Source organism: Lycium ferocissimum, chromosome 6 (assembly GCF_029784015.1).
Source record: "Lycium ferocissimum isolate CSIRO_LF1 chromosome 6, AGI_CSIRO_Lferr_CH_V1, whole genome shotgun sequence".
NCBI lineage: Eukaryota > Viridiplantae > Streptophyta > Magnoliopsida > Solanales > Solanaceae > Lycium > Lycium ferocissimum.
Genome location: NC_081347.1, coordinates 8,416,361 through 8,488,449, shown reverse-complemented (window position 1 = coordinate 8,488,449; position 72,089 = coordinate 8,416,361). Strand labels below are relative to the sequence as shown.

Genomic DNA, 72,089 nt, shown 5'->3' with positions numbered 1-72,089 from the left:
CTGAATAGGATTTATCTACCGTCCCTGGGTTTTACAATATTTTCTCTAAAAGATCCCCCAAAGCCTTTATTATGCTTCCATCCTCCAAGCACTACAGGTTTAGCTGCAGGACAGTGGCCTTGCACCATATTGTGCTCTGAACTGCAGATTCCATATAGCATAACCCTGCTGACAGAACCTCCATAGCCATTGGAGAAGTAAGCTCTTAATCCAGTTATGCAGATTGCTGACTCCGACGCCTCCCTCCTCATCATTGACGATTTGATTCATTTCGCCAAATGGATGGCTTTTTGTCCCAGTGCCCTTTCCATAGGAAGTTCCTAAGTTTTACCCAGCTTTTTCTCCACATATTTAAACATGGGTAACACACACACATGGTGTCTGTAAAAGGGTATATACACCATTTGTAAGTGTAAACACCTAAGTGTTTACCCTCCCATTTCCTCCATCTTGATAAAAAATGTTATTAACTGATTGGACAACTAACGGCAATGTGACAGCGAGTATACCAGCACAGGAAAAACTACAGGCATGCTAATAGTAAAAGAAAATAAGTACACAAGTATTCACGAGCTCAAACAATCACAAAGCAAATCAAGGTATATCAGAACCAAAGAAAATCAACTAACAAAAACTAAACCTGATGCAGATCAACATGGTAAACAACAACAAAAAACCCAGTGTAGTCCCACAAGTGGGGTCTGGGGAGGGTAGGATGTATGCAGACCTTACCCCTACATGTGTGAGATAGAGCGGCTGTTTCCGATAGACCCTTGGCTCAAAAGAAAAGTATCCGACACAGAATTATAATAGAAATAAGATAGCAAAATATCAAGATATATAAAACAAATGCCGCAACATATAGTAATACACATTTAAAAAAAAGAAACTAAGTGATAACTAAATAATACTACTAAAAAGGAAAAGAGGAGAGGAGAAGGCTAGCCCCTTACTCTCCCACACAAAGTGGGACAACATTCATACTCCTACTAACCTTTTACTCTAATTCTCGACCTCCATTCCTTTCTTAATCTATCTAAAGGTCATGTCCTTAGTAATCCGTTTAAAAAAAAAAAAAGGGAATACTACCCAGAGGGCCGCTCTCAAGGGTTTTGTAAAGCCTCACGGAGAAACTGATCAACCAAGAAGCAGAAGAGACAACAAGTAGTAATAGCAAACTAATAATAAGAAATACTAAAATTATAAAATGCCACAAACAATAATAGTAAAAGAAACTGAACAAGTACACAAGTCAATTTACGCGCATAAACAATCACAAAACAAACCATCACAAATAAAAAAATTAGCTCTTCAAATCCTAAACTTGATGCAAATTAACATAACAACATCATACCCAGTGTAATCGACTACGCGATACCTAAATCATACTACTATAAATACGACAACACACAGCTACCTAATAACCTTCTACCTTAATTCTCAATCTCCATAACTTCCTATCTAAGGTCATGTCCATGTCCTCAGTCAGCTCAAATTAACATAACAACAACAACACCCAGTGTAGTCAACTACGCAATACCTAAATCATACTACTATAAGTACGACAACACACATGTACCTAATAACCTTCAACCCTAATCCTCGACCTCCATACCTTCCTATCTAACATCATGTCCTCAATCAGCTCAAATTAACTTAACAACAATATACCCAGTGTAGTCAACTAAGCAATACCTAAATTATACTACAAGTAGTACAACACTCAGCTACCTAATAACCTTCTACCCTAATCCTCGACCTCCATACCTTCCTATCCAACATCATGTCCTCAGTCAGCTCAAATTAACATAACAACAACACACCCAGTGTAGTCAACTACGCCAATACCTAAATACCTTCCTATCCAACATCATGTCCTCAGTCAGCTCAAATTAACATAACAACAACACACCCAGTGTAGTCAACTACGCCAATACCTAAATCATACTACTATAAGTACGATAACACACAGCTACCTAATAACCTTCTACCCTAATCCTCGACCTCCATACCTTCCTATCTAACTATCATGTCCTCAGTCAACTCAAATTAACATAACAACAATATACCTAGTGTAGTCAACTACGCGATACCTAAATCATACTACTATAAGTACAACCTCGACCTCCATACCTTCACTATCTAACATCACGTCCTACCTAATAACCAACACAACAACCCTAAACCTAAATCATACTACTATAAGTACCAACATAACTTCCTATCTAATCTTTGATCCATGTCCTCTAACATCATGTCCTCAAATTAACATAACAACAACATACCCGATTAATAAGCATGTCAACGCGCCAATACCTAAATCATACTACTATAACGTACGCCAATAACCTACTACCCTAATCATACCTTCCTACTATAACTAACATCATGTCCTCGATGTTCAAATTAACATAACAACAACACAACATGTAGTCAACTACGCCAATATAGTACAACAACACACAGCTACCTAATAACCTGCTACCCTAATCCTGGACCTTCCTACCTTCCTATCTAACATCATGTCCTCAGTCAGCTCAAATTAACATAACAACATACCCAGTGCAGTCAACTACGCCAATGCCTAAATCATACTAATATAAGTAGGACAACACACAGCTACTAATAACCTTCAACCCTAATCCTCGACCTCCATACCTTCCTATCTAACATCATGTCCTCAGTCAGCTCAAATTAACATAACAACAACATACCCAGTGTAGTCAACTAAGCAATACCTAAATTATACTACAAGTAATACAACACTCAGCTACCTAATAACCTTCTACCTTAATCCTCGACCTCCACACCTTCCTATCTAACGTCATGTCCTCAGTCAGCTCAAATTAACATAATAATCAGAATATTCTTATTTTTTTTTAAAAAAAAAAAAAAAAAGGAATACTAACCGGAAAGACGCTCTCGAGGGTTTTGTAAAGCCTCACGAAGAAACTGATCCACCGTATTAACCACATCCTCCGTCACACCACCACCCGAACCCGAACCCGAAGAATCAAGCAGCTCAGATTGATTATTATTATTATTATTCACAGAATTATCGTCATCCTTATCCTTATTCTTGGAATTAAGTATAAGGCGCCTCATACTAGCATCCAAGTCAGCTACCTCCCATGATTCCGGTGGGGCTCCAAGATCATCCATGGCAACAGATACAGAGCCCTCCATTTGCTTCAATTTTTCAAAGAAAAATTTAACAAAAAAAAATCGAAAAAAAAAAAAAACCTAAAGTATCATCAAATCCAGCTGTAAATCAACATTACAGAGAGTCTAGATTTGAAGATTTGGTGAAATTTCATTAAGATTGAGAGAATCTAATTGAGGAGAAAAAAAGGACAAAACGGTTCTAGGGTTTCGAGAGAATGTGAAAGCCAAGAGAGAGAGAGAGAGGGTTTGACGATTATAAAAAGGGTAATTTGCACTTTTACCTTATTTTGTGTTGATGTTTAATTTTTGCACGTCATGCCAAATATTTTTTTAACGGAACATAAATTTATATTTTTATATCATATTCTCTCCGTTTCATAATAAGTGTCACTTTAATTAAAAAAAATTATCCTATAATAAGTGTCATCTTAGAAAATCATGATATAAATTGGCTAGTTTTTTCCAATTCTATCCTTAGATAATAAAGTAACATCTAAATGATGATTAAAAAAGCCACATAGTAATTGGTGTTGTTGGATTCCCAATGTCAAAAGATTTACTTCTCGTGCATGCTCTAATTAAAATGTAAAAGTAATTAATTTTTATTATATAGGATAGTACGTAAACTTCACATTGCATTATTAGTTTATTAATACGCTTTATTTTTTCTTTTGGACACTTGACATTATGGGACGGAGGAAGTACTATCATATAATTTATGTCTCGCATCCTTAATGAATTTATGCCTGGCTCTGTATAGATTAAAGATCAACGCATTTAAAAGACAAAAATTAAAGACCAACCCATTTGAAGTGCAAATCATGCAATATCTTCGTTATAAATTATAATATCACACAAATTTTGTCTCCCGTTCTTGAATAATTTATATCTGACTAGCCATAAGTTCAATTTAAAAGGATAAAGATATTCAACTTGAGGGCAAAAATTAGAGATCAGCCCATTTGAAGTGCAAATCGTGTAACAATAATGATACATTCAATGAAATTTTACAAAATGAGGTCTGAGAAGATAGCATGGGATATATACCTTATCTCGAGGTTTTCAAGAACCTCAAGAAAGAAAGTTAACGAAAGAAATTCAAATCAATACAAAAAAAAAAATAATGAGAGCAAATAAGTCATAGCAAATAGTGCAATTTCTTTATTATAAAAATTGTCTGCCTCTTTTGCTTTGCTATGCCTATTAATGGAGCGTGAATGCACGGATATGAATTGAGAGTGGGCGTGTATTTGGGTTGTCCTTTCGGAAATATGCTCTTTTTTTTTTTTTTTTTTTTAGAGAAATGTGATATTTTTGCAAAAAAAAGGAGTGGATAATATCGGACTCAACTTGTACGAAAAAAGAAAAAGGGACTAATATGGATGTGGCTGTGACAAGTCATCAAAAGGAGGAGGCATTAGACAGGTGGCATAATTTTAGGAACTAGTTCTGACATGTTTAAATCAGTTGAGTAGGAAACAAAACTTGAGATATGATCGGCTTCAACTCTGTTTTGTACTCTCTTATTCTCAATTTATATGATATAATTTAATTTGACATAAAATTTTAAAAAAAAAAATAAAGAATACTTTTAAAACTTGAGGTTTAAAATAATGCATAAATATTTATATGGCTGTAAATTATTTCGGATAAAAAGAAAAATTTTAAGTTAAATTATTTCTAAATACAGAAATATATCATTCTTTCCGGAGCAATTAAATAGTTGATATATCAAATAACGAACTTTTAAAGTTCAGTTCGATACGGTAGTCGAAATTTGGTACCGTAAATCTCAATTCGGTTCGATAATTCGATTTCCGGAGATTTATGCCCACCTGAGATATGCCTATTCATGGCGCGTGTATGCACGGACAGGAACTGAGAGTGGGGCGTGTGCGAGGGTTGTCCTTTCGGAAATATGCTGATTTTTGGGGGGGAATGTGATATTTTTGTGGGGAAAAAAATAAAAATAAAAAGGGAGTGGATAAAATCGGACTCTGCTTCTACGAAAAAAAAGAGAGAGAGAAAGGGACTAATGTGGATGTGGCTGTGACAAGTCATCAAAAGGAGGGGACACTTAGACAGGTGGCATAATTTTAGGAACTAGTTCTGACATGTAAAACTATGGTTTGCCTCGGATATGAAATTTTTTAGGCTTAATTAATCAAAAATAATTTTCAGTTTGATTTGACACGGATAAATAATAACTAGAGATTTTGAAATATGTGATTCAAAGTAATTTTTAGATATTTATGTGATCATAAAATATCTCATAAAATTAAATTATTTTTAAATAGACTTAATGCATATGCGGCATCTAAATTTGACTCTTTTTTTCATTTTGACACATTAACTAAGTGTTGTTCCTACTAAACCTCTGAACTTAGCCTCAAGTGTGTCTATCAAACACAATTCGACTTACATAACATATATGGTGAAGAGTAAAGCTGTCAATATGGGCTTGACCTGAGAGGTCGGCCCAACCCAACCCATTATTTAAGTAAGGGTTGGGCTAAAATTTCTTTGCCCATATAAAAGTGAGGCTCAAAAACCTACCTGCTTGGCTGCTCGATTAAAGTGTTAAAGCGCTAAATTTTCGCGTTAAAAGAATAATAAATTAATTAATTTTAAAAAAAAAGTAAATTAAACAAAAAGATAAAAAGTAATGAGAAAAGAGAATGTACTTACTACTAAGTAGTAATTAGAAACTGGAGTAATACTTTTTAGTTTTAGAATTTATATTATGTTTAATTTCTTTTGAATGGATCTGAAGTAGTGATTAAAAATAATAATTTATATTTGTTCTCCTAAATTTTTCTTCTATATATGATATGGATTTGCGCAAGAATGGCTGGTAGCAGATTCTATTTCATATTGCAAAAGTTTCATGTTCAACTTGTACCAAAAATTACTTAGAAAATGTTATTTCGAAGACAAAAACTTAAAACTTCCTAAATTACCGCGGCCCGCCAGGCCGTGTTTGCCATTTCACAGTTTCTTCAATTAAAATTACGCCATCCTATAATTCTTTTCGCCCTTTGTAGGCTTCACTGCCAACCCATTTACACCTCTATCAAGAGCCACCACTTAAACCAACCCTTTTGACTTCTTATTTTTCAGCTTTTAGTTTTCGCTTATTTTCGCTTTAGTTTTCAATTTTGATTTCTTGTTTTTCGCCTTTTTGGTTTCTTTATTTTCAGTTTGGTTTTTAGTTTTTAGTTTTTAGTTTTCAGTTGTGATTTCTTATTTTTCAGTTTTTGATTTTCCAGTTTTAGTTTCCAATTTTTATTTTCCACTTTGATTTTTTTAGTTTTGACCATTTTTCAAATTTTACTTTTCGCTTTAAGTTTTTATTTTCTTTTAGGTTTTTTGATTTCTTATTTTTCGCTTTAGTTTTTAATTTTGTTTTCATTTTTCAATTTTTTATTTTTGGTTTAAGTTTTATATATGTTTTCAATTTTGGTTTCTTATTTTTCCAAAAATTGGTTTTTAGTTTTTAGTTTTCGGACAAAACTAATTTTGATTTCTTATTTTTCGAGTTTTCATGATTTTCCAGATTTTAGTTTCCAATTTTTATTTTCCGTTTTAATCAAGTTTTGATTTTTAGTTTTGACTACTTATTTTTAAAGGTTTATACTTTTACATGTCCTTTAAGTTTTTATTTTCAACTACGTATATATACATCTATAGGTTTTTTAGGTTCAATTTTGATTTTATATTTTTTTACAAAACATGGTTTTTAAAATAATAATAATAATAATAAATTTTTTATTTTATTTATTTATTTTTTTATTATTATTTTTTTTTTAAAATTAATTAATTTTTTTCCAAAAAATTTATATATGAAAGTAAATGAAATGTGTTTGTTCAAGGCTTAAAAAAGACCCATTCCCCCTTAGCGAGCAAAGAATGGACCGGACGTTACGAGGTTTGGACAAGCAAGAAATAATATTTGATGATTCTAATTAAGATTTCCAAAATGGAGAAAGAAAGGGACAAGTTATAAGTTGAGTGTGTTTCCACATATGAGTAAATAATGATGCCTTCTAAAGATTATAACGTCCCTTAGATTGCTTTTTGGAGATAAACAAGTGTTGCTAAGGTTCCAAGAATCAAACGTAAGACAACAACTTTATTTTTACGGAGGGAGTAGTACTTCATCCATCCCAATTTAGCAATCCGAGATTCTTTTTTTTTTAATCCACTTCATTTATTTCATCCACCAACTAATTTCATCTCTCGTTTTCCACACATTTATCCACAAGAAAACCAAGAGAATCTTAGTTTGATTAAGCAAGGAAACCTCATTAAAGTCATCTAAGAAATAAAAAAATAGAGACTTTTAAATTGTCCCTCCATCATCTAAGGTGAGTCCTAAATTAAAGGTATATATAATGTACTTACATGTCCTTTGAATCTTATGGTATAAATTTAGGGACAACTACGTATATATACATCTTAAGGAGAAACATTTACGAAACGTGACGACAGTTTTATATTTACAAAATATAACATTACAAAACGTGGTTTTTAAAAAAAAAAAAAAAAAAAAATTATTTTATTTATTTTATTTTATTTTTATTTTAAAAAAAAATAATTAATTTTTTTAAAAAAATTTCACTAAAAAATTTATATATGAAATGTGTAATCTTGGTCAAGGCTTAAAAAGTTTGCTCAAAATTTAGTGTATGAAAACGGTATGAAAAATGTATGAAATGTGTATATCTCGTTCAAGGCTTAAAAAATCACCTCAAAATTGTGTGTGTGAAAAACAATATGAAATTTGTATCTCGCTCAAGTCTTAAAATTTCGCTCACATTTTCGTGTATAAAGTTCATGTTCGATTTCTGTAAAATTAATACAACTACAACAACATTGTATATAACTTTGATACAACATTCAAGACTTAAAATAATCGCTCAAATTTTGTGTATGAAATGTGTATACCTTGCTCAAGGCATAAAAAGTTCGCTCAAATTTTATGTATGAAGAACGCATAAAGTGTGTATATCTCGATTAAGGCTTAAACATTACGCTTAAAATTTTATTTTCATGTATAAAGATATGAAATACAACCACAACAACATGTATATCTTTGATACAACATTCAAGACTTAATTTCATTCACATTTTTCGTATTAGTTCATATTAGGTTTAATTAATACAACTACAACAATATTGTAACAACTTTTTCATATAATATTAATACAACTTAAAGTTTTCGCTCATATATTTTGTGTATGACAATTATATTAAAATTCGCTCACCCATATACATTTCATACATTTTTCATACAACTTTCATACACAAAAATTTGAGGTAATTTTTTAAGCCTTTGAGCTAAAAAAAAAAAAAAATTTAAAAAATATAAAAAATTATTTTTAAAAAAATATATATAAAAATTATTATTTTAAAAAATATATGAAAATCCGTCATATTTCGTACTATATCATTATGTTTTGTAAATAAGGAAAACTATCGTCACGTTTCGTAAATATTTCTCCTTAACATGTATATATATGTAGTTTTCCCATAAATTTATCATGTGAGATGTTTGAATTGTCAACTTACAAAATATAAAAAGAAACACTCTTTTTGGGACAAGCCTAAAAGGAAAGTAAGATGCTTAAATTGGAACGAAGGGAGCACTATTCTATTTTTACTCTTTCCGTTGCAATTTTTTTTTAATCTTACTTTGACTCGACATTGAGTTTAAATAAATAAAAATACTTTTGATTCTTGTAGTCTTAAACTAAAGATGTGTGTGATATATCAAAATATACTTTGAATTTTATTGTCTTAAATATGTCATGTCACCGTATATGGTTCGAGTTCGGTACGTTGCAATTACTTCTTTTTCATTTTCAGAATAATAAGGAGATGCAGAGTGAAGGACATTGCAAATAAAACTGAAGCAATCATTGATGATTTATGGGTCTTCATATTGAGTGTAGAGGTTTACTAGATATAGACAACAACATTATTCTTTTAACAAACCAAAAAGGAAAGTAAGACAAACAAGTTGAAACAGAGTGAGTAATAATTTATTATTACTTTCAAAGTTTTCATTGTGCATTTAATGAAATGATTTATAACTATGAATTTCTATAACTTATTTTAGAGCACAAATTTAAAAAAAAAAAAATTCTTTCTTAAATTTTTGGTCCAATTAAACACCTTGACATAAATTGAGACGAAGGGAGTACATAGTTTACCTTGTGAGGTTGAACCCATTCTTTACACGCACTTCTAATACAAAAATCATTTTACACATCAAATACTTTACGGAACGGATAGAAGAATTAAATGTCCATCATCATATGTTACTCAATCACTCTTTTATTTTTATTTTTAAAAAACAAACAAACATGAAGTATGATTTGCTTTTCCTTTTTTTGATAAAAATATCCTAATTTATTTTGTGAAAGATTAGACTCTACTTTAAAAAAGGTTCATATTTACCCGTTATACTATCGACTAATAGTGTTGGAGGTAAAAAAACAAACTAATAGAGACAAACATTAATCTTGACCTCCGATTTTTTTCGCTTATCTCCGACTCTAGAGAGAACTTGTTTGGGAGAATTATATTACTAAGAAAAAAAAATTAAAGTATTGTTCTGCCGTAATTAAATTTTTATATAAAATATTGACGTGGAACACACCATGTATTTTCAGAAAAATATATGTTCGAGATTCATACTTTGACCAATGATAGAGATTGGCAAAAAACGTATATTAGAATTCTTTATAAAAAGAGTACTAATTTCACTAGGTGAGAATTTTCCATCTCTATTCTTTATAAATGCAGGAAAACGAATTTCTAGAGTTTCGGTCATTGTACTTAAATATATCTAGATATGTATCATTTGATCGGTAAACAAGTTATTTTTCAGAACGATCCAACAAGATATTTACGAATTATAATTATAGAATTAGAAAACGAAGATTAAATAAGAGATTAAATGGGGATTATAATGATCATTTTTAATCTTTTAGTTCGTATCATTTAATAAACTAAACAATAACTTGAATTAATAAACTTCTAATTATGTGTAGCCTTATTTAGTTAATATCCTTCCACCTTTAAAAAATAATTACGATCCTTATTTTGTCATTTAATTTAGATTAGGAATTTTCTTTTTCTTTTAAGTTTTTATATAATAGAATTTTTTTTTTTTTTTATCTCCGACTCTAGTTTTTGGGAGAATTATATTACTAAGAAAAAAAAATTAAAGTTTGAATAATTAAATAAACATGTATTTTCAGAAAAATATAGTTTAGATGAGAATTGTTTTTCTGTATAAAAAGAGTACTAATTTCACTAGATGAATATTATCGTAAAATGACTGTACTTAAATATATCTAGATATATATCATTTGATCGGTAAACAAGTTATACACGAACGATCCAACAAGATATACACGAATTATAATTATAGAATTAGAAAACGAAGATTAAATAAGAGATTAAATGGGGATTATAATGATCTGTGTATTTGGATAAATTTTGAATTAATAAAGGGCTAATTATGTGTAACCTTTGCCAATATCCTTCCACCTTTTAGGTGTTACGATCCTGTCATTTAATTTAGATTAGGAATTTTCTTATTCTTTTAAGTTTTTATATGAATTTATTTATTTTTTGTTTCTAATATTTGAATAAGAAATAGTATTTCGTAAGTTTAATGAGATTTTGTAGAAATGAGATACTTTTATCGTAAAATGAAGGTATTTTTTCCGTAATTTCAAAACCAACATATGATTCAAGAGGCTTTAAGTTCTCTTTCAAAAAAATAGGCATATTCTTTATAAAAAAAAAAGAGGTTTTGAATGTGATTGTTCAATACTCTTAAACGAGATTAACAAACTTCTATTGTTACTTTTCAGTACTAGTTAACTTTCGCAAGAGGAAAGCTTGAATTTATGATGTGATCTTATTATAAATTTCATTTAAATCCTTAACATAGAAAATTATTGCATCATCTACCTAACAAATTCTCATACAAGGTTGAGAAAATGCCAAAATATTACATAGCTAATAAGCCTCAATTTCTTCAACACGAGAAGTCTTAAGCAAAACCCAATTCAAATTCAATTGACTTATTTCAAAATAAAAATACACTTTCTCAGAGGAGAAAAGTAGTGAACACCTTAGTCATTAGTTTCAATAGAGTTAACCGGAGAAATTAAAGATCTTAGAAAATTATATACTTTTAAGGGGTAGTGTTGCTGATAAACGTATTGTATGTTTACCTTACATCAATACTCCACATCTCCTGGACAAGCAAAATAAAACAACATACGCGGTGCAACACGGGTATACCTGTTAACACCCCACTCAACACCAGAGAAATTCTTGATAATGTAGTACGGCTCGTTATTATACGTGGATCACTTGACTCCTTATAAGGGATGTGTTCTGATTTATCACTCCAATAATGAATCCAGTGGAGACTTTAACAAGCTCCGTGCTCATTTTGAGACCTTGCTAACTTTCACACTCAAGGTCTCCAAAATGAGCACAGAGCTTATTAAAGTCTTCACTGGATTCATCATTGAAGTGTTGAATGAAAACACATCCCTTACAGGGATTCAAGGGATCCAACAACAAACAGGCTCTGCATTTGGGAGCTGACATTTTTAGGGTTTTCAGAAATGGATAATTTTTATGTATTCAGGGTATTACAGTGAGTTTTAGGGTTTGGATTGTGGGCTCTAGGGTCGGGCCTCAGATTGAGTGACTGAGCCTGTCTAGAGTTTGAGGTCGGATTGGGTAAGTAGCTCTAGGGTTGAGCTTTAACACGCTTTCTAATATAAACTTTTCTAGGAAAATTCAATGACCACATTCATTGATTATTTTATTATTTCAATTCTAAATGTTTGAAAATAATTTATACCTTTATAATTTTTGTAATGAGACATTAAACCTATCTACTAAACTGTTCTCAAAAGCTTTCCTTGCATGGATTTAAATATATGTATATACAATTTTAAATTTAACGGCTCAATTTTGTGCAGATGGACGATTGATAAAGAGTTACTATAACGTTTCATGTTATTTAGAAAACTTTATGAAGAACTTGACAAGTATGATATTTTAAATAATGTTAAGAATGCTTTGATTAATGAATTTTATTAAGTACATTTATATCTTGGATTTTAAAGTGGTTTATGAATTTGATAGTTGATAATATGGATTTTGACAAATATGTCGTGATATGTTATTCCTGTCTTGAATCTCTTATTTACTCTTGTTATATATCTATGCCTCTGTACATTAACAACATTCAACTTATTTTTTGTAGAGTCAAGTTATTTTTTCATTTTCTATAACTTCTAACTTTTTTACATTCTTCTAAATATAATAATTTAGCATTGAGATTTTGATCTTTTTATATGTATCCTTTGAACAAACAATTTCTTTTTAGTAGAAAAGAATTAAGAAACTGAAATGAACTCAAATATAGATAGTTGGAGTAATTTAGGGTCGTTTGGACATGATTTTTGATTTGAAGATGAATTTTTGTTTGGACATTCAAAATTTCTTAAGTTGTATTTTTTGTTATAAACATGAAAACAACAAAATTGTGAGAACTATTAAAATTTCCCGACTCTTATACAATCTTACCAAATGAGTAAATCATAATTTATAAATAAGATATCGGAATATACTAAGACGCCGCATTAATAAATCACATATCTCCATGTTCCTTTTATAAATAAATGTTTGTGATTACATGCTATTGCAAACTTTTAAATATTCATAATTTTATGATGATCCACTTGTTCCCAAAATCAACAATAATAGTAATTAGTTATTTTTTCATATAATTCCTCCACATGGTACATACAATCTCTTAACATTGACCATGAGTCTTTTTTTTTTTTTTCAAATATTGAAACGATGAGTTTTCTTTTTTTTGCAAAATATAAACTCGTGAGTCTAGTTTTACATTTTTTAAAAATTGAAGTCATAACTTGGAATTTGAAATCCTATTGTTTTTAGAGGATTCCCAAAACTCCACTTTGTAAAATTTCACTAGATATGTTATTGTTGTATTGTTAATTTAGAGAATTTGAAATTTCAAATCGTGATTTAAAGTTAAAGTTGAAATTTTGTTCACATTTCATAACACAAACGCTGATTTGAACTCAAGACTTCAATTTTGAGCCCCTTATCCTATGATCAAATGCCTACTAAGATGCATTATTTTTGCTAGATGACGTGTGCGTACTTAACCAAAAAAAAAAAATGCACGCGTGAACATGCAAATACTCTGCCCAAATTTCTATTTTAGTGACATGTGTCAAAATTTAAAAATTTTCTAGTAAAAAGAGAAAGAATGAAAACCTGCTAAAAACCTTTATCTTCGTCTAGGACCCACCCTCGCCATCCCCGCCGCCTCGACTCCCCTATCTTTTTCACTTTTTTTATTTTTGTTGCTTTGTTTGTTTGATTATTGTATGCGATTAAAGTAAAAATTGTCTGCCTCTTTTGCTTTGCCATGCCTATTAATGGAGCGTGAATGCACGGATATGAATTGAGAGTGGGCGTGTACTTTGGGTTGTCCTTTGGGAAATATGCTCTTTTTTTTTTTTAGAGAAATGTGATATTTTTGCAAAAAAAAACGAGTGGATAATATCGGACTCAACTTGTACGAAAAAAGAAAAAGGGACTAATATGGATGTGGCTGTGACAAGTCATCAAAAGGAGGAGGCATTGGACAGGTGGCATAATTTTAGGAACTAGTTCGGACATGTAAGATTATAGGGTGAAAATTATTTACATCCTCAATTATATTTTAAAAATTAAACTCTTCAAGATTATAGGGTGAAAATTATTTACACCCTCAATTATATTTTAAAAATTTAACTCTTCACTCAATTTTGAATAATAGACATTCTTCTCCTTTTATCCTTATTGACTTTTTTTAATTCCTATCAAACCCTTACATTATCAACTTTTGTCTTCTTTTTTTATTCCTATAAAATCATGATATTTTTTTAATTTATATAACAAATTTCTTATAAAAGATAAATATTATCTTCTACACTAAAAAAAAAGTGAGAAATACTTATTGAGTATATAAGCTAATGATGTTTTATAATAAAATAAATTAGCTGAATAAACAAAAATTTAACTTTATTAAAAATAATCAAAACTTTAATAGTTTCTTATACAAGTGAAAAATAACTGGTCATAATAATTTTATAAATATATTTATATGCAGGTAATGCAAAAACAATTATAAAATATAGGCAAATTTTTAGAAATGATTTATTATACTATAAATCAATTTTATTATAATTTAAGAAATATTTCATTAGTGACAACCAAAACTTATTTATTTATATAAATAATAGAGAATAAGAGAGAGGTGAAACTTAAATATACACACATGCATGTACATACATATATACATACTTAATGCATATAATAATAAAATAACAATCATAAAAAATAGCATTAAATTTTGTTACAAATTCATAAAAGTATTATTCTACTTATAATGTTAATGAATGAACTTAAATAAGAATCTATAAATATCTAGATTTTAAAAAAAATTTATATACAATACAAAAATGTATTACATAAATTGAGGATTGAATAAAGGCTTAAGTAATAAAACAAGGTTTTGCAACTTTTAGTGGAATAGTCATTGGGTTTATTACACACCGCTCATAAGAGTGTAGTCACTCGCGGGTCCCAGAAAAATCGAGGCTTATGTGGCCTCCATGTGTAAAATATTAATGCCACGTGGCATTTTTAAATCTATGTGTCCTCCACATAGATAAATTGTTTTGAAAAAAAATGTAAAACTGATTTTTTTTATAAAAAATCTGGAACAATGAAATATTTATTTTAAATCTGGAATATTTGATTTTAAAAAAGAAAAACTGAAAAACTGAAAAACTACAGTTTTAATTAAAATATTTGTAAAAAATGGATTTTTTTTTATAAAAAAATGAAAACTTGATATTTTTTTAAAAGTGTCCTAAAAAATCCAGATTTTCATAATTCTTTTAAGACACTTCTTTAAAAAAGAACTGGAAAGAATGATTTTTTTTAAAAATGTAGAAAACCCATTTTTTAAAAAAAAAAAAAATCCCTGAAAATTAGATTAGTTTTTAAATCTAGAAAAAAATAATCAGTTTTCCACTTTATTCTTAAAAAAATAAGTATCCCATATTTTAAAAAAGTCCAGTTTTTTAACCAAAAATTCAATTTTTCAGATTATTTTTTGAAAAATGAGTTTATTTAGTTTTCCAGATTGTTAAAAAGTCCAAGTTTTTTAATTAAAAACAAATAAATTTTCCGCTTTTTTTTTTTTTTTTAAATAACGGGTCTCTCGAGTTTTCAAGATTTAAGAAGTTTCGATTTTTTTAATAAAAAATTCAGTCCAGATTTATTTTTTTAAAAAAATGGATTTTCCACATTTTTAAAAAAATTAGTTTTTTCTGATTTTAAAAAGTTATACTTTTTTTATGAATTTTCCAAAATTGATTTTTCTTTTTAAAAAAAAAAAAAGCTGACGTGGCACCTGTCACGCGCCTGTTGGCGTGTGACTACACTTGCTATGCCACGTGGCAGCTCGGGGATGAATTAAAACCCATTTTGCCAAGTTTAGGGGTGTCTTAAAGTGCAACAATAGTTTGGGGACTAAAGTTGCAATTCATGCCAAGTTCGGGGACGTTTTAGTTACTTAAGCCTTGAATAAAACAAGGGTGGAATAGTCATTGCATAGGATAAAGGGGGGAGAATGTCTATTGTTCAAAATTGAGGGGGGTAGTTTGATTTTTAAAGCAAAGTTGGGGGGTGAAAATCATTTTCACCCAAGACTATATGGTTTTTCCCATGGACAGTAAATATAGCCTGAAAATATAGTGCAGGGGCAAATATGACCCTAAAGTTGGATGGCAAGGGCAAATATAGCTTATTTGTAATAGTACAGGGGCAAATCTGACCCTTTTCCTTTTTTTAATAGTGCCAAATTATTTTTCTATTTTTAGTACTCCCTTCGTTCACTTTTACTTGTCCATTATACTAAAAATAAATATTCACTTTTACTTGTCCATTTTAGCATATCAAGGAAAGACAAACTTTTTTTTTTGTTTTACCATTAACATTAATTATTCATTTCAAAATCATTCTCTAAGTTCAATGAAAATATACACCAAATAATATGGGTATTATAGTAAAATACATACTTCATTTATTAATTCTCAAGAGGCGTGCAAAGTCAAAAGTGGACAAGTAAAAGTGAACGGAGGGAGTACTCCTTCCCTTTTAATTTGTTCATCCTAATTTGACTCGAGATTGAGTTTAAGAAAATAAGAAGACTTTTGATTCTTATAATCTTAAAAAAAATGTATGTAATGTATCAAAATATTCTTTAAATCTTATGGTTTTAATTATGTCATGTCTAATATTGAGAGTAAAGGGTTATTATTAGATGTAGAAAGTAGCATTATTTGTTGAACGAACTAAAAACTAAAAAGGAAAGTAAGATAAACAAATTTAAACAGGGTGAGTAATAATTTAATTTCAAAGTTCTCATTATATATTTAATGAGATGATTTATAGCTACAATTATGACTTATTTTAGATCACAGGTTTAAAAAAGAAATTATGTTCAATAGAACACCTTGACATAGATTGAGACGGAGGGAGTACATAATTCACCTATGAGGTTGAACCCATTCTTTACACACCCTTCTAATAAGAAAATCATTTTACACATCAAATACTTCACGGAACGGATAGAAGAATTAAATGTGTCCATCATCGTACGTAACTCAATCTCTTTCTCACTTTAAAAACATATGTGAAGTAATATTTTCTTTTTCTTTTTTTACCATAATGGTGAAAGATTAGATTAGTCAAACGAACAAATAGTGTTGGGAAAAAAAACTAATAGAGACAAATATTAGTCGTGACCTCCAAACTTTTTCACTTATCTCCAACTCCAAAGCGAAATTATTTGGGAGAAATATATCAGTAAGAAAAAATAACACTAAAGTATTGTTCTATAGTAATTAAATTCTTTTATGGGAACATGTATTTCCAGAAAAATATATGTTCGAGCCATAGAATAAAAGATTGGCAAAAGGTATTGTTCTTCCAAGTAATTTTTTACTAAAGGGAGAGTATTAATTTCATTAGATGAGAATTTTGCATCTCCTATCCTTTATTAATGCAGCAAAATGAATTTCTAGAGTCTCCGGTCACTATACTTAAATATATCTTAGATATCGTTTGATCGTTAAGCAAGTAATACACGAACGATCTAACAAGCTATGCATGAATTATAATGATTGAATCAGAAAATGAAGATTAAATAAGGAATTAAATGAGGATTATAATGATACGTGCATTTGGAGAAATTTTAGATTAATAAATGACTAATTATATGTAACCTTTGCCAATATCCTTCCACTTTTTAGGAGTTATGGTCCTGTCATTTAATTTATATGAGGAGTTTTCTCATTCTTATAAGTATTTACATGAATAATTTATTTATTTTTTGTTTCTTTTATTTCGTAAGTTTAATGAGATTTCATATAAATGAGATACTTTTATTGTAAAATGAAGGTATTCTTTCCGTAATGTCAAAATCAACATATGATTCAAGAGGCTTCAAGTTCTCTTTCAAAACATGCATATTCTCTATAAAACAAAGGCCTTGATTGTGATTATTAGATGCACTTGAAATAGATTAAGAAAACTTCTATTGTTACGTTTCAATACTAGTTAATTTTCACAAGAGGAAAACTTGAATTTATGATATGATCTTATTATATATTTTACTTAAATCCTTAAGATAGAAAATTAATGCATCATCTACTTAACAAATTATCATACAAGGTTGAGAAAATGCCAAAATATTACATAGCTAATAAGCCTCAATTTCTTTAACATGAGAAGTCTTAAGCAAAACCCAGTTCAAATTCAATTGAGTTAACTATACTCCAAAAATAAAAATACACTTTCTCAGAGAAGAAAAGTAATGAACATCTTAGTCATTAGTTTCAATAGAGGTAACCGACGAAATTAAAGATCTTAAAAAATTATATATTTTTAAGGGGGAGTGTTGTTGATCAACATATTCTATGTTTACCTTACATAACTACTCCACATCTCTCGAACAAGCAAAATAAAATAGCATATGCGATGCAACGGGAATATACCGGTTAACCCTCCACTCAATGCGAGAAGAATTTTTTATAAGGTAATACGGCTCGTTATTATACATGTTATGACTAATAACTAGTATTGTATATAGCATCAGACGTTGATGCTCATCCTTCATTGGAATTTCACCTTGCAAATTTGGAAAGAAAAAAAGAAAGAAGAAAAAAACAATCTAATAAGGAGTGAAAACTTGGAGCTGAAATTTCTCCAACAAAAAAGTGAAAAACATAATTTAAGTACTTATATATTTATCATAACATGGATACGATTTACAAAGTCATTATAATGCAAGATTTATGCGGTCACAAGTTGCTCCTCCAAAGCATCTAAGATTGTTGCATCACCCACGAGCCCACCATGATTTATAATACCAATTTTGGGTTGTGTCTGATAGACGGGAATTCAAAAGTTATATATTTTTAGATTAGTATTTTGAAGAAAAAAATTTAATCTACTACTTATTAGTAACTAATCACACTTGCGATGAAGAAGAAGTTGAGCCATATAAGGATAGTTGAGCTCCAAATGTAAACACCCTCGTCTTAATACTCATAAACACATTCAAAACTGGCGCCAAACTTATCAAATAGCACGTTGTCCTTGAATTAGGCTTTTACGTCATATCAAAATCTCAGTTACTGGGGCTACGGCTACTATCCCGGGTGTAGTCTTCATCTTCGACATACTCTTCATCACGGTCATCATCCAACTCAGTTTCCATATAATGCCTATCTCTTCTACGTCTTCTAGTTCCCCGAGGAAAAGGGCCCATCATCGTGCTGGTTACTTCCATTTCATCCAACGACTTTAAGGGCATCATCATTGCGTAGTTTATCTACAAGATGTATCTTGTGATCCAACATGAATTTCATCATTCTTTTCCTTTAATTCAATTTTCCTTTCTTTGCATTTTTACTTCCCCCTCTACTTTGGAAAAATTAAAAAAATATCATTTTGCATCATCATTGCGTAGTGGAAATTATCTAGAAATCATTTATCTTGTGATCTAAATATGAATCCCATTTTTCCTCAAACTTCAAACCTACGTTCTTTTTCCTTCTATTGTTAAATGATGGGCGAGTTTAAAAATGACTCGATTTTTGGGGGATAATTTCCGTCCTTTCTTTGCATTTTTATTAATATAGAAGAAAATGTTACATTTTCATATATTAAAAAAATAATACTTAAAACATGATTTTCTTGGTGATATTATACTTTTGTAATGAGGCATTAAACCTATCTACTAAACTGCTATGAAAAGTTTTTCTTGCATAGATTTAAATATATACATAATTTTAAATTTAACGACTCAATTTTGTGGAGATGGACGATCGATAAAGAGTTACTATAATGTTTCAGGTTCTTTAAGAAAATTTTATGAAGAACTTGACAAGTATAATATGTTAAATAATGTTGAGAATGTTTTGCTTAATGAATTTTATTAAGTACATTTATATTTTGAATTTTCAAAGTGGTTTATGAATTTGATAGTTGATAATATGGATTTTGACAAATACGTCGTGATATGTTATTCTTGTCTTGAATCTCTTATTTTACTCTTGGTATATGTCCATGCCGCTGTACATCAACAACATTTAACTTATTTTAATTGAAGAGTCAGGTTATTTTTTCATTTTCTATAACTTCTCATTTTTTACATTCTTCTAAATATAATAATTAAGCATTGATATTTTGATCTTTTCATATATATCCTTTGAACAAGCAATTTTTTTTACTATAAAAAAGCATTAAAAACTGAAATGAACTCAAATATAGATAGTTGGAGTAATTTAGGGTCCGTTTCGACAAGATTTCAAATCATGATTTGAAATAGTAATTTGAAATAAGGTTGATTTGAAGTTGAAATTTTGTTCGGACATTCAAAATTTCTTAAGTTGTATTTTTTGTCATAAACATGAAAATCACATAATTGTGAAAACTATCAAAACTTCCAACTCTTGTATAATCTTATAAAATGAGTAAACCATTGTTTATAAACAAGGTATCAGAATATCCTAAGGCTTCGCATTAATAAATTACAGATCTCCATGTTCCTTTTATAAATAAATGCTTGCGATTACACGCTATTGCAAACTTTTAAATATTCATAATTTTACGATGATCCACTAGTCCGAAAATCACCAATAGTAGTAATTAGTTATTTTTTCATATAATTCTTCCACATGGTACGTAGCATCTCTTCACATCAACCATGAGTATTTTTTTCTTTTTGCAAATATTGAAACGACGAGTCTTTTATATTTTTTGCAAAATATAAACTCATGAGTCAAGTTTTACATTTTTAAAAAATTGAAAGGCAAAAGACATAAATTGATCCTTAAACTTGCCCTCAAAAGTCATTTTCACACTTAAACTATCCTGGCGACCCATTACACACCTAATATATTTTAAAGTGATATTTTTTACCCCTAGAAGCTGATGTGGCAAAAACAAAAATTATAATTCAAAAATAGGCAAGTGAAGTCAAAATTAAAATAAAAAATAATTTTTAAATAATAGAAAAACTTTTAACTTTTCTTTTCTTTATTCTTTCTTTTCTTCTCCCATGAATGGCAGTTCTCTGCCATGGACACAACCTTCACTTCTCCATTTATATACTGTCATCGCCACCTCCATTGCCACCCTGGGTGGTCCACCCATGTTAACATATAACTACCAACTTCTATCCCATCTTTCTTAAAGTTGAATTCTTAACATTATCAAAGTTCAAGCATTGAAAACAGTGACCCATAAACACACAATTCACCCTTATGTTCATATTCTTGACTAGCCAACTGATGTTTGCATTTTTTTGTCTAATCAGGAAGGTAATAAGAGATAAGTTGATAAGCTACTGAGGAATTATGAAACAATGTCTCTCGTGTTCGAAAATCTAATTAATCTGCGTGTTATTGACGTAGAAACAATGGCAATCTGAGTTTGACACTAGATTTTATTTCACACCTAATTCTTACTTTCTTTCAAATCGAGCTTGTTCCTTTTCCTCCGGACAAGCTCGTATGGTTCTCATGGCTTTTCTCGGAAAAGAAAAGATGACAAAGACTATGTTGTTCGAATCGAATGAGCAGGTGTATTTTGGGTTGAGATCCAAATTTGTTGTGTAAGATTGAGCGGAATGGAAAAATGAAGAAGATCGGAAAAAATGGAAGCTTGCCGGAAAATATTGAAGCTCGGAAATAATGGCGGTTTATATAATTTAATTTGTATAAGACACAATATGACCTTTCGTTTGTTATGTATTATAAACAACCCATTAATTAAAAGTATTTACAAAAAAAAAAGAAAAAAAAGAAAAGAAAAAAAGAATGGCGTTGGTGAGGGAAAAGATAGCAGAGATGGTCGGCGTGGGAGTTACATCTGGTAGTAGGAAAGAGAAAAGAGAGAAAGGCAGACAGAAGAAGAAAGAAAAAAAAAAACCTAAAAGGATAAACAAAAATTAAAAATTAGAGGATTTCCGACGTGGCACTGATGTGGCGAGAGAGTGTGTACACTCTCCCCTAATGCAACTAGTTATATGTGCATTAGGGGTAAAAAAATATCACTTTGAAATATATTAAGTGTGTAATGGGTCGTCAGGATAGTTTAAGTGTGAAAATGATTTTTGGGGACAAATTTAAGGATCAATTTATGTCTTTTGCCAAATTGAAATCATAACTTGGAATTTGAAATTTCAAATCATGATTTGAAATTGAAGTTGAGATTTTGTTCACACTTCATAAACAAAAGCTTATTTGAAATCAAAACTTCAAGTTTGAGCTCCATATCCTATGGCTAAATGCCTACAAAGATACATTATTTTTGTCAGATGATGTGCGCGTACTTACCAAAAAAAATAAACGCGTAAATATGTATTAACTTTCTGGTGCCTCAACTTTCAATTTTTTTTTATTTTTTTTTTGAAAACGGCATCATATTTCAGGCCAGTGTCCATCCAAGAAACAAGTTCACACAATGGATGGTTTTAGATGGTAGATTGGCCACCGTTGACAAGCTACTTAAAATAGGCATACATGTACCACCTGACTGTATCCTGTGTGGGCAAGCACAAGAAACTCTTGCTCATTTATAGTTGGAATGCATTCATACCAGTAGACCTGGAGCAGACCTGGAGCATATTACTGTCATGGCTAAGACTCAATAGAAGAATAAGTAATTGGAATAAGGAAGTCCTATGGATTTCCTAGACAACTAGAAGGAAATCAAGCCACTGCACCATCACTTGCTATACTTTTGCTATGCTTATGACATTGATCTGGAGAGAAAGGAACAACAACAGATTCCAACAAGCTCAATTCCTTCATGATAGAATTTGCAAAGAGATAAGCCCAATATTTACACATTCAGGACAGACACAACATCAAATGGCAGAGAACTCTTACTACTACAAATTCTTACCTGTAGGTTGTTTTTATTGTTTGGCAATGAAATTATTTAGTATAGCTCCTAGTTTGTTTGTTTAAATTAGTTGAGTAGGAAAAAAAATTGAGATATGGTCAGCTTCAGTTTTGTTTTGTAGTAATACTTTTTTGAATGAATAAAGTTCAACTTTCAACCTCCCAAAAAATAAGAAAGATAGAGAAGAAGATGTGGAGATGGTCATTAAAAAAAAGGTAGTTGGCGTCAGTAAATTCTATGATATATGGCAAGCTACGGGATTACTTTTTCTTTCCTTTTTTTTTTTCCTTCATAAAATGGGTTTTTTTTTCTCCTTTTTAGTATGCTTCTTTTTCATTTTTTCTTCAAAAAGAGTCTTTTTTGCGATGTTTGGTTATGATATGATATTGAAAAAGATGAAAGGTTGAGAAGAAAATGTGAAGATGGTTACAAGCAAGAGGGTCAGCGGCGTTGACGACTTCTATGATTTCCGGCAATTTATTGGGTTCTTCTTCTTCTGTTTTTCAAGAAAGGGTTCATTTTCTTTTTTGTTTTTAAGATAATGACATGTACACAGTATTACTGGTGTGTGACACACTCTTATTAGTTACAAAAGGGTTAGTATTTTTCATGTTTTTTTTTTTCTCAACAAGATCATCATTATTAGTGTCTTAGTGAAGTAATTCTTCTAACGCCTCAAGTATTTTGAACCTTGCAAGAAGTAATTTTTCAACGTCTCAACCATTTGGGGAGCTTCTTTTGCTCTTATGGGTTTCTATTACACAATTTTATACCTTTTATATGACTGCTTTACATATTGCAGTTTTTTCCTTTTTCTTAATTTAGTTGAGAGCATCTAAAACAGAAAATATCACATAAAAATCTTCAAAATCATAAAGTTCATTAACTACTTCTGTCACATTATGGAGATTAGAGGCATATGGGTTGTGACTTGGGAAAGACAACTAAAGAAATAAAAGATGGAAGACGGGTTTGATGTTTGAAGAGAGAGAGTGCACACAATGTTTAATTTTAGAAAAAGATTTTTTTTGTAGAAAAGATGGGTAACTTGCAATAGCAAGTAAAGTTTACCTGATGTTGCAAAATACTTGTACGCAGTGTACAAAACATTAACTCCTACCACAAACAAATCATCAAAGTGTAGATATACTTTAGAATTTGTCACGAAATTTCACTGATTGGCAATAAACCTCTCTATAGTCCAGTCGAGAGAATATTTCCTACTATATTTAGTCCAGTCGAGAGAATATTTCCTACTATATTTAACACTATAGCTTGCCTTCATTTTTCACTTTCAGTTTCTACCTCATGCTGCAATAATTGAACAATCTTTTGAATGATTGAAGTAATATAATTCAACTTTCTGGCCTTTCGTTGCCAATGACTCCCATTGAAGAGTCCAACCCATGATTGCTCATCACCCTTTTCTAGCTATAGATCCAACTTCCTTTGCATTAGTATTCGATGTGAATGCGGTGATTTTCATTAAGGCTCAACTATAAAAAAAAAAACATACGAAAAGGCGAAGGGTTTCGACATCTACTATATACACATAAAAAATAATTTTAACCATGTATATATAGTATTTTTTTTTACCGAAGGGGGTTCGGAAACCCTCTCGGCCCTATGTGGCTCCGCCCCTGCTAGAATCTTTTACAATGAAGGTACTGCTTCATTAGCAAACGTCCTGGCCAACCTTCATTATTCCTTATTCATATTGTTCCATTCAAGTTAGGCCTGATCCTTTTCTCTTTAATTAAATTCACATGACTTTTTTCTTAATAAATAGAAATAAAATTTAAAATTGATATTTTCACTTCGATCAGCCGAAAAGGATATAACTCAGTTATTTGATACAGTTTTGAAAAGAAATAGGAACTGAAAATGGAATTAAGCTAAAGGAAGAAGAAATCATTCGATAGTTCACCAAAATGGCCTTATAGAGCTTATTATACTAGGAAATAAGAAAGGACTAATGCATAAATAAAGAAAGTAATACTCCCCCGTCCAAAAGATTATGCTTGGATTTGACACATAATATTTAAAAATAAGGAAGACTTTTAAATGTATTATCCCAAAAAAGTTTTAGATATTTGTGTAGTTGTAAATAATCTAATAAATTTAAATTGTTTCTAACTATAAAAGGTGTCAATCTTTTTGGGACAGACTAAAAAAGAAAGGAAGACAATCTTTTTGGGACGGAGGGAGTAATAGAAAGATGGGGGGCCTCTTTCTATTATAACTAAAGTCTAATATAACTAACTCATCAAACAATGTACTCCTCCGGAAGCCTCATGTACACCTCTTCACAGCTTCTATAGACTAAGACAATCAAAACCGTATCATTATTTGAGTAACAATAGGGATAAAAGTGACTTCTTATTCTTCCAACGGAGCATATATTTACTCTAAATCATATCAAAAAGGTATATTTGGACCTTTTCCCCCTTTTCAACCAAAACATATTGTGATAATTTCAATAATATACAGTCCAACACAACATATTACATCCAGGTAAGCATATTTTAAATTTACATCAGCATAGACAATTTTTTTTTCCCCGCCACATTATTTATACACAAGATGTACAACATTATACACTGACTGTAGATAATGTATCAACCTTATATAAAAGTATATAATAATGTATTAAAAGGCTATTTCGGATAATATTAAAATTATGGGCCACTTGGGGTAAATTTTTTCTCCAAATAGACATATAGTGCTATTTTCCCCAAAAAAAAAAGGGAACCTAATTTTTAAAACACACCGTTTAGCACAAACCTCAAAGCCTGTGGCAAAATGCTCCAAAACCTTTTTTGTTTTTTTTTTTTTTTTTTTTTGTATTATATATATATATTATAGTATTTATTAGTATATCCAGGTATATTCCCATATGTTATACAAGTTTATAAGTAAAGTTTAAATATTTATCGCCATGAAAACGTAAGCTATACGTTACATATATATATATTAAGTTATATACTTAAGTTAACACTATATACTACATATACCTAAAATATCAGTAAGAATATACGTATATATATCAATATACCTAGGTTATATAACTTATATATATATATATATAGATATATGTTTATTATATACTATATATACTTATAACTTATATATATAAGTTATATACTATATATACTTATAACTTATATATATATATATATATATATATATATATAAATTAATTCTATTTGACATTATTAAAAATTAATTTAAATCACAATCAAATAAATAACAACAAATTAAATTAAATTAAATTGGTTTAAATCTAGAATTAAATTGCGAAAAAATAAAGATAGAGTTGAACGCCGTATAATTTCTCGCATTAATCAACAAAGTCGTTAGAATTGAAATCCACCAAAGTTACTCCTGATTGTTGCAAAATCACCAACTCCACCAACTTTAATTGTAAAATTAATAATGAAACTATAATAAGACTTTGTAATATTTATTTGAGAGAAATATAAAGTGACTAATTATTGCAAAGTAACTATAATTGAGAGATTGAGATTAATTTTTTTTTTCAATTGGTCATTAAATGGATGCTTCAATTTTTTGATAATGATTGAATTTTTTGGGGGTTGGGGGGCCAAAAATTAAGTTTTGTTATTAGCTTACCCTACTGTTTTACTGTAACGTCTTTAATTTTTTTTTTTTTTTTAATTTTAACCTTTAACTGTCCTTTGTTTTTGCTTTCAAAAAAATGGAAACCGGATCAAGAAAGTTAATTAACTAACTCTATGGGAAACAGTTCGTCTCTAACTGTTCAACCGAACCGGTTGACGGGTTTACATATAGTGCTATTTTCCCAAAAAAAAAATATTTGCACACACGTGGTAGCACATAAAGCGTGGCTATTGGTTCGCCGTTTTGACATTTCCATCTGAAATTCCCAAAAGGGCAAAAACCGCCATGAAAACATAAGCTTTGAATCTCCATTTTTAAGCTTGAAGAAACTACGAATTTCATAAAATTGAACGAGAACAAATACAAAACTGTAGCAATGAAGGGATTGTTAGGAAGATTGATAACTCGAGCTAGTCTCCGCACAAATAAATTGTTCGCAAAACCCTATGCAGATAAAAATGGTTCACTTTCCACATCTCGTCGATTTCTATATGGTTTATCTTCTTCCAATACGCCGCATAAGTTCTCAGATTTCACTTCGTTAAAGAATTCACAGTTTCCTTCTTCACACCTTTCTTTATTGAGCCGTTTTGGAGGTCAGTTTTTGTTATTTTCAGCTAGTTCCTCTTTGTTAATTTTTTTTTTCAGATTGGTCATTAGTGGATGCTTCAGTTTTTTGATAAAGATTGAATTTTTATTATCTACTGTCTTTTGTTATTCGCTTAGCTACTGTTTTGCTGTAGTTATTGTTGCTTTTTTCCTTTTTGACCTGCTTTGTTTTTACTTTATTCTGAGCTGAGGGTCTATGGGAAACAGCGTCTCTACATCCCACAGTAGGGGTAAGGTTTGCGTACACTACCCTCCCCGGGCCACACTTTGTGGGATTGTACTGGGTATGTTGTTGTTGTTGTTGTTATTGGTCATTAGAGAACCTCGAATTTGTCTTGTTGTGTATTGGAATAAATAAGAAATAATGGTAAAAAACACACGTGAACTATCACTTTTTCATGGGTTTCACACCCAATTATCAGTTGTTATCTTTTCTGACCTGAACTATCACTGTCTATGTATTTAAATACACCTAGTTGGGTGTGATAGTTCAGGTGGGAAAAGGGAACAACTGATAGTTGGATTGAGGTGTGTTTTAATACATAGATGGTGATGGTGATGGTTCAGGTAGGAAACGGAACCAATTATAGTTGGGCTGTGAAACTCGCGAAAAAGTGATAGTTTAGGTGTGTTTTTGACCATTAACCCAATAAAGAAACTTGAGTGTCTTATCTGTTGATGTACATTAAAATGAGCTTGCATTTGATGTGCATTTTGCAGCGACATATGAGTACAATTGGTGTACTCTATTTTTTCTTGTTGGGAATTTTTAACTGGAAAATGTTGGGGGCAAGGAACGAGGGAAAAATGCAAAGTTTGGACTCTTTTCTCCAGAGTGTTTCATAAATTTAAGATTTATTTTCCGGACGATTGATGAAGTTGAACTTCCACTTTAAATAGTCATAAGAAGCGTGGATGATACCAGTCCTGATTGATTGTTTTATAGGTGAAATCTGGAGGAACATTTAAGCGTGGATGATACCAGTCCTGATTGATTGTTTTATAGGTGAAATCTGGAGGAACATCAGTAAAAGTGTAAAACGTAGAATGATTTTCAGCAGCATACTAAATTGAAAGGGGAATGGTGCCAAAATCAGATTCTGGTATGATGTGTGGGTGGGGGAGATAAGTTTGAAAGATGTTCTGCAAATGAGTAAGGTAGAGTGTCTGAGTTTTATTCCTCCAGTGGGTGCCAACTGAATTTTAGGAGAGGATTTAATGATTGGGAGATGGAGGAACTCTAGCAACTAATACAATTGCTGGATACAACAGTGGTGGAAGAGGATAAAGAGGATGGTTATGGTCCGGACAGCAAGTAATGATAGGATATATTCAGTAAAAAGCTGCTGTAATCTTCTTCAGGAACAATCTGAACAATATGAGCTGAGCTTAGCCATGGAAAATGTTATGGAAAACTAAAGCAACTGTCAAAGTTGCCTGTTTTTGGGTGGGTTGACATTAGGAAAGCATGTTTAACACAAGATAATTTGCAACGGAGAAATTTCATCTTAAGCAACAGATTGCTTGTTTTTGTGTGGGTTTTCATCAGTCAATCACATCTTCATTCACTGTAAGGTTGCTAAGCAATATTTGGAGCTTACTCTGAATCTTTATGGTGTAACTTGGGTAATGCCAGCAGATGTTAGAGGTCTTCTGGAGAGCTGGCAAGGATAGAAGATAACAAGGGGTTGGAAGAAGTTTTGGAGGACCATCTATGTGTTTTGTGGACTATTTGGAGAGAAAGGAATAGTGCTTGCTTTGAAAACAGGAAAAATCACATCTCTAGAGTCAAGAACACCTGTTTATATAATCTGTTCTTTTGGTGTGAGAAGAGGTCTTTAGACTTTTTGAATTTGCTGGCTAATATGTAATATGTAGTAGGGTTTTCTGTTTTCTTTTGTACCTTTTTGTACCTTCTTGGGACCTTTTCTAATAAAACGTTACCTTATTAAAAACAAGTGAGGGGCTTTTTCCTACTAATGTGTACAGATATGCGGCCTTCGTATTAGGAAAAGAATTAGTTGGGGACGTGGCAGAAGTCTTCAATGAATACCGGGGAGTTGAGCATAATAATAAGGAATTTAGATTCTGCTGATAATTCATGAGATTCCATGGGAGCTGAATTTAGTCAGCATTTAGAAATGAAAATTGAAGAACTGGGCAAAATGCTACTTCTTTGTGTAATTTCCACATAGAAGCGAGAAAGTTCATCGTGTTTTTTTTTTTCTCCCATCATTTTCTGCTTTTACAAAAAGATTAAGAACTGTATAGCTTACACAATTGTTCTAGTATTTGCCTGATGTCATAAATGGGCGTGCTAACTATTAGATTTTGTGAATATGTCTATATTCTGATCGTGTACTTTCTATGAACAGGCCAGAAGAGGACCATGTTTATCCAAACTCAGTCAACTCCTAACCCTTTATCCCTAATGTTCTATCCTGGGAAGCCAGTTGTGGAAGGTGGGAGTGCAGATTTTCCAAATGCTCGTTCTGCCATGAATTCGCCACTGGCTAAGGCCCTCTTTGGAATAGATGGTACGCGTTCTCGTAACTTTGATGTTGAAAAGCCTTAGACTTTTAACATCTATGTTAATTTAACTGAGTACTAAGAACCTTTATATTGAAAACATGGACACTTTATTGCATTGCCGTGGAAATGTGTGGGGGATGTGTTTATAATATTACCTATGGTTAGACTGGCATGGAATGTGTTTATATTATTAACTCTCTTCAGACTTTCATGAAAGAGATGCGGAAGAAAAGACGCCTAATTTAGTGCGGTTACATAAATTAAACTGTCTTACATACTACAGAGCAACATTTAGGCTATTAGAAAATCTGTTGTTGTTCTTATCATCTAGCTGACTGGCTGTGGGTTCAATTTTAAATCAAGGTAGCTCCAAAAACGTCTAATTTTTCTTAGACTGGTAACATGTATGTGTGCATATATATATATATATATATATATATGTTAACTGTTCAAAAAAAAAAAAAAGGTATATATATATATATATATATAGTGACGATGGCTTGGGCTTTGCCCGGGCCCAACATGAACAAAGTTGCTTTGTTTTATGATACATTGTAAATAAATCTGTAGTTACAATTTATACAACGACCAAAAGTCAAAGACTTAAAAGGTTGTTACAATATGTTCTGCTTAGAAGCGAAACGGAGAAAGTATTAATCACGTTGAGCATGTGTCGTTTGATCTGCACAGGGTAGAAAATAAGAACTATAAGGAGCATCCATGAAAATATCAAACCAAGAAAGAAGAGTTGCCAAAATTTGTCTGCTTTTTCTTATCGCAAATGTAAATTGGATAAGATATATCTTGGAGCTAAGAACACATAGTTTATCCAATTTGTTAGCAACTAAGCATTTCTAAAGAAGCAGAAAAAGTGGGGAAGCAAAATGATGAATGGAACTGCAAAAAAGGAGCTATTCTCTAACACCCTTACGGGTGGGAGAAATGTGAGTTGACAACGCTGTTGTTTTAGCACCCTCAGAGGGGAAATGTGAGCCGTAACAGTTTTGTCAACATAAACTTATAGGGTGGAAGCAAAATGATGAACGGAACTACAAAAAAGGAGCTAGTCTCTAACACCCTTACAGATGGGAGAACTGTGAGTTGAACACGCTGTTGTTTTAGCATCCTCAGAGGGGAAATGTGAGCCGTAACAGTTTTGTCAACATAAACTTAAAACTTTTAGATGCACTCATAAGCATCGAGTCAGTAAAACACTGTAGAGTTGCGAAAACTATTAATAACTGCCCGCTGTGACTTTTCGGGTTCTTCTTCTTCGCCCTTATCCTCTGAGATTTCCGGTTAAAATCATTCATGAAGTGAGAATAAGGAAACCTGCTCAACCCGGCCCCAGTTGTTGTAAAGTTCTTTTTTTCCTGTTCTGAAGTCACTTTGAGTATCTATAAGTGATCGTAGTGGTAATTTTGTGCATTTCACTTGATTCTGGAAACTCCTCCATACGATGTTGTAGATGGTTACATACAACAGCTAAAAATTGAGGAATATGCAGCTAAACAACTGCAGAAACTGCAGCTTAAAATGCAAAAAAAAAAAAAAAAAAAAAAAAAGAAAGAAAGAGAAAAAAAAAAAGAAGAGAAGGCAGGTAAAAAACTGCAGAAACTGAAGCTTAAACACGACAAAACAACAGTTAAAAGCTTTAGAAAATAAGTAGTCAAAATTCAGAACTTAAGCATACCAATTGCAATTTTGAACCAAGTCATACTTTGACATCCAACTCCATGTGTCATCAAAGTTTACAACCTTCACAAAACAAATTTTACATTGCAGTTTACTTAGTAATTACAAAAATAATAATATAATGAACTCATTCTTATTCTGCAAAAGAAATGATTATATTTCCACCGTACCAGCGCAATTTTGATTCTTCTTAACTGATATAACAATGTATTATGACATGTATGTAGTGATCAGGGGATCCATTGGCAGCTTCAGTCACTAATTTTAGGAAATGAATTGAATTACTTACAGTTGTGCTCATAGATTTCCATTTTTCTTCTCCAGCTTTGCCAACCTTTATTTATAATGTCAAACCAAGAAGCAATCTATTGCTACGAACCAACTATTAAAGAAAGCAAAGCTTATCAAATAATCATCAAAAGGTTACAGCTAATACATGCTTCACATTGCGATTTGCCTTTTTAAATGTCTTATAGAATTCCTCACTGCAATAGCATATATGATCATTTGTCGGTTACATCATACAACTATAGATATGCCACTGAATCTAACATTTGTTACAAGAAAACGAAGCCCGCAGGAATACGAAGAAGGCACTGGGAGGCCTCTTAGGCTTGTTAGGATCTATTTTGGCCTCTTTGTCTATGTCGAGTTCCTTTTATTTATTCACTCAACCAATCTATTGAACCATAAGCAGTAGGTGTTAAAGGTTCCCAATTCACACAAATATAAAACAGCTACCTCCTTTGACAAAGCCTGAATCTCTGTTGAAGAATTAGCCCCGCCCATTACTGGATTCTCACTTGCCTTGTCTTATTCCTAGAGAAAAATGTAGTTGAAGAGAGTTAATATTAACAAAGAATACAATTAAGAAAATATCACTGTGGTAACCTGTAATATTAGTATTGTCCTCCCCTAATTGAGGGATATGACAATTGTTAAACTGCAGAGACTCTGCATATCTCTGAGAGCCCTGCACATTTAAGTCCTTCCCAATCTTACTCCTGCGTTATAGAGGATTAGAAAGGAGAATAACTGATGAGAATTTGGCATATAAGTTGTAGATGTAACAGACAGTAACGAAATCCGCCTAAAACTTGGAAATGTCATTTGTAAGAAGTTACCATGGTGAATTCAGTAGAAGATAGTCTATAGCTCACAACATGCATTTATATCAAATTGAAAATTGGAACAACTATCTCCAAAGAAGAAGAAATAGCTAAGGTTGTATTTTCCCATGTGGATTTTCTATCAAATTGAAAATTTGAACAACTTTGAGTGCTATTTATGTGTTTGGCCGTTAATTAAACTCACCTTATTGATGCAGTAAGCGCAATTAGCCTGTGACAGCAAAAAACCTACAAAAGTTCGAGGTAATGTTCTGCCTCGTTCAATCGATAGACCAAGTAGCAAAAAAAATTCCTTAAATTTAATGGGTTTAATTCAGAAAACATCAAAAGAAAAGACATTAACAAATTTCAGCAAACACCCTTTCTAGCATATGTAACCAGATAAAAGTAAAAACTTTTTTTTTTTTTTTTTTGAAAATGTAACATTGGTATGTATTGACTTGATCAGTGCATAGTTTGCACTGGAACCATATTTACAGCAAAGTGAGAAAGCTGATCCAAAACTCTGAAAATCTAACAAGAGCCTAGGATTTCAATTATGGATTCAGTCTCCTCAAGGTAAATCTGTTTGCACCAAAAACAAAAAAGTTTGATGCAATTTAGCTTGATCTTTTGTACATCACTACTACTGTCTTCAAAGCACCTTGAATTTCTCTCTTTCCATATTGTCCACCAAAGCCAAGCTGGGACAATCCTCCATCTATCTCTGTCTGAGGCTCCTATTCCTGCCTTCTCCCAAATATGGAGTAGATTAGTAATCCTATTTGGCATTACCGAGACAATGCCCCCCTAAGATTCACAAAGATCCTCCAAAGCTGTATTGTGATCCGACAATGTAAAAATAGATGGCTGACTGTCTCACCCTCTTCACCACACAATTAACATCTGGAACAAAGAGAGAATTTTCTTTTTTAGGTTTTCTGAGTCAGTACTGCTTCCTTGCCAACAACCATGTGAAACATGCAACTTTGAATGGTACCTTCACTTTCCAAATATGCTTCCAAGGCCAAAGTTGCACCTGCTGGTTACTCTGGTTCAAAAATTTGTATGCTGTGCTCACTTTGTAAATGCCTTTGCTGTCTTCTTTCCACCACAATTTATCTGCTCCTTCTTGTGTGCCTTTAAACTCTCTAGTAGCCTAAAAAACTCTGTCAATGTGTTGATTTCCCAGTCATTGAAGTTTCTCCTGAACTGAAGGTTCCATCCATGATTGTCCCATATCTCAGCTACTTTCTTGTGTTGGTTTACTGCCAGCCCATGAATGACAGGAAATAATTCCTTTAGACTAGTGTTTCCCAACCATTTGTCCTCCCAAAAAGAAGTTTTGTGACCATTACTCACCTTAATGGTGGAATGGTTCCACAAGAAAGGCCAGAGAGCTCTGATGGATCTCCACAGGCTGACACCATAAGGAGTGTGCACCTCCTTGGTCATCCACTTGTTCTCTTCCCCATATTTTGCTTTGATCATTCTTCCCCAGTATGGTTGAGGTGTATGTGAGTACCTCCATAACCATTTTAGTCTTAAAGCTTTGCTCTGCAGCTTTAAATTCCTGAAACCTAGTCCTCCCTGCTTCTTCCCCAGTAGAACATTAGCCCACTTGACTAAATGGAAAACCTTTTTATCTTGATCACCCTTCCAGAGAAAGTCCCTCCTGATCTTGTCTAGTCTTTCAATTTAAAAGTAAAAACTTTAACTTTAGCAAAATCTGAAATACCCATTTGAAGAATCGTCCAAATTTTGGCAAGAAGCAACCCAGAAAATAATAAATAAAAAAGGCATTAACTTTAGCAATATGGGGATACTCAGCTGAAGAATCGTCCAAATTTTGTACCCACTTCATCCAAATCTTTTGCTGCTCAAACAGGGAGTTCTTAGCAAGCAAAATCTTCCACCCAAAATTAAAAACACAGCAACGAAAGATTAGCTTAAAACTGGCACGACAAATTCACCTAACAACAGTACAGGCAAAACACATAAACGGAAGAAGAAGATGAAAGAAGACTGAAAACTTTGATATAAATATGAGAACATCAGTAGTAGAGTTGTGAGAACGTGTCAAAGCAAGTGAAGAAAAGGAATTGCACGTGTCAATACTGCAATTACAACAGAAATACAAAGGAATTAAATCAAATAGGCCCCAATTCCTTAAAATACCCCTACGACCTGAAGCAGCTCTCGTTAGCCGCTTCTATATAAGTAGTAATATATATTAAATTTGCACCATAACAGTGCAGCCATACTTACAAAAACCCCACCATGCTTAGCTTCATAAGGAACCTATCATATCATAGTTTTCTTTACACCAAAAGTGAAACAAAATAAGACAAGCAATAAATTGTATAGAAATAGATATAGGCACAAATTTATTGCTATAATAAGGAAATAGTTTTGAGAACTAGCTATTTTTTGAATGTTGGGATAGCATTTTGTGCCTTATAGTACTACTATATTTTGCCAGAAGGCCCTTTTACTTCATTCTTCGTTGCCAACTTGCTTTTCTGCAATCTCAAATCGACTTTTCCTTTGCTATTTCTTTTGATGTCCATCATTTTCTTTTTGGATAAGGTTTTGATGTCTTCATCATAGATTGTGCAAAACGGAGTGTTGCTCATTGGTTACCGCAGCCATAGAAAAACACTAGGTGATTCTTTGCATCTGCGTAAGCCTTGGTGGGTGGAGTTATCCCGTTACTGTGATATTGGCAGGTACTGTAGAATAGTCAAGGTGTGGGAAAGCTGGCCGGACGCCACTCCTTAGAAAAAGGAAATACCGGAGAAGTTTTATTCTGTATTCAGGTGACTCATATTTTCTGAATTGAAGGTGATCCTATTAATCTCTGAGGATATCTTGGCTCACATATCAATGCGAAGAGCAATTTTTTCATTGTAAATGCTGACCAAAGCTTTCATAAGCTGGCTGTGATACTGGGATAGAAGTAGACTGTTTCCTTTTGTGTACTTGGAATCACCAAAAAATGCAATTAGCAAGGAGTGATTGAGAAATGCGAAAAGAAGTTATCTCCCAGGAAGGAATAGGATTTGCCCTCTTCACCAGAAGAGAAATAGTATTCATCCTCGGAGGAAGGTTGATAGTCAATACTGTACTAGATGGAATTCCTACTTGCATGACAATATATAGTGTACTAGATGGAATTCCTTCTTGCATGAAGCAACTAATTTTTTTAAAAAATTGGAAAAAAATTAGTTGCTTCTAAGCCTTTGGGGGAAAGAAATAATGACATGCAAGTAGGAATGGGGGTGACTCAAGGGTGTGACCTAGTGGTCAATGTGAGTCGAGAACCATGAGGTCTCAGGTTCAAATCCCAGCATAGGCAAAAACACTTGGTAATTTCTTCTTGGTGGACAGAGTTACCCGGTACATATGCAGGTGGAAATTAGGTGGAAGGTGGAAGGTAGCAGGTACCACTTGGAATTAGTCCGAGGTTGCGTAAGCTGGCCCCGACACTATTGTCATATATATATATATATATATATATATATATATATAAAGATGGAGGTGCTGTAGTAAAGGTTCATAACAAGAGCTTGTTACTCAAATGACACAGGATATCTATGAAGAAAAATAAAATGGAAAACAGTTGGACTTGAAGCATGAAAAGGAGAGTAATGGTGCACCAAACCAGTGAATTGTATGCAAGGATTTTCAAATCATTATATGATTTAAAGATGTGTTATGGGAGGAAAATAAGGTTCTGTTGGAGAAATACATTACAACAACAACAACAACAACCCAGTGTAATCCCACAACGTGGGGTCTGGGGAGGGTAGAGTGTACGCAGACCTAACTCCTACCAAAGAAATTCAAAGCGATATGGAAATGAAAATAACGAAAGCGACTAAGCCACGATGAAGCAGTTTGCAAAGGGGCAGTAGCTATCACATATAAATAAGATAATCAAAGTACAGAATAACAGATAGCAGCAGAAATCAAAGCACAAGAACTTATATCGCGATAATGTGACTACTAATATGCAAGGATAAACGATACTATCTACTAGCCTTCTACCCTAATCTGAGTCCTCCATACCCTCCTATCTAAGGTCATGTCCTCGAAGTATAACGCGCCATGTCCCGTCTAATCACCTCTCTCCAATCTTCTTGACCTACCCCTACCTCTTCTGAAACCATCCATGGCCAACTTCTCACACCTCCGCACTGGGGCATCTGTGTCTCTCCTCTTCACATGTCCAAACCATCTCAGTCTCGCTTCCCGCATCTTGTCTTCCACCGAGGCCACTCCCACCTTGTCCCGGATAGCCTCATTCCTAATCCTGTCACTCCTGGTGTGCCCACACATCCATCATTGGACGTAAGGGACAATATTCCAAATTTATACAATTTGGATGTAAACAATTATTGCAATCCAGCAGATTGTTTTACAGATAGTGGACTTTTCAGAAGGATTTTCTATGGTTTGGAGATGGAGTATGTGAATACATAATACTAAAACTGGACGCAGTGAAGATATTGGAGAAATGCAAGATTTTGTATGTATTGGAGTGAAAGCAAAGATGGGAAATCCCCAGTGAATTCTTGTTACAGGGGCCTCTTAAGATATGGTAGAAAATAGTTTTGTTTTGGGAAGATGATTAGGAAAACAAAAGCTCTCCCCAAATAGTATCATGTTTTGGCTGGAGTGCAACCACTCATGTAAAGTTCAGATATGTGCAAAGTTTATACTTTCTGGTAGGAGAAACATCATAAATGACGTAGATGACACCATGGAACTAATGGACTCCTTTCACACGTTTAAATGGAGCCAAACAGGTACCTTTGTATGTAGTTGTACCTCCTTGGCACTGTTCTATTCAATAAATTACTTACAAATGGAATTTATTTCCCTGTTTGATGCCAATTAAGTTCTGAAATTTCTCTTTTTTTGTTCTTTATCAAGAGGTATTCAATTTCAATTTTCCGCTTTAGTTCAAATGAGTATATATGGGTTTCTTTGCGGAATAGAGACATGAAGTTCCTTTCTTAGTCTCTTATCAACAACTACGCCTAAACCTAAACTAGTGGGGTCGGCTATGTAAGCTTTCAATGTCCACTTTGCTCCATTTGGACATGTTCCATTCAACGATACTCAATAAATTGGAGTTATCTGACACACAAATCTCTAAACAAACTAAAAAGGCTTCTGTAAATGCCAGAATCATGAGATAGTTTCTTCCATTATATTATTTTTTTGCTAAATCCACGTGGATTCTGATATATTGATGTAGGTATATTGAGACAACTTCCGTCCGTGTGTGGCATAATTCGAATGAATATGGAATTGTATGACCTAAGTTTGACTTGTATAGAATAGAATATAAGGAATATTAATAGTTTGATAAGTCGTAATTGAGGAAATATCACGTAACTGCTTAGTAGCATAATTTATTTGTATTTGAGTTCTTGAAAAAAGTGATTCGTATCAATTGATATTTGTAGAATTATGTGGAACATTTGGAACATCTTGAAAGGAGATTGTGTCACATATATAAATTAGACAGAGGAAGTAGCATTTTTGTTCTTTGCTTTTTCATTATAAGACCTGTGAGTTTAATCCCGTTATTTCCTTCATGCAGGGGTTACACGGATATTTTTTGGATCTGATTTTATTACTGTAACCAAAACCGATGATGCTTCCTGGGACTTGCTCAAACCTGAAATATTTGCAGCAATTATGGACTTCTATTCTTCTGGGAACCCACTGTTCCTCGACTCCAGCACCGCAGCCTCCATGGACACAGCTATACATGAGGATGATTCAGAAACAGTTGCAATGATCAAGGAACTTTTGGAGACTCGTATTCGCCCAGCTGTACAAGATGATGGTGGGGACATTGTATACCGAGGATTTGATGCAGATACAGGAGTAGTCAAATTGAAAATGCAAGGAGCATGCAGTGGATGCCCTAGCTCATCAGTTACCCTTAAATCTGGCATCGAGAATATGCTCATGCATTATGTTCCTGAGGTTAAAAGTGTGGAGCAGGAACTAGATGAAGATGAAGAACCTGGATTAACTGGGGCATCATACGAGTAGTAATACTGTTCTAGCTACTTCTAGTTGATTTGGTGATCATCAGAAAAGGCAGGACTTGTTCATGCTCCTCCATGGCAAGAGTGAGTATAGTTGAGTGCACTAGTTTCTTGTATCTATCAAATTCATGTGAGATAAGCAACCGTATGCATTGAAAACTATACTCTGTAGTTCAGTAGGTTTTTTTAGAGGACTTTCAAATAAATAGTTTCGGCTATACGTTTAGCTGGATATCCGGTTTAAGCTCCACTGGAGACGGGACAATTAGTTGCAGCATGTTTCTGTAATGAGTCTATAAAGATCCAAAAGTGCATATACGTGGACAAGTATTTAGAAGTTGCTAACCATACGTTTGTCTATTATTAGTAATTCTATCATTTTATGTCTCATTCATTTTTGAATGGTGAAGTATTGATCCTTGTATATAGAATGAAAATCTTGGGGATGAGAGAAGAAAATGCATAACTATTCATACCTACCGGAGGAACACTTGAGCGTTTCAGTTACTACAGCGTTTAAGACCAAGCTTTGAGAAAGTGTTTTTTGGGATAAGCTATTTTTTAGCTCGATCAAACACATCAACTTTCTAAAATAAACACTTTTGGCTTCCTAGAAACTTTGACCAAACAGGACTAATATATTTTGCAAATCAACAATCCAACTTCTCTTCATTGATTAGTTGAGGAAATAGGGGGACATTGACACATACTTCCTCACATGAGATATTTCATCTCTTGCTCTTTCCTTTATTCTTTATCTTGGTCTTTTCCTTCATACATGTGGCTTTTCATGTGGAAAACTATGGCTACCTTTATCTCAAGATGACTAGTAGATAGTGATTGCCACTCCTTCACCACTAGGTCGAGTCATGCACTAGAAGATCACCCACTGGAGAGTGGAGACTAAAGAACGAAATGAAAACATCAGGAGAAAAATTGAACATTCAGGACCACTAGGGAATTGGGGAACTCGCAGTATGGCCAATTTTAGTAGGCGTTTAGCCATCAAAACCAATTAGTTTTCACTTTATTTGGAACATTTGAAGTTGGAGTTGAGCATGGGGCTTTCATAATGGAGGTCTCAGGTTCGAAACCCCCTGCCACGACAAGAGGGATTTGCTCAGGTCGGCTCGTCGCACGGGGCTTGGCTAGTGCTGGTTATCTCTCCTGTGTGGTTTGCGGTTTGCGAGCTATTGCACTAGAGCTGGGTTTACCCTGTGCGCACCTGAAGGGTAGCGGCTGCGGGTTCCCATGTCATAGAAAAAAAGAAAAAAGAAAAAAAAAGAAAAAAAGATGGACTTGTGTTTTGTTATAGTTTTTGCAAAGAATATTTGGTTGTTTGAATGTACAGAAAGTGGAAAAAGTGAAAATAGGATTTTAAGTGTTTTTCAAATTCCAAATACAACCGTTCACGGCCGAATGGTGATTTTCAAATAAAGTACGGGTCCCAGTCTTCGACAATGGCCCAAAAACTTAATTTGCATCAAGGATGTATTTGGTACAGATGCTTTTCTGATGTTTAGTTGGTGAAAATTTTCTCTAAGAAAATAAGTTCTTTAAAAATTAATGAAATGACTTTTTTGATAGGAGTAGGAAAAACAAGTTCCATAAGAGGTATTTGTAACACCTCGTACTTTTAAACTAGGCTATATGCGTGATTTGAGACTTAGAAGACCAAATGAGAAGTATGGGAATTAAAATCATCGCAGTTGAGCAAATTATGTGTTACACGACCAGTTATACTGTGTGTTACATGACCAGTTAGACGGTCCGTATACGTATAATGTTATACGGACCGTATAACCGATTCGTGTTTCACGGGGTAATAAATCTCGTTTCCTTCAAGGTTGTGATAAGCCTCAATGTGGTTCGTATAAAGTTATACGGTCTGTATAATATTATACGGACCATATTTCAGTTCGTGGAACCCAAGAGGAAAGTTATAGTTTCTGGGATTTTGACCATGTGAAATACGGACACTTATAGGGACCGTGTAATATTATACGGACCGTATAAGTCGTCCGTATAATTCCCCGACGCAGCCAAGTATAAATACGTTATGTTCAGTTTTTTTTTCTATTTTTTCACATTCCCCAAGACCTAGAACGAAGGTATTCATCTCCCAACAATCCAAAACAACAAGGTAAGCCTATTCCAACCATTCCAAGTGAATTGTAACATGACCCCATGAATTCTAATTAAGGGTTCATCTTTCTAACTTGTGTTTTCAAGAAAACCCATCTCGAAACTCGAGTTTAATCTTTTGGAATTCTACTTCAAGTTTTGGAGCGTTACCAGGTATGTAGAGTTTCTATCCACGTGTGGGAACATCTTTGTTCTTCCCCACGCCTTTCTTCCATGATTGTACGCAAGTTCTCTAAACACTAGGGTTTTAGCCATGTTCATGATAACCCTAGGTCCGTGTACTATATTATAATAAGCTTTGTGATATTGATATTTCATTTTGATTATTGAGAATCTGTCCGTAATCCATGAACACCCATATCTCGTATTCCAGGGGTTCTTGCACGCATGTTTTTAAATAAAAAAAATTGCTTATTTCATGAATATCCTGCATGTCTACAAGTTTTCATGCAATTGTATTATATAACTATCTTCATGTCATGATTCAAGATACATACATGCTAAATACAAGTTATTTCATGAAACTATGTTTACAAGTTATTTCGTGAAATCATGATTACAAGACAAGTACAAGTTAATTCACGAAAATCATGGGCTTCTTAGCCAATTATATCATGTTCATGTTTTTAGGAGTTGCATGAATTATCGAGAAGGCTCAGATAGCCTGAAACTACGTAGTCACCGTAGGACAAGGATCGCTTCGCCCAGTTAGGACGATTCCTTAATTTACACTGAATGAATCCACCACGCACGTTACCACCTTATACTCGGCAAGGTATAGGGGCTCTGCTTCCCGGTCCGTGGTACCAGACTCCACGTATCCACGTGGTGATATCATGTTGTCGGTTTATGAAATGCTCTCCCGACTTACCATGTTTTACTCATGTTATATATGTATTCATGCTCACGTTTATGTATAGGGTTTCAGTTGTAGTTCTTATCATGTTATTCCATGTACCATGTTATTTCTTTCAGTTGCTTTACATACTAGTACATTCAATGTCCCGACGTCCCTTTTTATTGCCCAGGGGCCTGCATTTCACGATGCAGGTACGGATTTACAAGACGACGCCTCTGCTCATTAGGATCTGCACGTACCACCTTATTGGTGAGCCCCATCTCATTTCGGTTTTAGGCATTGTCTTTCTTTATTTAGTTTTGCATCTAAAGGTATGCTGGGGGCCTTGTCCCAGCAAGTATGTCACGTGTTTCAGACTCATGTTAGAGGTTTCATATACAAGACAAGTGTCATCCTGGACTTCCATAGTTGGTTAGCCTGTTTGGCTCATTTATTATATTGTCGCATTCATGACTTAACAAAGTACTTATGTTTAATATTATGACTTATTATGTTTTACAAAAGCTGCGTCGTACACTTCATGTTATAATTCCGCTCATGTATGCCTCATGATGATTCAGAAAGCCATGTGGTTCGCTCGGTCACATGCAGTCAGGCACCGAGTGCCGTGTTACGCCCAGGCCATGGTTCGAGGCGTGACAGTATTCTACACCAATTATCACGCCAACCCCAACCCCGCTTGGCCCCACCTCCAATCCCCCGGCTCCCGCATCCCTATAATGTTTGTCTAGATTATATATAAATGCTTTTGGCATAATATTTTTTACTTATTTACCGAATATCACAAAATTATAAGTGAAAGAATCTTAAATTTCGCTAAAAAATTATTTTCCTAAAAAACTTTTTCTTTCATAAAAAACACAATCTAGCACTAGCAAGTGCAATTGTCTTTCAAGCTTTTGGTGGCCTTTCGCTTTCTAGTTTCATTCGATGATATTAAATATTTGGTTTTCGCTCGACGTCTGATATTCATATTAGGATTCTGATTAATTTGGATTAGCGAGTTAAAGCAACGTAAGACTTATTGAGGAAGAACTTCTAGAGGATTTTTGTCCGCGTAACTTAATCAAGACATATGGTTAACGGTGGAGAGTTTCTATCCATCTTATCACCACAAACTGATAGCATGTGAACCATTTAAACTCATCCTGTACACTTCCGATTAACTTATCCATAACTAAAGTAACGAAATACCACCTCTCTATCCATCTTTATCACCACAAACTGATAGCATTAAAATTTTTTATTATGTATATATAGTAGATGTTGAACCCCTTCGATTAACTTATCCATAACTAAAGTAACGAAATACCACCTCTAGAGAGATTCTTGATGCAAAAATATGGTTATCACATTAATTCCTATGATTTGTACATTTTGTCTATACCATTTATATATTTCATATGAATTTGTTTCGTCTTCTAAATATTTCGACTAACATATGAATCTGTTTCGTCTTCTAAATATTTCGACTAAAATGGATCAAAGCCTTATAGCTACTCTGATAATATGGTGGGCGATATTTTACATATCACGATTCACGAGATACTAAAATAAATTGTGAGAAGAAGCGTGAATATATCAACACACACACACACACACTCGTACGTACTCTATATATTAATGAAAAATAATAATATTTGGTTTATCTTCACAAATATGATATCTAGTGTCTTGGAGATAATATGAGTTCTTTCAACAAAAAATAATTTAACTATATATGCTACTTAAAAATTACATTTGACCAATATCTATCTCAAGATTCCCTTTTCATCATAAAAACATGAAATATTTAAGTGTCCTAATTAACCTTTTAAATTGTGCAAAGTTTCAACTCCGAATGCAACTATTATTGTTCTGACTGGTCTCAATCTGAAAGAGAAGCCTGTGTAGATATCTTTGTCATTAGCATTGAAAAATATTGTTCCCTTATCTCCTCACGATCAAATCGCCATAAATTTTCTTGGATATAAAGTTACAATATTTTGCCATAATTCCTTCAGTCTTGGAATTGGATCTATCAGGACGATCATTGAAGGAATTATCAAAGTTATGGGACCCCGTAGTGCAAGATAAGTATCTTCTCCTTAAGTCTTATATGCGAAATTAAACTTGCCTGAAAATGGAGCACATGGGTGTTAAATGAAGACGGAAGTTAAGATTTCAAATATGAAAAAATTTAAAGACCACCCCAAGTTTACTCGAAAAAACACAAAGAGAAGCCTGTTAGATATCGTTGCCGCTAGCATTGAAAAATATTGTTCCCATATCTCTTCACGATCAAATCGCCATAAATTTTCTTGGATATGTAGTTACAATATTTTGCCATAACTTTAGTCAATTGGTTCTATCAGACGATCAAAGGCCGTGGAGTGGTAAGCGTACTTCCCTCTTTGACTAGAAGTTTGATTACGTAAATGGCTAGCCGACATTAAATGAGATTTCCCGACGCTAATTCGGGTTAATTGTGCTCCAAAACGAGTATCGGACACTAGGTAGGAAACTAAAAAAGGTTGGATCTATTAGGTATTCCGCCTTTCATTTTATGTGAAGGTCATTGACGGAATACAATTCTTTTTTAATTTGTGATTTTAAATACATCTTAAAATTTGTCTATAAAATTATGTCGTTAAAGATAAAATGAAAAAGTTAGGGGGTTCGAAATGAGCAATTAAAGATAAAATGAAAAAAAAGGGGCAATTTTAGAAGGCAGCATAAATTATTATTTTTAAATAGATAATTTGTTTTCTTTTCAAATTGATTGAAAATGAAAAGGCGTGTCACATCACATGCTATAGAATAAATGAGTCTCTTTCCGTTCACGAGTATTCACTAATAAAGTAGCCTAAATTAATTTTAACCTAAACTTTTGGACCGTTGATGAAGACTGTACCATTCCCAATCGCTTTCAAAGTAAAACAAAACCAAATTCTAAGCTCAAAGGATATTTGGTAACTCATCCAATAAAAGAAGTGCAATAGGATAGAATTATGGTTCAATTATTTGAATTATGGTTAAAAATTTAATCAATTGTATTGGAATTTGAAAAACATAAAAATTTTATTTTCGTTTTGTACGTTGAATAGCACAAAAGCCTAATAAAAAGCCCGTTTGTTCCGACCCCAAATTCAGGATAAAAAGTATTTTCGCGATAAAGCTACTAAGACTTACTCTTCTAAAAAAAAAAAAAAAAAAAAAAAACGTTGGCATGAAAAATGTTTACCATGTCAATTTTTTGTTTTGTTTTGGCCATTTGAAAATCGATTTTTTAAACTGAGCATTTTTTCGAAACGTTGACCATCGAACACATAAAAGATAAGCCATTTGAACCCCCTGCGTGCAATGCGTGGCTTCATTTGCTTTAAGCGAAGAGACGATTTTTTCTTTTTTTTTTAAATTTTTTTTTTAATCATTAAAAATTAATTTTAACAAAAACTCTATATTAAAATCTATTTAAATAATTAAAAAAAAAATTGAAAAACCCAACCCATCCTCTCCGACCAAAAATTTGTTTTCTTTTCAAAATTTTTAATCATTAAAAATTAATTTTAACTAAACAAATTAAAATAGATTTTGAACGCGTGGCCAGAAGCTTTACAAAAAATGCGGAAGGATGGGTTGGGTTTTCAATTTTTTTTAATTATTTAAATATATTTTAAAATAGAGTTTTTGTTAAAATTAATTTTTAATGATTAAAAATTTAAAAAAACACAACTCGGCAAGAGGTGGGCTATCGGAAAGGGATGGGTTGGGTTTTTCAATTTTTTTAATTATTTAAATAGATTTTAAAAATAGAGTTTTTGTTAAAATTAATTTTTAATGATTAAAAATTTAAAAAAAGCGAGCGGAGAGCGCGGTGGCGGCGAGGTGGGCTATCGGAGAGGATGGGTTGGGTTTTCAAATTTTTTTTTAATATTTAAATAGATTTTAAAATAGAGTTTTTGTTAAAATTAATTGTTTTTGTTGACATGGCTTATTTTTAAAAAAAGGTAACATGACATGGCTCCATGTCAACATTTTTCCATGTCAAAAAGCTTCAAGTGTGTACCCGGCATTGAAAAACGCGTTTACTTATGTTCGGAGGTTCAGATGGTTTTTTCGTTGGGGGGTCTAGATGGAAAATCGGGATTTTTTAAGTTTTTTAAAGTTGGTCGTTGTTGCATCCTTTTATTTTATCTTAAGGCAGAAAAAAGAATTTGTTTTTTCGGGAAGAGTTGGGATAAATATTTTGGACTGCAGTTGCGCTCTTCGGTAGTACAATAAGGTTTGGTGGATTTCTATTTTTCAAGTATGATACTTACCATAATAGATAAATTATGCTTACCATAATAGAATAAACAATGGTCTATTTTTTGGTTACATTAAAATAAGTAAATCTTATCAGACCCCACGTTGTGGGATTTCACAGGGGGTTGTTGTTGTTGTATTAAAATAATTAAATCTTGCCCATAATAAAGTTAATTTACAAGAAATTACCCAATATAAATGTAAACTCACAAAGTCTTACCCACAATAACAAAAAAATCACCTTGATAGGTAAGTTTTGTCATTATAGTCTCTGATAAGGTTTGACAACTTTTTACATGTACAAAGAGTAAAGTTCAATTACCTTAGACACATTTTGTACGATGAGAGCCATATTTCAAAAAATTTCTTTTCACGAGAAAACATTTTATGGTATTTGATTACTGGAAAGAGGAAAATATTGAATCCAAAGAGGAAAAAAAAATCACTTTTTCTCTTAGAAACGAAATTCCTTTCTCCTACAATAATTTTAACTTTTAATTACATTTTATTCGTCCCAATTAACACTCAGACATTATTACTCCCTCTGTCCCAAAAAGATTGTCCTCCTTTTCTTTTTAGTCTGTCCCAAAAAGATTGTCCCCTTTCTATATTTAGAAACAATTTAACTTTTTGAGATGATTTACGGCCATATAATTATCTAAGGCTTATTTTGGACCACATATTTCAAAAATCTTCCTTTATTTTTTAAACTTTGTGCCAAGTTAGAGGACAACCTTTTGGGACGGTGGGAGTATTATTATTATTATTAATTAATAAAATTCAAATCTATCAAAATATTATTTAATTTTCTATTATTATTAATCTCATATCTACTTTAAATTTTACCAAATAAATATTTCACTGACCAAATATTAAAGAATATTTTATAAAAAAAGAATTTGGTCGTTAAAAAAAATATTTAAGTTTTTAAGTATAACAAAAAAATAAAGGGGTGTGGCAGCAAGGCTAATGCCAGAATCAATCAAACACGCACCAATCACTTTCCAATTTTTGTCACTTTAGTACTCTCTCGATCCAATGCACATTTAGTACAATATTTTATTTAACAAATAGCCACATCAGACACCGAAACCTTAGCAGAACACACGATAAACTAGTGTCCACACGTGCAAAGTCCCACCCTTCGGTAGGTGAACTTTATCTTCAAAAAGTACTACTCTCAAAGCACAACTTACAACTCTTCAAAGCCACAAAATGTGAATCTTGATATTACCACCCCATCTATAACAGCATGACTTGTGTCATACCTGCATCTTTAAAAATCAAATCTTTAGCTACCCTTTTGGCTAAAACAATTAAAAATCATAAATTTGTTATCTTTATATAACATAATTTATTTACCCCTTAATTATTTTAATGTGTTCTTCTTTCTTGCAGTGTTGAGATTGAGAGTGAGGAAATTTAGGGAGATGGGGTTTGAGAGTATTAAGAAATTGAAGCCTTTGGTGCATTTATTGTTGCCACTATGTTTTCATTGGATAGCTGAAGAGATGACTGTTTCAGTTCTTGTTGATGTTACAACTAATGCTCTTTGTCCAGGCAAATCTACTTGTTCTGAAGCTATTTATATCAATGGTGTTCAACAAACAGTATGGAATCTTTCCCCTTTTATCCTTTTACTGTGTGCATAGTATGTTGCTAAATTAGCTAAAAGATACTTTTAACATGGTGTAATATTTGAGTGAAGCTCACTAGGTTTTTTCCAAAAGGGTCTTACCATTAAGAGTATCACTAGTCTTATATGTAGCTTCTTTTTCGTTTTAGCTACTAATGTGGGACGTTGCTCGCACACCCAACGTGTGATATTCTTCTTTTGTGGGTTGTTGTTTTCTATGGGGATTCTTGATAGGGTTGAGTTTAACAGCTTAAGCTAAGATGGTCACACAATTTAACATGGTATGGCGAGAGGTCCTTGGTTAAACCTCACTGCCACACGCAGAAAAAAAAAAAAAAAGAAAATTTTCACGTGTTTGACCTATGAAGAAGAATCGGACCCGTGAGGGGTGTGTTGAGACATGATATGATTAAGTAATTATGGTTAGCTCTACTCGACAATTTAAGCTTTTAGATGAGATGGTCACGTAATTTAACTTTTGCTTTCTATTTGAGTGCTTTGATTCTATTATTTGTGGTTCGAAATGGGACACTGATTGAAAATTTGCGAAGCAAGGAAAGCTTGACCCTGGACTGGACTGACTGAAGGAACTTGTTATGTAAAGGAAAGGCGCTTGTTTCTTTGGTGGATTTTTCGTCGAAGTAGATACTGATATTATTACTAGAAAGCTATAATGTTTCCTGTTGTGATGGTGGTAATGATCATGTTCGCATTGAATTATTCAGTCACATCTTTTTTGTGTCTGTGTTTAAATAGAAGAATATTATTGTGATTCTTGATTAAACTTGAGGTGCATGCAAGCTGGTCCCAACATCACCATTATCAAAAAGGGCAAGTAGACTTACTCCCTTCAAAAGTAAATTTGAATTTCTGTATTATCACAAAATCACTTGGAGGATTATAAACAACAACATACCCAGTGTAATCCCACAAGTGGGACTTGGAGGACTGTACCGCATGGAAAAAATTTAATGTCATGGTCATAGGAGATGTAAGAAAGCTTGGATATAAAATGTAATTTTGTCATCTGCAGATGCCATTGTTTTAAAGCTGTTGATCGATAAGTTTGTTGGACTATTTAATCTTATGATGTACATAGGGAGAATTTCCAATGTTAAGGAATGTTTTGGACATGCAGGTTGTTGGAATATTCAAGATGGTAGTCCTTCCTGTCCTAGGTCAGCTTGCAGATGAGTATGGGCGTAAACCGCTTCTTCTTCTCACTGTATCTACTACAATTATTCCTTTTGGTACGTAATGAATTTCTTTTATGTTATGCAGCAGTATCTAGAAATCATCTGTAAACATTTTGGTAATTTCTGTATCTTCTGAAGAGCGCTTCTCACTTGATGGTGTGGCAGGAAATTTTTCTATATCTTCTTTTCATTCTAATTGTTCTGTCTAGGGGATTAAGTGGAGTGGTAAATTTGACAAAGGAAAATTTCGGTCAGAGATGTTTCTAAACTACAGAGCTAATTGCTAATGTACTTATTAAACTTCAAGAGAACTAAACTTGATCATCAGGGCAAATTAGTCAACTATCCCATGTTCCGTAATTTACTGATCTTTTCCCAAATTAGGTGATTATGCTTATCGGGATACATCTAACATTAGCATTTTGACTCTCCTTTAAAGTGCATTTCTATAGATTTAGATTCACTGTTTTATGTATGGATTTCAGTTTTGCTGCTATGGCTAATTGGTTAATGCTCATTTTTCCCCGTCTCTTTTCTTTCTAATCTTCCAGGTTTACTCACCATCAATAAGTCAAAGGAATTTGTCTATGCTTATTATGTCTTGCGGACACTTTCTTATATCATAAGTCAAGGGAGCATTTTCTGTATCTCTGTTGCTTATGCGGTAGGACTTTCATCTGGTAGTTTTGCTGATAACATTAAACCTGCCTTAGTTTATCAAGAATCCAACTGCGGATTTTCTTTGGCATTTTTCAGGCAGATGTTGTTGAAGAGAGTAGTAGAGCTGCAGTTTTTAGTTGGATTACAGGCCTTTTTTCTGCATCCCATGTTATGGGGAATGTCCTTGCACGTTTTCTTCCTGAGGGCTACATTTTCCAGGCATGTTGATGACCAATTTTGTGAGCCATGTTTCTAACATTGTTACTTATCGTATCCATCCTAATGAACTTTCCTCCTTCAGGTTTCGATAGGTCTCTTGATCTTTGTTCCTGTTTATATGACACTGTTTCTAGCAGAAACCGTAACTCCAAGAACAGAGGTGAATCAAAGTTCGACATTACAGAGCAAAGTGTTGAAGGTTGTCCAGGAACGATTTAACTCGATGAGATATGCTGCAAATATTGTCACTAGCAGGTACTTTCGAGCACATGAATGATTCTGGTACTAGCTCATAGGGTTTATTTTGTATTATAATAGTTTCAGAATAACTTGCTTGTATTTTCTAAATGACATTTATTTATTGGCTTTTTCATTTTTGGCCCATCGGCCGAAATTAATTACGGGCGCTAGCCAAAATATACAAAACCTATACACTGATTATGTATATTTTATGTATATTTATGTAAATTTTGTGTATACAATACGTATATTATATGTGTATTTATACTTAATATACATAACCTATACATTTTCTGGCTATTATTTTTTTTGAGCGGTCCAAAAATGTAATTATCCCTTTATTGTTCTCCTCAGCCCAACACTGAAGTGCATTTCTCTGGTTTCTTTCTTCTACGAGTTGGGAATGTCCGGGATCAGCAGTGTTTTGCTGGTACGTCACCTGCTTCATTGAATCAAATAATGTTCCTGCCATAGTCGTACCATTCTTAGAATCACCAAAATTTGAGTACAGTGATGAATTCATGTTGCCTTATCAAGGAATTACAGTGTGAATTTCCACTTTATCTATATTGATTGGAGACTCATGTATGTTATTTTCAACTATGCAGTACTATCTGAAATCAGCCTTTGGCTTCAATAAGAATCAGTTCTCAGAAATTTTGATGATGGTGGGAGTAGGTTCCATAGTCTCACAGGTACTCAGACTCATGATGTGTGCAGGCCCCGTGTTCGGAGGGAACCCAATAAATATGTCTCTTTTTTGTATGAAATGTTTATAGCGAAGTTTAAGTGTTTGCCATATGCAGACATGTCCTTATATATATATAAGTAGATATATATTCTAAATAGTGAACCCTCAGGGGTTGGCCTGGTGGCAATTGACTTGAGCCTTGGGGTGCTCCCTTTCAAGGTCTCAAGTTCGAAACCCGCTGGGTGCAAACAATTTCTGAGGGCCATCGGTTCCAGATTACCCGTGGTGCACTTGCGGGAAACTCCTTATCACCCCGGGTTAGTCGGGGCTCAAAGAGACTCGGACACCCGGTGCTTAATCAAAAAAAAATAGTGGTGAAATTTTTATGTTGTGCTTACCTTGTACTTACATTTTTCCAGATTGTGGTGCTTCCTCTTATCAATCCTCTTTTTGGGGAGAAAGTGATACTATGCATGGCCTTGCTTTCATCGATAGCTTATGTAAGTTCCCTTGATCAATTTTTATACAAAGCAAGCACTTATTCCAAAGGATAAACAACCTCATGTTTCACTTTGTTTGGCAGGCAATGCTCTATGGACTAGCATGGGCACCTTGGGTATGTTACTAATTGTTTAAGACAGATCTCGTTTGAAAACAGAGTGTCGACTCTTAAAATGAGAGATTGGTGCTAATGAATACTCAATTGTTTCCTGAGGGTCATACACATAAAATGATAAAAAAGTCCTTTTTTCGTAGTAGAGTTTCTACCAGAAAATATATTACGATATATTTTTCCATACTTACCACATTCAGTTCTAGCTATTTCTGCACCTTCTAAAAGTGTAAAGTATCATATTTAACTGCCTTTGCTAATACAGGTTCCATATTTAAGTGCTTCTTTTGGGGTCATCTACGTCCTTGTTAAGCCCTCTGTGAGTGATTTCTCAAAACTTTTGTCCATGTTTCACATTACGCTGAAGAGCTTAATACTTGTTGATTTTCTTCTTGATAGTCGCTTATCTTTTTTTACTTTCTCGACAGACTTATGCTGTTATATCCAAAGGAGCACTTTCAGCAGATCAGGGAAAAGCACAGGGATTTGTTGCTGGCATTCAATCAGTCGCGAGTTTGTTATCTCCAATTGTAATGAGTCCATTGACCTGTAAGTGATCTTCCGTTCCTTAACGCAAGAATTCTAGAGTTATCTTAATCAGACCGTATTTAATCACCTACACAATGTTCTTTCAGCATGGTTTTTGTCCCGTGATGCACCTTTCAACTGCAAAGGATTTAGTATACTTTGTGCCTCTTTATGCATGGTAAGCTGTTTCCTTTATTTCCGCGACTTGTTCATATGTCACACCTGTTCATGTGAAAGCTTTAACTTGCACAAATTCTGTCAGGTGGTTTCACTGTGTTATGCTTGCACGCTAAAAGTAGAGGCACCGCGAAAGAGGACCTTAGACGAAAATGCAGAGAACATTGAAGCACCTCTTTTGACATGATACTTGAGACATCAGTAACCATTATACCAAAATTGTCTAAGCTATAGTCCCCCAAGGCTGCCCCTTTACAGCGACAGCCGACAAGTCCGGTCTACGGTTAAAAAATAATAATAGAAAAAGTCCGGTCTACGGGGTCTATAGAGTTGTAAATCTTTTGAAGCTAGGCTTTATCTAGATTAGAAGAGGTGTATTAATTATGTAATCTAATTTGTTCTTGGTTTTATTACTCTTCAATGTATCACTATATTTTTTGGTCTATAATAAAGATGTTGGTTGGTACTTTGTACTTTACATGGAAATGGGGTTAGGAATATATTGGTAAATTCAACAGTTTGCTTACAATACGAAGGATGAACTGCATGATGTCTGACTCTGTGAGTTAGAAGCGGGGTTTAAACTTGCTGCAAACAAAAACCTAATAGTTTAAGTACTAAAGGATAGATGAGTCCATTATAATAAACATAAAAAAACAAGGATGACCTGCTACTTAACCTTAGTATAATAAATTGGTCAGAGTAAGCAGCCAAAGCGCCCCCGCCCAACCCCCCCCCGCCCCACCTCACCAAACACAAAAACCATCACCCCAAACAAAAGAGATGAAACAGTTATTCTCTAGAGATGATCCAATTGGGAATCTTTTTTTATTTTTTATAAATGGTGTTTCTCATGTTTTGAAGGGAGTATCTTCAAGTTAAATTTTACATAAACTTGAAAGAGAATGGATTTTTACGGGGATAAGATCCAAAGAAGTTGAGTAGTATGAAGGGTTTAATTGCATGTGCACAATGGTTCAAAAAAAAAAAAAAAAAAAACTAGTAAAACATATCAGAGCAAACTTGTTCATTTTCAGGCTATAAAATAGTATTGTGACGTAAATACGGAAAGGTGGATTCATGCAATAGTTGAAACTACACCAAACATTTGTATTATAAGTGAAACCTCAAGGGAGGTTTTTAGAAATTTAGGTATTAATTCTATTCAAATTTAATAATTTAACTTAATACAATTCATTTAAAATCTTTTTCCCACAAGCACAACAACGGTCCAAACTCCGCGTTACTTTCAACAATTCTTTTCTCTATGAAAGAAAAATCAATTTCATGCTATTAAATACTAAAGAAACTGTCAGAAAGTCTTTTTTTCGTCATTGTTAATTATAATTTTCAGATCATAACGTATTCTGTAATATTAATTAGTTGATGGAGTACTAACCAATAATCTATGCATATGCTCTTCAGGCATAGATTCCATCGAAATGTGTAAAAAAGAAAATACTTTACTAGTAGTACAGACTACTAGTTTCGCTCCTTTTGAGTTTTTATTTTATTTTATTTTATACTAATCTCATTGTCTTCAAGTCTTGTCCATTTAATAATAATCTGTTCGAAAAACATGGTCCTACAAGCACCATTTCTCATCAATATATAGTCAATAGATTTTGGTTTGTTTCATTTTCTTGTTGGTCCTTTTCTCATTAAATTATAAGTGTATCATCATCGTTCTGTTTACTTTCTCCAAGCGACAATCTTGCTTTGTCACTATTTCTAGCCGCGCTTCGCGCGGTAATAAAAATATTAATAAATTCATATTTTTAATAGTTACATTTACTCTTCGATAAAAAGTAAAATATATAAAAGTTTATATTATCAGATATCTATAGGAACTCCAATTGGTGATGTCGGAGGTTGTATTCTTTGACCAATTGTTAGTAAATAGTATATATGTTCATTAGTCGTAACACTATCAGCAATGCTATGACATAAATATTTTCTCAAGGTTGATTATTCTCTTTCAAATACATGAACCTCAATTTTTTGAAGTTCATGTGTAATATCAACCACAAACCTATGAAATACACTTGTATGGAAGTAACATATGCCATGCTTTTCAAAACTCGTTAAACTCAATCATCAAATTTGTAGTCATTTGGTCTAACTTCATATATCTTGCAACACAAGTAGTAGTGTTATTGATCTAGTTCCAATATCATTTCTGAACCTTTATTAAGTTTATTTAATAACTACTTCTCATGCTTTCATTTAGCACATATATAGAGACCTAAACTTAATTGATTAATTTTCTTTTTAAGAATATCAAATATAGAAATAGTCAATACAAGTTTTAATCCCATTAGGTTAAAAAACAGAAGTACCGGCATAGCCGATAGGCGCGTAAAAGGAAGATTTCAAAAACATCAATAAAAATACATTTGTCAGAAAAAAAATTCCAACTGTCTGATAACAGAATTATAACCACAAGAACAAAATAATAGAGTTTTCGCCATTCCTTGCAAGAAATCATGGTAAATAAAAATTCAGAAACACACATACACACCCACTCACACTCAAAAAATCCGTATTTCTAGTTATGATGGCAGTTATAACAACAGCTATCAAACCAAAAGCCTAAGGAACATATGGAGATCCTTTTTCCAAAGTCATTTAGCAATTAAATACTTTGTAATTAAGAAAAACTATGCGGAAAATGAGAGATGAGGAAAATAAGAGAGGTAGATATTTTGTTTGTTAAATTGAAGCCAAGTGAAATGGATCAAAACTGCAGCATCAAAGAAATATATATTTAAAACTTAATAATAAATGGAAATAATCTAATAATCAGAAACATCACCCAATTTTGACAAACTCTTCCTTATGACATGCAATAATAGAAATGTAGAAGATAAGAATGTGAGAAGAATTTTCTGTGTATTGATGCTGTGTATTGTACCCGTATTTATACAACTTTCATGTACATAAATTAAATAACAAAAGAAATAGATATTTACACTTGTCCTCCAATTATTGCTTCTATGTCTAACAAAATAACTACTTAGATTCTAAAGGGTGCATTGCACATGATTTATTCCAGCTGCGTATTGTTGATCTGCGAAATTTGAGATTCACTCCAGCTGTCTCAAAATTAACGGACTGGAATGTGCCACATTTTTCCCTTTTATATATATCATCAGTCAACAAGTCAAAATCCCTAATTCCCTTTTTTTCAGACACAAACTTTATTTTCTCCGAACTTGCATCTAAGTACTTCAACTTCTTTTCTTCTTCATTTCTCTGTATATCAACTTCATATCCTTGTATATCTTCTGCATTTCTTTGTTTGATATTCCGATCATTGTATACACCAATATCCCCCCTCAAGTTGGAGGGGAGTGAAACAACACCCAACTTGTCAAGTGCAGATTTGTGTGAAACACCGGAAAGGGGTTTTGTGAAGAAATCTGATGGTTGCGAAGAAGAAGGAACAAAAGTAAGGGATATCAAACCAGCAAGAAATTGCTGCCTTACGAAGTGGCAATCCAGTTCCACGTGCTTAGTACGTTCGTGGAAAACTAGATTGCAAGCTATATGTAGGGCCGCCTGACTATCTGAGTGTAAAGGCACCGGTAATGGAGGTGGAACTGATAGATCTGAAAGTAGGCGAGTTAACCAGGCGATTTCTGCGGTTAAACGACGGATAGAACGATACTCCGCCTCTGCGGAGGAAAGAGATACTGAAACTTGCTTTTTTGATTTCCAAGAGACGGGGGAGCCACCTAAGTTGATAAAAAATCCGCTAATGGAACGATGTGAATCAGGGCAAGAAGCCCAGTCGGCATCACAAAAAGCTAGAAGAGAAAGAGATGGGTTAGAGTTCATGAGAAGACCTTGACCTGGAGTTTCTTTAAGATATCGAACAACACGAAAAGCAGCTAAAAGGTGTGCAAAGGTAGGATTTTGGAGAAATTGGCTTAGGATTAAAAATGAAAAAGAAAGATCTCGACGTGTGTAGGTTAAGTAATTAAGCTTGCCTACAAGACGACGGTAAGATGTTGGATCAACAAGCAAAGGACTAGAATCAGCTCGTAGTTTAATGGAAGGATCAAGAGGAGAAGAAACCTTTCCTATGTGAGAAGAGTCATATTCAGAAAGTAAGTCAATTGTGAATTTCCTTTGACTCATGATAATGCCTTGTGGTTCTTGTAGAATTACAATACCTAAGAAATAATGTAAATATCCTAAGTCTTTGATGCAAAACTCAGAGTGTAGGAAGGATTTGATGTCTGAAATATCTGTTGAATTGTTGCCTGTAATGAGTATGTCATCTACATAAACTGCTAACAAAGTGACATGATCCCCATTTTGTCTAAAAAATAATGAGTAATCATTTAGAGAAGAAGAAAAACCTTTGAAAGTAAGTGCCCCTGCAAGCCGAGCATACCATTGCCGAGAAGCTTGCTTCAAACCATAAAGAGATTTTCTCAATTTACAAACATGTTGAGGGCTCGGAGGGGTTAAACCAGTAGGAAACTTCATATAAACTTCTTCTTGCAAATCACCATGCAAGAAGGCATTATTGACATCCAATTGGAAAATACGCCAATTTTTCTTGACTGCTATGGGAATGAGGCATCTAATTGTAGTCATCTTCACTACAGGGGAGAAAGTTTCATTATAGTCGATGTCCTCTCTTTGAACATCTCCCCTGATGACAAGCCGAGCCTTTAGTCTTTCAATAGAACCATCAGACAAGTGTTTTATCTTATAAACTCACTTGCATGGTAAGGCCTTTTTTCCTAAAGGCAATAAGACAACATCCCATGTTTTGTTTTGTTGTAAAGCTTCTATTTCTTGGTTCATTGCCTCTGTCCAACCAGGGTGATTAGCAGCTTGGGAATAGCTACTAGGTTCTGAAATTTGAGATATAGATTGAAGAATGGATTGATTTTGTAAAGATAAAGCTGAGAAAGAAAAAGTAGAAGGGGAAACTGGTGTAGTGAAACAAGATTTAGTGACATCAGTGAGAATAACATTGTTACAAAAGTAGTCATTTAGATATTGAGGCCTTTGATGAACTCTTTCTGTCTTTCTTTGAGCAATAGTAGATGGTGTAATATTTTGAGAATGTGATTGTAGAATAGGATTGTTAGAATAGGACTGAGATGGTGATTGTAGAATAGGATTGTTGGAAGGACTGTTAGAATTTTGGCTATTTGGAGTTTGGTGAATAAGAGGGGAATGAACAGAAGAGTTGGTATGCTCAGTAGATAGAGGAGATGAAGGAGTGAAAGGGGAAGAATCAGAGATGTGCAAATTAGGAGAAGGATCAGTAGGTGTGTTTTGAATAATAGAAGGAAGTCTCACATTTGTGTTGTCATCTGTAGAAATAATTGGAATGTCATTAATAGTAGTAGATGGATATGAATTAGGAAAAACAGAATGTTGATCTTTGGAATGAGATTGAAAGGGGAAAATGTTTTCATAAAAATGTACATCCCTTGAAACAATGATCTTTCTACTTTCAAGTTCCAAACACTTAAAACCCTTTTGATTTTCTGGATATCCCAAGAACACACATGGTTTTGCTCTAGGTTCAAATTTACCTCTTCCATGAGCTAATGTAAGTCAAACATCCAAACACCTTCAATCTATCATAGTGTGGTCTGTCATTAAAAAGAATCTCATAAGGACTTTTCCCTTTCAAACCTTAGAAGGAAATATGTTTATAAGATTGTGTTGTAGTAAGTAAACATTCTCCCCAATATTGTATAGGCACTTTTGATTGAAAGAGTAAGGCCCTAGAAATCTCTAACAAATGTCTATGTTTCCTCTCCACAACACCATTCTGTTGTGGAGTATAAACACAAGAGTTTTGGTGAATTATACCTTTAAATGATAGGAAAGATGAAGTTTCAAAACTTTTTCCCAACTCAAGTGCATTGTCAGACCTGATGACTTTAACTTTGTAATTGAATTGCCTTTCCACCATTTTTAAGAAAATCTTGAGAACAAAAAAAGCATTAGCTTTAGTTGCCAACAAATAGGTCCAAGTTCCTCTGCTATAGTCATCAACAATGGTAAGAAAATACTTAAAACCATTAAGAGTAGGTTCTTTATAGGGTCCCCAAGTGTCAATATGAATAAGTTCAAAAATTCTGTTAGTTTTGATATGACTCAAAGGAAAGGACAACCTAGATTGTCTTGCCATGGGACAAAAATCACAAGCACATTTAGAAAGTGAAGGAAATTTAATAGAACTGATGTTTTTCATTGCATAAAAAGGCAAATGCCCTAATCTCTTGTGCCAGAGTATTACGTCAGAGTTTGATTTGACAGTAATAGAAAAAGAAAAAGGACTTGAAATAAACTGAGAACATTTCTCTGAAACTAAAACATTTTGATGATTCTTAAAGAAACTACTATGCCTAGTGCTATCAGGCTGAAGTAAGAAAAGCCCATCCTTAGCATCACTAAAAGCTTGAGCCCTCTTCATAAAAAGGGCCTGCAAAAGACATCCAATTGGAGTAAATAAAAGAGCAGTTTGAAACTGTTTGACAAATTTATCAACTGAGAGAAGATTGTATTTGAAGGAAGGCACATATAAAACATTTTCAAGAATTAGATCAACAAAAATAGACACACTACCTCTATGAGTAATATTGACCTGAGTAGAATTAGGGAGAATGATAAACATAGGAAAGGGTAAAGGAGTCAAAGATAGAAAATTAGTAGGATTGAAGCACATGTGCTCAGATGCCCCTGTATCTATGATCCAAGAACTAGAATTCATTTTAGCAACACAAGTAAAAGCTAGAGTATAGGTTATACCGGTGGATGCATGTGCAATTCCATTTGCACTAGCATCAGAGTGAGCAGTTGAAGTTGAAGGTTCTGCTATTTTCTTTCCTCTATATTACTGAACAGCTTGTGCATATTGCTCTGGGGTCAGAAAATTCCCCATGTTGCCTCTCACATTTGATACATGGTTATTCCCCTCTGGATTTTCAACTGCTGGAACAACATTACTTTTGATTGCTTGCTGAAATTCCCCTCTCACATTTGCTTATTGAAAATTCTTTGGTTTGTTGTTAGTAAACTTGAAATCTGGGGAAAACCCAATCAACCTATAGCATCCTGCCCTTGTATGATTGGTTTTCTTGCAATAAGTATAGAAAAGATTATTATTGTTAGGATTATAAGTCTTGTTTGGGATTCTTGCACCAGATCTGTTATTGTCCCATCCTCCTTGAATCTGTCCTTGATTCTTCTGATTTGTATACACCTGATTAGCAACAAAGTTTTGTTCATCAAGAGATTGTTGAACCCCAGATCTTTGTTTTCCCACCATAAAAGAAGATGAACTACTTGTTAAATGAGCAATAACATATGACTCTCTTTGATTTTCATCCTGTAAGAGAAGTGAGTAAGCATGATTGAGATTAGGCAGTGGTTCGATCATTAAAATGCTATTTCTGGCTGGTGCATAAACCTCAGCTAATCCCATGAGAAACTTGATAAGTCTCTCATCTTCCAGTGACTTATGGAGTTTTTCTTTTCCTCCACAAACACAGTCACAACTACACTTATTATCTGAATTTAGAGAATCCAACTCATCCCATAGCCTTTTCATTTTAGTGTAATAACCTGCAACATCAGAATTAGCTTGATCAAGGTTACTAAGTTCTTTTTGCAAGTGAAAGAGTTTGGCCCCATTAGATTGGCCAAACCTTTGTTCCAGATCTGTATATAAATCTTTTGCAGTTTTTGAATAGATTACACTGTCAGCTATGTCTTTTGACAGTGAATTGAGTAACCATGAAGTTACCATGTCATTACATCTGTTCCATGGTTGAAATTCTGATGAATCTGTTTCTGGCATCTTGCAGGTTCCATCAATAAATCCCAGTTTGTTCTTAGCTGATAAAGCTATAAGAATGGTCCTTCTCCAACCTTGAAAACCTCTGCCATCAAAGATAAAATTCACCAGGCTCATCCCTGGTGAATGCAAGAGTGAATGAAGAAAGGATGACTAGCATCAATTGGATTTCCATTTCCAGTCTGTGTTCCAGCTATGGTTTTAGTGGCTTCAACAGATATGGTGTTATCACCCATTATAACAGAAAAAGAGAGAAATGAAGATGAAAAGAAGAATCAGATAGAGATATTTTCAGAGCTCTGATACCATAATAGAAATGTAGAAGATAAGAATATGAGAAGAGTTTTCTGTGTATTGTACAACTTTCATGTACATAAATTAAATAACAACTGAAATAATTATTTACACTTGTCCTCCTATTATTGCTTCTATGTCTAACAAAATAACTACTTAGATTGTAAAGTGTGCATTGCACATGATTTATTCCGCGTGTATTTTGATTCCGGTCGACATCGTGTGTATTGTTGATACGTACGCAGATTCACTCATCAATCTCAAAATTAACGAATTTGGATTGTTCCACATTCCCCTTTTATGTATATCATCAGTCAACAAGTCAAAATCCCTAATTCCCTCTTTTTCAGACACAAACTTTGTTTTCTCCGAACTTGTATCTAAGTACTTCAACTTCTTTTCTTCTTCGTTTCTATGTATATCAACTTCATATCCTTATATATCTTCTGCATTTCTTTCTTTGATATTCCGATCATTGTATACACCAATATGCAAAAACGAATTATTAATCAAAATGATGTTGCAACGTAAGTACATATATCTAAATTAAACTGCCTGCAAATACGAAGCGAAATAGGCCAAAGTCATAGATGGACCCCTGAACTTGTCTTGATTTTCCATCTAGACCCCCCAACTGAAATGTTGACCATCTGAACCCCCGAACTTGATATCTTTGAACCCCTCGTACACACGCGTGAAGCTCACTTGCCGTGACATGGAAATATAGACTTTGTCTGTTACTTTTTTTTTTTTTTTAAAAAAATAAGCCATGTCAATAAAAACAATTAATTTTAACAAAAACTCTATTTTAAAATCTATTTAAATAATTAAAAAAAATTGAAAAACCCAACCCATCCTCTCCGATAGCCCACCTCGCCGCCGCCACTTCCGCCGCTTTCTTTTTTTAAATTTTTAATCATTAAAATTAATTTTAACAAAAATTCTATTTTAAAATCTATTTAAATAATTAAAAAAAATTGAAAAACCCAACCCATCCTCTCCGATAGCCCACCTCGCCACCGCCACTGCCGCCGCTGCCTCCTCCACCGCCGCCTCCGCTGCCGCTTTCTTTTTTTAAATTTTTAATCATTAAAAATATTTTAACAAAAACTCTATTTTAAAATCTATTTAAATAATTAAAAAAATTTGAAAAACCCAACCCATCCTCTCCGATAGCCCACCCACCGCCGCCGCCGCTTCAAAATCTATTTAAATAGCGTTTTTGTTAAAATTAATTTTTAATGATTAAAAATTTAAAAAAAGATACACCAATATGCAAAGAGGAGGCGAAGTGGGCTATTATTAATCAAAATGATGTAAAATAGAGTTTTTTGTTAAAATTAATTTTTAATGATTAAAATTTCAAAAAAGAAAAAAATTGGTCTCTCATATCTAAATTAACGGTTTATCTTATGTTTGGGGGTTCGATGGTCAACTCTCTCTCTCTCTCTCTCTCTCTCTCTCTCTCTCTCTCTCTCTCTCTCTCTCTCTCTCTCTCTCTCTCTCTCTCTCTCTCTCTCTCTCTCTCTCTCTCTCTCTCTCTCTCTCTCTCTCTCTCTCTCTCTCTCTCTCTCTCTGTGTGTGTGTGTGTGTGTGTGTGTGTGTGTGTGTGTGTGTGTGTGTGTGTGTGTGTGTTCGGTGAAAAAAATATAAACCTACCTTATCATGAATGAAAATAGCTACATACTAATCTTCACTTATTAGATTTAATCTATGTGAAGTTTTTTTACATTATCTACAATACCAGCAATAATCAAATTGAAATGAGAATGAAACCAAGAAAGGTATTAAAACAGGAAATAACACAATAATAAAATACGTACCTTCCAAAGTTGCCTCTTCGTTATTTTTAAGATGAGTATCCTCAAACCTGAAAATCAAATGTAGATATCCATGGACTCTATATGACAACTAAAACAAGCTCTTTCACATTTTGCATTGTTGCATGTTTGTAAATATGAAACATTTATAGCTCCTCTGACTTGTAAAGACTATAAATATTCTTTATCCTCCATAAATATGATTTATTATGAAAGGTTGTAATGGCCATAAATATGGATTATGAGGTTGTAACTGTAACAAACATTCATGAAACAATTTTCCATTAATTTGTGAATAATGTATTCAAATTATTGACCAAAGAAATGAGATAAGCCTCAAAAAGTTGACAAAAAGATAAATATTATTGTTGGTCAAAAAGAGGTACCAGATCACCGACTTTATGATTAAACTAGAAAATTTGTCCCCGCTTCGCGCGGTTATTAAATAAAATTTTGAAAAAACTTAACCCAAAATCAATATTTATTCTTCGATCAATGTTATATTCTCTAATCGTGTGATTCTTTTTGTCAAGAGTTCTTGTGTTGTTCGAATCTCCTAGCTACTTTCATGTTCTTTTTCTTTGTCATTATCCTTTTTTTTGTAGATGTGTTCTTTTTGTTTATTCTCGTGATATTAAGATGAATGAATGAAAATATATTGAAGTTCGACATTTTCAATTAAACAATATCTCTTCATATAAGAATGTCAAACTTTTATATAACTCATCCAACAAAATTTTATAATATTGAAATATTAAATTCTAAAAGACAATTTAGTTTACTAACTCACACTTTATACATCTATCATTAAAATTACTCTTCTTTCCTTATCTTGCAATGCATAACTTCATCTACATAAATTTTGATCTAATATAATCTCAATATAATATATAAATCTTTCTTTGCTCATGGGGGATAATATCATATAATTTTGGCAAAGAAATGTTGCTATTTTCAAGCGTTTAAATCAAATAAATGAGAATTTCAAAATTCACATGAAGTTATTTAAATGAAATAAGGTAATTAATTATCGATGCATAGAAAAAAGTCATCTATCTATGCAATTATTGTTGAGGTTAGCAAGACTTATTTGAAATGTCAACGGTACATTTAAGGTTGAACATATCACAAACATTTTTAAAATATTTACGGGTAGTTCCAAAATTTAATAGTTAAAAGAAACTTTTGAAAATATTCATACAAAAAGAAAGCTAAATCTAGAGGAAAAATAAATATTTGAAGAAACTTAGAAGGCTTACTCCATAAAGAAGATAATATATGCAATCAAATATTTTCAAACAAAGTTCCTGACAAATCTTTAAAGACCCACCAATGCTTTCAACGTAACTCTATATAGTACATTTCTCAAAAAAATTGTCAATCCCGTTTTCAATCATCCAACATACGTAGTAAGTATATAAAGCATCCTAAATTAAAAAGAACATCTCAATTATCCACACCAAAACAAATGCATGTATTTATAAAACAGTGAGGGAAGTTGAATAAGATAATATGAAGATGGTGAAAACATAAACTCTTGAGGATCAAATTTAACCGATAACTTATTTTTGCTTTGATTTCGTAATTAAATTGTTTATATACATTATATATATATTATAGGGGAAAGGCTTAATGATTCTTTTCTTTTTTCGGTGCTTTTAGACGTTGATTCCTACAAATTCTTTGTAAACAACAATGATCATACTACATCTTGGTGCCAAAAAGAAACAATTGTTACGTTAATAAATCAGCAAAAAAATTTCATAATTGTCTGCTATCAGTTTCTTTAGGAATAATTAAGAAAAAGTAATGTGTAATTGATGTAGCATGTAATAAATGAATGAATAGGACAAAGAGAATTGAAAGAATGATGGGAAAAAGTCACCAGGGTATAGAGCGTGTGTATGGAATTTAATGTTAAATAATGAATGACATAAAGAAGGTGGATTTAAATTATTTTTTTCCAGATTTTTTGGACATCAAATAAGGTAAAAAATGAGAAAAAAGATAAATAGACTATGGTGAGAGGATAGAGGTTACTATATTAAGATTGTTTAAGACTTTATATTATATATAGATTACCCAATCTTGATATTTTCGAAAATGAGACGTGAGGTTAAAACAAATTGAACAACCAGAAAAGAGACAAAGAAAATTACCTTGTAGTGTGAAGGAATATATGTGCAAAGAAAATATAAATATCATTGCTCCGAAAATTTAATGTAAAGGTAAATGCAAGAGCAATTACTCCTATCTTTTATTGGAATGTTACCAAATAATCCCTAGTCTTACTATATGGGGAATTATAGAGAGGGGAAGATGAAGAAACATAGACATTCAATATGCACTAACTATGATGTTTAATTAGATAATTAAACCTTAACATTGAGGTCATGTTATTACTGCTACATGGGCTGATTTTTATATTTATTTTTAATTTAATAGTTACTTTTGAGATTAAGAATATGTACATAACATTACATAGAGAGAAATAAATCACTCATTGATTTAGGAGCATACATAACACATAAATGACTTTTGAACTTTTTAATATAGAACGTAAATAAAAGAAAAATATGAAAAAGCCAAAAAAAGGAGAGAAAAAGATAAATGCTCCTTTGTCCCAAAAAGAGGCAACACTTTCTGCGTAATTTTATATTATATATATTTATTAATTACCTCTTGATTCCATTTGTATGAAGCAAGGGGAATAACCTAGGAGAACCCAATCCTTATTTCGATATGTCATCCCAATTTTTGTGCTTCACATCCAGGCCCTTAAACATGTTTAAAACATGTATTTTAAATCACACTACAAAAAAAGTATCCTAAAAGGCGTAATAATTTGACATGATTTAGTCAATTGACTTACATATAAAAAACTAATATAAAAGAAAGTATAAAAACTATTGAGAGGATAATCTTTTACAAACAAGACTGTTTAATGACTAAATATTGGGTGTTATTGCGTTCTTGTGTGAGAATAGAAGTCCAAAATTTTTCTTCAAAAAAAGAATTGGTTAAATATGGAAAAAAAATATTTTTCTTTTGAAAAAAATAAAATCAATTAAGTTAAACTCTTGCCCTTCCGGCAGAAAAGGTAAAATCTAGGCAGACCTAAAACCAAAATAACACTGTATGATTTTTTTTTTAAATAAAAAATACTACGATATACTCCCTTTGTCCCAAAAAGATTGACACTTTTCGCTTTTCGAGAGTCAAACTTTTTAATTTTGATCGTGTGATTTAACTTAGAATCTTTTATTTTTTTTGAAATAAAATTTACATATTTGAAAACTACGTAAAACGTATAAGTCACCATAATTAATAATTTAAAATATTTAAAAGACGTATGAAAAAATTACAGTCAAAGAATAATTCGTTCTCTCGAAAACAGTCTTTTTGGGATGGAGGGAGTATTTAACTTTCATAAAAAAAAAAAAAAAAAAAAAAAACTTTCATACTATAAGAAGTCTAGTGGAGTATTATTTTATTCAACCGCATGGAATATACTACTTACCTACCAAAAGTGGATTGCAGGGGCAAGCTACATGCCGTCTTCTACTTCTCTAACTTCATGTATTTGTTCCAGTTAACATGTATAAGAGCAAGCAAGCTTGGCTAAAAAATCAAGAAAAATGGAGGGGAATGTGTGTATAAGCAGAGAGCAGTTGAAACTACTTTTGCACTTACTAGTACCACTATGTATTTATTGGACTGCTGAAGAGATGTCTGTTCCTGTTATTGCTGATATCTCCACTAATGCTCTTTGTCCTGGAAAATCCACTTGCTCTGAAGCTATTTACATCAATGGTCTTCAGCAAATGGTATTTATTCTGTTTTCCTCTTTGTTGATGTTGATTTGATTGCTAATAGGGAGGACACACTTTTTGGTATTTATTCTCTTTTCCTCCATGTTGATTTTCTTTGTGGTTGTTATTGCCTTTTTTGCAGTTGTTAGTGTTCTATCATGCTTTTATAGTTAGTTAGTTGCCATGATTTATTCGTTTTCATTATATCCTTTTTCATATGCGCTTTGAACTGCTTGTCTTTATGCCAAGGGTCTACCGGAAATAGCCTCTGTACTACCTCCCAAGGTAGGGGTAAGGGATTTCACTGGGTACGTTGTTGCATATTCTCTATGTCGATTTGATCTCTATTAGAGGACACACTTTTTCTTATAACAGTAGTATCCGAGCTAGCTTGTACTGTACCTCAATTAACTGCTACCTCCCACCAGCACAACAGGATAGGACACACTTTTATTTCTTCAATTATCTAGAAGAACGTGCAAGTTCTTCTAGATAATGGTGGTTGTAAGAATTGAACCTAGGATCTCTCCCTTCTCTTATAACATGTTTGATTATGTGATTATATCATCTAAAAGCAGCTTAAACTATTATACATGACACATTTTACTTAATTATATGTTCAACTTTCTCATTTGTCTCTTTGGTTAGTTCATGAGTAGGTTTGATGTGTTTGTGTATTATCTTAACAGAGGGAAGATAGTTGATAGTTTTATCAGATAATGGAATTTAGGTTTTCACTGACATGTTTTAATATTTGAGTTGGATTGGAGTGACTTGCAATATTGAGAATTTGGTGCGAAAAGAAGGCTAGTAGCGGCATTTATTTGTGTTGGCACTCTGACTTCTGATGTAAAGAGGGTATAGTTTAAAACTCTTATTACAATGAAATATGTAACTTTCTCTATTTGCAGAGGCAGATCCAAGATTTAAATTTGAAAAATTCGACCTTTATGCTATCACCACTGAACCCATTACACTTTTAATTTGGAACCACGAGTTCACAAACTAATATTTATTAAAATTTTAGTGATTTTTCTCACACACGCGTATATATCGCTGCAATTGTAGGTGGTTGGAATTTGCAAAATGGTTGTCATTCCGGTTCTTGGTCAACTTGCTGATGAGTATGGGCGTAAACCTTTACTCCTTTTAATCGTATCTACCGCTATTTTTCCCAGTGGTATGCTCTTTCTTCTTAACTTTTACATTGAGAAGCTTGTAGGAACCCAAAAGGTAGAAAGAATTGCATGTCGTCATATTCTTTTACATTAATTTTCATGATGATTTCCTGAGCTATTATGTAGCATTAGTAGTTTAATTGGTTTCTACTAGCAGGATGAGAAGTCCTAGGTGTGAGAGTTTTAATAAATATAGCTGTATGAGGAGCTGATTTAAACCTAACTGAAGTAAATATAGGGTATTCATTCAAAAAACTAGCTGTACAAGGAGCGGATTTTTATGGACAAATTTTTTGCCTTAGGCAATAAGATATCACTTAATCTTCTTTATTTTTTATACCTAGCCAAAAAAAAGACAACATTTGAATTTCGATAACCTATCCATTTGATGTCTAAATTGGGAAACGCAAGAAAAGTACAACCCTACTGTGAATCTTTTTATTACATTTTCTTTAAAATGTTTCCTTGACGTTATTTATTATCTTTTCTTCGTTTCAGCTATATTGGCTATAGATGATTCAAAAGGATTTGTCTATGCTTATTATGTGCTGCGGATAATTTCTCATATCATGAGTCAAGGAAGTATTTTCTGCATTTCTGCTGCTTATGCAGTAAGATTTCTATCTTAAATCCTGTCTCTAATGCGGTCTGAAGTATTTATAAAAAACACATATTTATTTGTATGCAGGCAGATATTCTTGATGGTAGTAGCAGGGCTGCAGCTTTCGGGTGGATGCACGGAATTTTATCTTTATCTCATGTTTTGGGGAACCTTCTTGCCCGTTTACTTCCTGGAACCTACATATTCGAGGCATGTCTGTTTGATTTCACTTTCTTATTTTTCTCTGCAGTTGCTTTGATTTTTTTCATATTGAAGTGTCATATTTCAGGTTTCGGTGGCACTCTTGATCATTGCTCCGATGTACATGATATTTTTTCTTACCGAGACAGTTAAGCCAACTCCAAACCTTAACCAACATTCACGTTGGTCAAGCAAGGTGTACAAAATTATTCAGGATCGACATAGCTCAATGAGATACGCATTACACGTGGTAACAAGCAGGTCTTATAGTTGTTTTATTTGAGGTTTTTGATCTTATCATTAGTTTTGATTCTACTTTTCTTTTCTTTTTTCATATGGAGACGTTGGTTCCGAAAAGTAAGTGTCTTCGTCCATATTCCTAAAAGATTCATTTGATTTCCTCTGCAGTTCAACTCTCAAGTGCATTTGTCTTGTTTCGTTCTTCTATGACATGGGAATGTCTGGTATCAGCAGTGTGTTAATGGTAAAGTCTTCGCTACCTGATAAAGCTATATTTGTTTTCCTTTTAAGAAAAGTTTAACGACTTGAAACAAAACGAGCTTGCAGCCTTACCTTATGATATCCTTGGTGTGCCTATCTTGTTGACAAAAATGGGATTGAGATTCTTGGATCAAGATGCTGCGATTGCTTCTTCAGTCTTTTTTTTTTTTTTTGGGTACTTCCTTGCAAAGGAAACTGCTGAAAAACTATACTAATTACTCCACACTTCTAACTCAATTTAAGGTGTCAATTATTCAAATTTACCTGGGAAAAAAACTTGAAATTAACCTGTTATTGTACCACCTTTTTCCTCCACTTCCTTAAAATTCCTTAGTTCTAGAAGCAAATATTTTTGCGCCACGCATCATGCTTTTTGTAGACCAGCTTTTTCATATTAAAGAATGTGGCTTTCTCAATTAAACTAGCTTCCTCTGGCCTTGCAAATATTTTTGAGCCACGCATCATGCTTTTTGTAGACCAGCTTTTTCGTATGAAAGAATGTGGCTTTCTCAATTAAACTAGCTCCCTCTGGCCTTCCAAAATTGTGTTTACTTCTAAAAATGCACTTGCTTATAAGTCTGAATATTTAGATGTTTCCATAGGGCAATTAAGAACTCATTGAAGTATCTTCCTGATCTTACAGTACTATCTGAAGTCAGCTTTTGATTTCAACAAGAACCAATTCTCAGAAATTCTAGTGATGGTGGGAGTAGGTTCAATAATCACTCAGGTATCCTGCATAAAATTTCTATAGCTGCTTTCTGTCTTAAAAACACTTCTCTTTGCAAATTTAGCTGTTATATCTCGACCTGCATAAAGTTGGTCTGAAGTGGACCTTGAGAATAAGATTATCAATTTGTAAAAAGATAAAACAAATTAGTAGGCATTAACTTTCAATAAAAGGCACATATGCTAGTTGACTTTATTCATTTTCTTGCATTTTTCAAGATGCTGGTTTTTCCTATTGTCAACCCATTAGTTGGAGAAAGAGTGGTACTCAGAATAGCCTTGCTAGCATCAATCACATATGTAAGTTGAATTTACCGACTCATTTTATTCCTTGTGCAAGGCCTATTCTCACTTAACTGCTTGCTAAAAGCATCTATCTTATGTGCTTTATATGAACAGGCATTGCTCTACGGCTTGGCATGGGCATCGTGGGTATGTAAGCTTGAATCTATACAAGTCCACATATCAAAACCACACATAGAACTTTTATATATGGAAATGTGAAGTATAGTCACTAAAATGTCGAATATGCCATCAGGACATATCACCTGCTTTATTCTGATTGCTGTCCTTAAAATTTCTTTATCCCTGGCAAAGTATATCCCACACGTAGTGCGTATTGGAAAATCAACGGAAGCATTAATTTGATAACATTATTTAATTTAGAGTAGCTAAATTCAAGACTGTTTTACTATTGGATTAGAGTATACGAGATAAAAAAACGTTGAGGGATCTTTATTTTGTCATGTGGATCGGACAGCTATCTTCTTCCATTACCGCAATGGGATTATGCATTTACTCGTCTAATAGCTTTTTCTGCTAAAGCTTGTCAGGTGATATAATTTTAACTTTGCAGTCGTTCTTGTCACCCCTGTTCATCTAGTTGTTTCCTAGTATGGTGCCCGTAATTCAGTGAAGTTTCTTTCTGATACAGGTGCCTTACTTTGGTGCTTTATTTCGGATGGTTTATATCCTTGAGCGCCCTTCTGTGAGTATTACATAAAAAATGTGTTGTCTCTGCCACAAAAATTTTGAAGCGTCGTCCAATGGAGTTTTGTTAGTAATCTTGCCTTTTTCTGATTACTTTTTTATGACAGACTAATGCGATTGTATCTAAAGCATCAAGCCCAAACGATCAGGTTGGTGGACAATAAGCTTTACTTCCAGTAATAAAGTGCAACTGTCGGTCTAATATCTCTGGTACACAGTACACAGAAACTGAAACAAATTGTCTATCCTGTGGAGAGTGAACTAAGAAAAGTCTAATGAGTATACACGCAGAAACTTAAACAAAATATGTCACTTCCTTTAATTATACACATCAGCCTCAATTGAAACGAGCCAAAGGTTTTACAGCTTATTGAGGCTGATGTATATAATTAAAGGAGGTGACATATTTAATGGTTGACTTATTTACGTAATAGATGCTTGAGAACAAGCGCAAAAGCTTTTCCAAGATTTGAGCCGAAAGTGTCTAACATAAACACTGTATCATGTATTCAGATGCTCAACCAGAACAAGTTGTAGTTCAAGTGTCTAAATGAAATTTACTGACAAGTTTAAGAGATTATAGATATATTCCGCCTTTCTCTTTACTAATTGCCTTTGTTGTGCTTAAACTTCAGTCAGCTGCTGTTCTTTATGTGACAGGGAAAAACTCAAGGACTAGTTGCTGGAGCGGAAGCGATTGGAAGTTTTTTAGCCCCTCTTGTAATGAGTCCGTTGACCTGTGAGTAAAGCTGCGCCCCTCCTTTCTTGTTGAAGATCATGTTTGAGCTAGAGTTTATTCTTCAAATCAATCTTGTTTTACTTGGAATTGTTGCAGCTTGGTTCTTGTCTAGCAATGCACCTTTCAACTGCAAAGGCTTCAGCTTGATTTGTGCTGCTTTTGCTTTGGTAAGCTTTTCACACGCGGTTTAACCATGTTAGACACAGGCATATTTAGGGATAACCCATTGCTTTGAAACTCGATGTGTTAGGCGATGGCATTTTATTTTGCTTGGATACTACCAGAAGCACCATCAGTCCAAGACGAAAATGCAGAAAGAGTGCCACTTCTAGCATAAAAAATGTGAGAGCTAACGTACGGATGGTATGCGGGGCAGATGTAGGTTCAGACAAGGGGGAAATATGGCAAAACCAGCATTTTTTAGTTAGATATGAACTGTTGAATTCTCTTGACATAAGGAAAGATTCTAGTTGAGTGACAAATGAGAAATTGCAAGGTCGCATGTTCAGATTATAGGTGTGAGTGTGTGACATCCAAGCTAGTTTTTATTTTTTATTTTTTATATGAGGGTATGTACAGAATTAATATTGTAAATGTTCTGTACCTTGTGTAATTGTGTTGAGACTGTTTGGATTGAAAGGAAAGAGAAGGTGACGAAAACTTTCAAGACTTAACTTTTTTGTTTTTTGGTTTGACATGGAAGAAAATCAGAGAAAAATAGGAAGTAAAGGGAAAGAATATTATTTGTTTGCATGATGATTATGAAAGAGAGAGTACTTTGAGTTTGATTAAAGATAAAGTACGAATCTTATTAACACCAACTACTCAGATTTATTTATTTGTATGAGATTCAAAGAATTATACGCTTTATATGTAATAAAAGCATTAAGACTATATAATCGTGAATAAAACTCTTTTATTAAGTTAATTATAGAATTATTGCTTGAACCCAAGTTTGGAATCTTCTTTTTGTTTTTGTTTTGTCACTGTAAAATAAAATTATTAACTATATTTTTAATGATCTTTCTTGTTAATTGCATGTTGTACCGAATACTCAATGTTTTCAACTCCCAAACTTTTATATTAAAAACTGAATGGCCAATTACTTGACAGTTCTGCTGAAAGTCTTAGTCACCCAAAAATGTTTCATATTTTTTTTTAGCAGCCAATATAGAACGAGAAAATAGGAAGACAAAGTAATTAGTAATAGTTCATGAACCAGAAGAAAATTAAGCAAAGGACATCAAGAAAACACAAAACGTAGACCCAAAGCAATGCAAAAGCAAAAACAAAAGAAGTGGTCTCCTTAACGTAGCATCAACGACTTTTAATGATTCTCATCACAAATGTTTGTCATAAAGATAATCTTTTGAATCACCATTCACAATGCAAAAGTTTTCCGCAATATTTATAATAAATCAATAAAATGCAAGACAGGCATTTTTTTTTTTATAGGAGTATACACATTTATAAGAGTTTAATCAATGACTAAATGATACTCTCTTCGATTTAAAATAAGTGTCTATTTAGTCTTTGACATACCCCTTATGAAAATACTAACTCCTAAAGTAGGTATTTTGACTAACCTAGCTTAATTAAGCATTACCTAATTAATATAGTTTCTTGATTACATATAAATTTAATTACTTATCTAAATAGTGGTAAATTTGGAAGAAACAATTAATTCATCTTGCTTATATAG

General features: G+C 33.0%; 4 protein-coding genes and 1 long non-coding RNA gene across 9 annotated transcripts in view; 3 read left to right on the top strand and 2 right to left on the bottom strand.

Annotated features, from left to right (window-relative positions):
• The window catches only part of LOC132059199 (uncharacterized), a 4,265-nt gene extending 1,393 nt beyond the window's left edge, over positions 1–2,872 (bottom strand). The window contains exons 1-3 of the long non-coding RNA XR_009415516.1: positions 2,458–2,872; positions 1,857–2,119; positions 1–1,615 (exon numbers count right to left, since the gene is read on the bottom strand). The exon at positions 1–1,615 is cut by the window's left edge and continues 1,393 nt beyond it. This is a non-coding gene — a long non-coding RNA (uncharacterized LOC132059199). The remainder of the gene's footprint in view (positions 1,616–1,856; positions 2,120–2,457) is intronic.
• Positions 1–3,426, bottom strand: part of LOC132059198 (uncharacterized) — a 9,092-nt gene extending 5,666 nt beyond the window's left edge. For 2 of the 3 annotated variants that reach the window (XM_059451743.1, XM_059451746.1), the window contains exon 1: positions 2,910–3,425. In XM_059451743.1, the coding sequence (XP_059307726.1) occupies positions 2,910–3,186 (277 nt within the window). In that variant the 5' untranslated portion in view covers positions 3,187–3,425. Of the gene's footprint in view, positions 1–2,909 lie in introns of all 3 variants that reach the window. The other variant, XM_059451745.1, reaches the window with a different exon arrangement.
• A 23,215-nt stretch (positions 3,427–26,641) lies between these two features.
• Positions 26,642–38,782, top strand: LOC132059197 (nifU-like protein 4, mitochondrial). The gene is made up of 3 exons (XM_059451742.1): positions 26,642–27,014; positions 29,403–29,564; positions 37,978–38,782. Exons 1-3 carry the CDS (start codon positions 26,795–26,797, stop codon positions 38,436–38,438), a joined length of 843 nt encoding a protein of 280 aa, XP_059307725.1. The 5' UTR covers positions 26,642–26,794; the 3' UTR covers positions 38,439–38,782.
• An 8,074-nt stretch (positions 38,783–46,856) lies between these two features.
• LOC132059196 (uncharacterized) lies at positions 46,857–52,163 on the top strand. The gene is made up of 13 exons (XM_059451741.1): positions 46,857–47,335; positions 48,500–48,611; positions 49,109–49,221; positions 49,314–49,436; positions 49,519–49,691; positions 50,031–50,106; positions 50,285–50,371; positions 50,787–50,867; positions 50,951–50,983; positions 51,246–51,299; positions 51,409–51,529; positions 51,616–51,686; positions 51,771–52,163. The coding sequence occupies exons 1-13, from the start codon at positions 47,156–47,158 to the stop codon at positions 51,870–51,872; spliced, it is 1,326 nt and encodes a 441-aa protein (XP_059307724.1). The 5' UTR covers positions 46,857–47,155; the 3' UTR covers positions 51,873–52,163.
• Positions 52,164–65,237: 13,074 nt separating this feature from the next.
• LOC132059194 (uncharacterized) lies at positions 65,238–71,059 on the top strand. 3 transcript variants are annotated; one of them, XM_059451739.1, is made up of 14 exons: positions 65,238–65,463; positions 66,517–66,628; positions 67,125–67,237; positions 67,315–67,437; positions 67,517–67,689; positions 67,837–67,912; positions 68,573–68,659; positions 68,878–68,958; positions 69,058–69,090; positions 69,593–69,646; positions 69,756–69,797; positions 70,309–70,387; positions 70,500–70,554; positions 70,638–71,059. In XM_059451739.1, the coding sequence occupies exons 1-13, from the start codon at positions 65,275–65,277 to the stop codon at positions 70,532–70,534; spliced, it is 1,197 nt and encodes a 398-aa protein (XP_059307722.1). In that variant the 5' UTR covers positions 65,238–65,274; the 3' UTR covers positions 70,535–70,554; positions 70,638–71,059. The 3 variants fall into 3 exon arrangements, with proteins under 3 accessions (XP_059307722.1, XP_059307721.1, XP_059307723.1); XM_059451738.1 differs by having other exon boundaries at positions 70,484–70,554; XM_059451740.1 differs by lacking the exons at positions 70,500–70,554; positions 70,638–71,059 and having other exon boundaries at positions 69,756–69,858; positions 70,309–70,382.
• The last annotated feature ends 1,030 nt before the right edge of the window (positions 71,060–72,089 follow it).

Coding starts and splice junctions, on each gene's coding strand:
- LOC132059197 (XM_059451742.1), top strand. CDS start 26,795: ATGAAGGGATTGTTAGGAAGATTGATAACTCGAGCTAGTCTCCGCACA. Junction 27,015..29,402: donor TTTATTGAGCCGTTTTGGAG/GTCAGTTTTTGT, acceptor TTCTATGAACAG/GCCAGAAGAGGACCATGTTT. Junction 29,565..37,977: donor GGCCCTCTTTGGAATAGATG/GTACGCGTTCTC, acceptor TCCTTCATGCAG/GGGTTACACGGATATTTTTT.
- LOC132059196 (XM_059451741.1), top strand. CDS start 47,156: ATGGGGTTTGAGAGTATTAAGAAATTGAAGCCTTTGGTGCATTTATTG. Junction 50,868..50,950: donor TGCTTTCATCGATAGCTTAT/GTAAGTTCCCTT, acceptor TTTGTTTGGCAG/GCAATGCTCTATGGACTAGC. Junction 51,530..51,615: donor TGTAATGAGTCCATTGACCT/GTAAGTGATCTT, acceptor ATGTTCTTTCAG/CATGGTTTTTGTCCCGTGAT.
- LOC132059194 (XM_059451738.1), top strand. CDS start 65,275: ATGGAGGGGAATGTGTGTATAAGCAGAGAGCAGTTGAAACTACTTTTG. Junction 67,690..67,836: donor TTACACGTGGTAACAAGCAG/GTCTTATAGTTG, acceptor TTTCCTCTGCAG/TTCAACTCTCAAGTGCATTT. Junction 68,959..69,057: donor TGCTAGCATCAATCACATAT/GTAAGTTGAATT, acceptor TTATATGAACAG/GCATTGCTCTACGGCTTGGC.